At 34.6% G+C, this 72,089-nt stretch overlaps 2 long non-coding RNA genes across 2 annotated transcripts; both read left to right on the top strand.

Annotated features, from left to right (window-relative positions):
- The first annotated feature begins 4,470 nt into the window (after positions 1 to 4,470).
- LOC123640638 lies at positions 4,471 to 17,605 on the top strand. The gene is made up of 3 exons (XR_006736005.1): positions 4,471 to 4,535; positions 16,471 to 16,587; positions 17,377 to 17,605. It is a non-coding gene; the product is annotated as an uncharacterized LOC123640638 (long non-coding RNA).
- A 215-nt stretch (positions 17,606 to 17,820) lies between these two features.
- LOC123640639 lies at positions 17,821 to 59,184 on the top strand. Its single transcript, XR_006736006.1, has 3 exons — positions 17,821 to 17,883; positions 54,567 to 54,673; positions 59,101 to 59,184. It is a non-coding gene; the product is annotated as an uncharacterized LOC123640639 (long non-coding RNA).
- Positions 59,185 to 72,089: the final 12,905 nt, after the last annotated feature.

A 72,089-nucleotide genomic window follows, 5' to 3' on the forward strand; every position in this document is an offset into this window, starting at 1 on the left:
TAAAACACATGTGATCTAACATGTTATCTCAGCCTTGAAAAAGTTCCTGAGTGGATGGACAGTAGGAGTGTGAACTTTCTGTGCTTCCTCAAGAAGAGACAGTATCAGATGCCTCTCGCTAGCAAGAAGAAAGAAAATAATTTCTGCTATCAATCTGCTAGGTGAGAAACAGAAAAACCCAACAGGGCAGTTTCATGGTTGCTTTTGTTATCAGTCTCCCAATGCAGAGGGAAAAAAAAAAAACATTTCTACCCTTTGAAAACACCAAGCAACTTTTCTCCCTCTGTGTGTGATGGGCACTCTCTCTTTCTCTCTCTCTATCTCTTTCTTTCTTTCTTTCTCTGGAAAATAAATAAACTTTTTTACTTTTGTATACCCTCATCACTGTCTAAGGTACCCTGATGCAGTCATAGAAAATTACAATGCTCCATAAAGATCGTAAGAGTCACACATGGAGAAATTTTCATGAATTTCTGACTAAAAGAGCCAGGCAAGTCTTTTCATGCTGCAGAACTGTTACAATGGGAGCTTTTAGTTGTCCCAGACATTTCCCTTGTGACTGTTAGGCCAAAGACTATTCCCATAAAGCCTTGCTTTTAGCCAGCTGTCAATCCAGCCACCAATAGTTTTCAAAGAATTCTTACTAAGGAGTTAGGTAACAATGACCTAACTGCCTGAGATATTTATTTATTTATTTATTTATTTTTATTTTTATTTTTTTTATTTCAGCTCTTCATAGGGGTACAAAAGCTCAGGTTATATACATTGTCCGTGTCCCGCCCACCCCCCTGATCAGAGCCTCAAGTGTGTCCATTCTCCAGACAGTGTGCCTGGCACTCACCGTATAGTCATACACCCATCCCCTCCTCCCACCCCCCGTCTCAGTCTGATATCCAGTTGGTATCCTTCCCTGATGTGCATTTAGGTGATGATCAGGTAAACCAATTTTCTGGTGAGTACATGTGATGCTTATTTTTCCATTCTTTGGATACTTCACTTAATATAATGGATTCCAACTCTCTCCAGGAGAACCAAAGAAATGTCGTATCACCGTTATTTCTTATAGCTGAGTAATACTCCATGGTATACATATACCACAGTTTACTAATCCATTCGTGGATTGATGGGCACTTGGGTTGTTTCCACATCTTTGCGATTGTGAATTGTGCTGCTATAAATATTCAGGTACAGGTGTCTTTGTTATAGGATGACTTTTGTTCTTCTGGGTATATGCCCAATAATGGGATTGCTGGATTGAATGGTAGGTCTACTGGAATCTGTTTAAGGTCTCTCCATAATGCTTTCCACAGGGGTTGCACTAGTTTGCAGTCCCACCAGCAGTGTATGAGTGTTCCTGTCTCTCTGCAACCATGCCAACATGTGTTGTTTTTAAAAGTGGATATAAGAAGGACATGAATCCATTAAGATCCAAGGGAGTGAAGCCCCAATGGATCACCCAGCAAAAGCATGGGTTTGGTAGGTCATACCTACCCACCATTACTGAAGGTGGTTTTATAAATCTTTTTCCATCAGAATACTTATTTACTCTGAAGGAGGTAGAATACTGCTAATTATTTTTTTAAAATGTGCTTTGGTTCTAACTTGAGCAAATAACTACACACACACACACACACACACACACACACACACACAGATCAATATTCTGCTATGACCAAGTAACATTCTTAAAATTATTTTCTTTCCCCTTAAGTCAATTCAAGCTATTTTTATAATTACTACAGTCAATAAGTTTCAGAACAAAGTTTTTGTTTTCTAAAATGATTATCTATGCTATATCTCTCATGGAAAAACCAACTCTACCAATGTGCTGTTCTGTGGCTATTCACTTGAGTAGAGGATACTTTGTTCAGTTCTGTCAATCCTTGACCACTTCTAAATTATCATACAATTCACATTAATAATCTGAATAGTTTGACACATTTCCTCATAATCATTTAATTTGCACTAATATCACATGGCTTATGATTCAATAAATAAATGCAGATTTTTCAGGAATGTGTATATTCGGTAGCATTTTGCTTAAGTAAAATGTTTTAAAACTATTTATTCTAACACTTGGAGTTTGGCAAAACATAAAAGGTTTGCCCAAGCACTCTTCCTCACAATTTTTAAACTCAGTGAATTTCAAGGGAAATTTAATTCTTATGTTTCCAGTATATTTACACACAGCTTATTTAGATGGTATTTTGTAAGAGCTCTGTGAGGTCCAAGAAGTCAATAACCAGTTTATAAAATGTTTTGAATTTCCTTTACAATGAATCAGGTGAGTAAATTTTGTTTAAAATACTAAAAATAAATACCAATTCATAAATTTACTTCAAAATGTAATATTCTGTAACACTCATTGTATTCAAGTTATGTAAAAATACATATTATTGCCAATTGAAGTCAATAATCTAGCATTAGCTGCCACCTAAGCATTCCCTTTTAGGGATGTGCAAGAACACAGCCAAAGGAACCTATCAAGATCAATGCAAGGTGTGAAACATCTGGTTTAAGGCTTAATGACCAAGCTAGCTACAGAAAGGAAACTTCTTAAACTCTTCTGAAAGTAGCTAGCTCAACTAACCATATCTTAGCCCAACCATTTACTAACTGTGACTTTGGGTAAACCACTTAACTTCTCCTCATAACTCTTATTTTCTTTTAACCTAAAAAAGGTGATAATATAGAATAATTTTGTATAATTTAGGTGAGGAATAAATAAAATAACAAGGGTAAAGGTATAAGGCACTCAGAAGTGACTCTGCATACAGTAAGTGCTCAATAACAAAAATGGTAGTTATGTGCATTTTATTTAACTTTACTTGCAATACAACTTCAGCTAAACTGCTGTTAGTTAGATACCAATAGTTAAAGACTATTTTTATTTATTTTTTCAGTTATTCTGACTTACATGGAAAAACAAATAGGGCAATAGAAAAAAACTAGAATCAGGGCAAAAATGAAAGCTTTCTAGCTTTTGTTTATAGTGTTGGTTAATAATGAGAACACTAGACTAGGAAAAAGCAAATATTCCTATTCCCTGTGCTAGTAACTGTGATTGTAGGTTATTTATTTAACCTTGTTGGGGTGCAGCTTCAACTGCAAAATGATGTGGCTAGAATAAATGACCTCAGATTTCTAATCACTTTTGAATAGAATGGTTCTATTATTTTCCTCAGCATTGAAATCGGCTCAAAATATATCATGAAAATTAATTAATGAAAAATATTATTTTCTGAATATATTTAAGCAGGGACACCATAACTTGCTAAAGCTTTAGCAAAAACCTGCTGTTGGAAGACACAATAAATATACACCACATATGAGCCTGCTCATCTTTTCATCTTCAAACATTTACTTATTCCCTCATTCATTCAAAAGCATTATTGAATGCCAGGCACAATGCTAGCCACTGGAGAGGCAATAGTGAACTTGATTTTAATAACATTACTCTACTTCATTTTCTAAAATATATTGGGATGAGAAGTCAAAAATAAATGCATCTAAACTAATCCATATAGGCATTCATAATTTATAGTCATATTTTCAAAACTTAGAAATACAGAAAGATTAACAAACATAATTCCACATGTCTGACATGGAATAGATTGGATAATTTGTGTCACATTGATCCATTTGCTTTTGTTTTTTCCTAACTTTTAATTCAGGAAAACTTCAAATATAAGGAGTCAGTTTATTTTTGTTATTCATAAGAACATGAATTGAACAGATTCAATGAAATATTATTTCTTCTGTTATATTGATAGTTCATTATTTATTTTGTATTAATTTTTCAATTTATGTGTTTTTTTCTTTCAGAACCGTATTTCAGAAAATAATGTCTATCAGCTGATACATGAATATATATGATGAAAAGTAAAATATTTTAAATTATATCTATTTATTGAGATATTTTATCTCTCTGAGCCTCAGCTTTATTATTTATAAAAGAAAGGGATTGTTTTAGATCAGGGATGGGCACCTGTGGCCTTCTAGGTCCTTAGGTGCAGCCTTTTGACTGGATCCAAATTTTACAGAACAAATCCTTTTATTTTTATTAACACATTTTTGTTCATCATTTATATTTTAATTTTATTTTTAAATGAACATATTTAAAATACCAAAAAATGAAATAAGTTCCAATGAAATAATCCTCCCAGATTGACTGGCACAATTAGAACATTAGTAAGCCATAAGGGATAAATGATGCCTGCCATGCTTACAATTTAGTTCTAACTTCCCCTGCCTGACTGGTGCCACAACTGCAAGATGCTGGTTGGCTGGTTGGTGAGAGTTTTAAGGGGGTTGAGTATGCTAGTCTGTTATCAGCAAAACAATGGTGTTTCCATTTGACACTGTGTTTCTATTTGAAGTAGAATTTGAGAATAGTTGCACAGTTCAACACTATTTTTTAATTCTGTCTATGTAATAGCCCATGATGTCAAAGAAAACCAAAAGAACACGGAAGGAAGAAAACAGATTTTTTTAATGAAGTTTGGGCATTGAAATATTATCTATTTCTGCTAAAGGTAAGATGATTTGCTTGCTTTGTGATACTGCACTATCAACATTAAAGAAATTCAATGATTATCAGCATTGTAATACTCATAAGGATATTTTAAATTAGAGTGAGAGGCATGAAAGGTATATTGCAGAAATTAAAAGATTAAAAGCAAAAATAAAGACAATTCTTTCAAGCAGCAATAAGACCTGGAAATAATGTCACTGAAGCAACTTATAAAGTAGCATGTATACTCAGGAAAAAAGGGCAGCCATTCAGTGATGTAGAAAGTGTGAAAGAATGCATTGTTGAAGTTGTAGGATGCTTAGACCCCAATAACATCTCAAAACAACTGACTTTTTCATGGAGAACTATAACTGAATGGCAGTCCCCCAGCACTGGCTTTGGTTCTGTGACTTGCACAGACATGGGCCAAGGTCCTGTGATGCACCCAGGCACCTGCCAAGGTCTCATAACCTGCCCAGGTGCCAGTCAGGTCACTCCACCCTCCTCTGTGGAGAAGGACTTGCACAACACCCTGCCCAAGCTTCCAACAGTGACTTGGGGGCTAATTCTTCAATCCAAATGAATATTCCCCAGCACTGGCTTGGACTGTGACAAATACAGGTGATCAAGATGATGAAGGAGAACAGCAGTATTACAGGCTCTCAGTGCATCTGTCCTTCTCCCACCAGGACAATCCTCCAAAGGTGTTATCTAGGGACCTCTCCTCCTTCTCACAAAGTATGAGAGTTCCCACCAAAGGACAACAGGTGTACTGCAAATTTATTAGCCCTGAGCTGAGAGAAGAGGTTTCAGATGAGAAGAAACCAGCCAAAAAATTCAGGTAACATGAAAAAACAAGCTAGCTTGACACCCCAAAGGATCATAATAGATCCACAGCAATAGATCCCAACCAAAAGGAAATTGTTAAAATGTCAGAAATGGAATTCAGAAAATGGATAGCAAACAATATGAATTGAATTGAAGAGAAAGTTGAAAACCAACCCAAAGAAGCCAAAAAAAAAAAAAAAATCTCAGGACATGAATGGAAAAAATGAAAAATGCTCTAAGGAGATAGACAGCATAAGAAAGGTTATAGCAGAACTTAAAGTAATGAAGGAGTCATTTAGGGAGTTACCAAATATAGCAGAAAGCTTCAACAACAGGCTAGACCTATCAGAAGAAAGAATCTCAGAGCTTGAAAACAAGTCTTTCAAACTAACCCAATCAGTCAAAGATGCAGAAAAACAAAAAAAAATAAAGAAGAGTGAACAATCACTCAGAGAAATATGGGACTATGTAAAATGAGCCAATATATGAATTATAGTTATCCCAGAGGGAGAAGTAAATGCAAAAAGCATGGAAAACCTATTTGAGGAAATTTTTGAGGAGAACTTTCCTAGTATCACCAGAGATTCAGAAATACAAATACAAGATGCTCACTGAACACTAGAAAGTTTCACAGCAAATAGGATATCCCCAAGACACACAGTCATCAACCTAGCCAAAGTCAAAGTGAAGGAGAAAATTCTACAAGCTGTACAAGCTGCAAGATGAAAGCAAGAACTAACCTACAAAGGAAAATCCATCAAGCTAATAGCAGACTTCTCCGTGGAGATCTTGCAAGCCAGAAGGGATTGGGGCCCCATTTTCATTCTTCATAAACAGAACTTCCAGCCAAGAATTTTGTATCCTGCAAAGCTATGTTTAAAAAGAGATGGAGAAACAAAGACTTTTGCAGACAAGCAAACACTAAGGGAATTTGTCACCATGAGACCTGACCTACAGGAAATACACAAAAATGCATTATGCATACAACAGCACAATGGATACCTACCAGTGTAAAAGCACCCAAAGTTATAGCTCACAGCTATTGTAAAACAATGGAACAAGAGAGAAAACAAACAATAAGGTATCATCCAACATGATGAACAAAACAGCATCCCACATATCAATACTAACACTGAACGTGAATAGTCTGAATGGCCCACTCAAAAGGCATAAACTGGCTGAGTGAATGAAAAAACACAACTTGAGTATTTGCTGTCTTCATGAAACACATCTAAACCACAAGGACTCACACAGACTCAAGGTTAAGGGATGGAAAAAATATTCCACACAAATGGAAACCAAAAGTGAGCAGGTGTAGCCATTCTCATATCAGATAAAATAGACATTAAATCAATAATGGCAAAAAAAGACAAAGATGGTTATTATTTACCAAAAGAGATCAATTCAACCAGAAGACAAAACAATCCTAAATATATATGCATATAACACAGGAGCATTCAGTTTCATAAAGCAAATTCTTCTAGATCTAAACAAAGACATAAACAATAGCATCTTTCTTGCCAAAGTCTTCAACACTCCACTGACAGAACTGGACAGATCATTTAAGCAGAAATTCAGTAAAAAAAACTCTGTGCTTCAAGAGAACTCTAGAACAAATGAACCTACTGGAAATTTACAAAACATTTTATCCAAAAACTACTGAATATACATTTTTATCAACAACACATGGGACATTTTCCAAGACTGATCATATCTTTTGCCAAGTTTCAGCAAAACAAGTCTCAGCAATTTCAAAAAAACTGAAATCATACTATATATCTTCTTACACTGTAGTGGAATGAAACTAAAAATCAATTCCAAGAGAAACACTCAAACCTACACAAAATTATGGAAGGTAAACAACCTGCTGCTGAATGATCCTTGGGTCAATGATGATATTAAGATGGAAGTCAAAATATTCCTTAAACTGAATGACAAAGTGAATATAAGCTTTCAAAAATCTATGGAATTGAGCAAAAGCAGTCCTGAGGGGAAAATTCATACCTTAAATGCCTACATCAAAAAGACAGATCACAAATTAAAAATCTAAATGTCATATCACAAGGAACTAGAAAAACAGAACAAATTAAATGCAAAACCAGCAGAAGAAAAGAAATAACAAAGTTCAGAGCAGAACTAAATGAAATGGAAACAAAAATAGACAACTCAAAGTATCGATGAAACAAAGGTTGATTCTTTGAAGAGATAAACAAAATCAGTAGACCAATTAGCAATATTAACCAAAAGTATTAATAGAAGAGAAAGGACTCAAATAACCTCAATCAAAAATGAAAAAGGAGACATTACAACTGAAACTGCAGAAATACAAAATATCATCAATGAATATTATGAAAACCTCAACAAAACAAACTAAAAAACCTAGAGGAAATGGACAAATTCCTGGAAACACACAACCTCCCAAGCCTGAATCAAGAGGAAATAGAAGTCTTGAACAGACCAATAACAAACAGTGAGATTGAAGCAGTAACAAAAAATCTTCAAGCAAAAAAAAAAGCCCTGGACCAGGATTGACAGCCAAATTCTACCAGACGTATGAAGAACTGGTATCTATACTACAGAAACTATTCAATAACATCAGTAATGAGGGATTGCCCGCTAACTCAGTCTATGAAGCCAGCATTACCCTGATACTGAGAAGGACACAACAACAACAAAATACGGACCAATATCCTTTATAAACATAGATGCAAAAACCCTCAACAAATTACTAGCAAATCAGCCAGGCATGGTGGTGCATGCCTGTAGTCCCAGCTACTGGGGAGGCTGACACAGAAGGATTGCTTAAGCCCAGGAGTTTGAGGTTGCTGTGGGCTAGGCTGATGCCATGGCACTCTAGCCCAGGCAACAGAGTGAGACTCTGTCTCAAAAACAAACAAAAAAAAAAACTCAAATTACTAGCAAACTGAATTAAACAACACATCAAAAAGATAATCCCACCATGATCAAGTGGGTTTCATCCCAGGGATGCAAGGATGATTTATCATAGGCTAATAAATGTACTGCACCACATAAACAGAAACAAAAACAAGGGCCGTATGACCAATTCAACAGAAGCAGAAAAAGCATTCAGTAAAATCCAGCACCCTTTCATGATAAAAATCATCAACAAACTAGGCACAGAGGCAACATACTTCAAAATCATAAATTCCATCTATGACAAACCCACAGATAACATAGTGAATGGGGAAAGTTGAAAGCATTCCCCCTAAGAACTGGAAAAAGAAAAGGGTGCCCACTGTCACTTCTAGTCAACATAGTACTGAAAGTCCTGTCTAGAGCAATCAGGCAAGAGAAAGAAAAAAAGGGCATCCAAATCAGGAGAGAGGAATTAAAACGCTCCCCATTTGCTGACAGAATGATTTTGTATTTAGAAACCCTAAAGACTCCACCAAAAGACTCCTGGAATTGATAAATAAATTCAGCAGAGTCTCAGGTAACAAAATCATTGTACACAAATCAGTAGCATATCTATATACTAATAATAGTCAACCTGAGAGTCATATAAAGGAATCAATACCATTCATAATAGCTACAAAGAAAACAAAATACCTGGGAATATACTTAACCAATCAGGTGAAAGATATCTACAAGGATAATGACAAAACACTGATGGAAGAAATTGCAGATGACACGAACAAATGGGAAAACATCCCTTGATCATGGATTGGTAGAATCAACATCATACTAATGTCTACACTGCCCAAAGTGGTTTACAGATTGAATGTAATCCCCATCAAAATATGAACATCATATTTTACATATCTAGAAAATAAATTCCTAAGCTTTACTTGAAACAAAAAAAACAGCTTGAATAGCCAAAGCAATCGTAAGGAAAAAGAACAAATCTGTAGGCAAATATGTAGGCATCACATCATCTAACTTCAAATTATACTACAAGGTCAGAGTAAACAAAGCAGCATGGTACTGGTATAGAAGTAGAGACATAGACGAATGGAACAGAATAGGGAACCCAGATATAAAACTGTCTACCTATAAACAACTGATCTTTGACAAAGCAGACAACAATATACACTGGGGAAAGGAAGCTCTATTCAATAAATGGTGCTGGGAAAATTAGATAGCCACGTGTAGAAGAATGAAACCAGGACCCCTATTTCTTGCCATATATAAACATAATTCAAGATGGATTAAAGACTTAAATGTAAGGCATGCAACTATAAAAATTCTAGATGAAAACATAGGAAAAACTCTTCTATACATCAGCCTAGACAAAGAATTTATGACTAAGACCCCAAAAGCAAATATAGCAACAACAAAAATAAATAAATGGGACTTAATTAAATTAAAAAGCTTCTTCACAGCAAAGGAAATAATAGAGAGTAAATAAAAAACCCACAAAATGGGAGAAAATATTTGTAAACTATACATCTGACAAAGGTCAAATATCCAGAATCTACAAAGAACTCAAATAAATTAGCAAGAAAAAAAATAAACAAAACCATCAAAAAGTGGGCAAAAGACACGAATAGAAGTTTTTCAAAAAACGATAAACAAATGGCCAAAAAAATATGAAAAATGCTCAACATCACTAATTATCAAAGAAATTCAAATTAAAACTACAATGAGATATCACCTTACCCATATCAGAATGGCCATGATTAAAAAGTCAAAAAACAATAGATGCTGGTGTGGATGCAGAGAAAAAGGAACACTTATACACTCTAGGTGGAGCTGCAGGTTAGTACAAATTCTCTGGAAAGCAGTATGGAGATTCCTGAAAGAAATAAATGTAGACCTACCTACCATTTGATCCAGTAATTCCACTGCTGTGTATCTACCCAAAGGAAAATAAGTCATTTTATCAAAATGACACCTGCACTTGAATGTTTATCATAGCACAATTAAGAATTGCAAAGATGTGTAATCAACCTAAGCGTCTATCAATAATTCATGAATGGATAAAGAGAATGTGTGTGACATAAATACATGTATGTGTGTGTGTGTGTATATATCATGGAGTACTACTTAGCCATAAAAAGGAATGAAATAATGTTGTTGGTATCAACTTAGATGGAACTGGAGACCATTACCCTAAATGAAGTATCTCAGGAATGGAAAACCAAACACCATATGTTCTCACTAATAGGTGGGAGCTAACCAATGGGTACACATGAACACAAAGTGATATAAAAGACATGAGAAATGAAGGAAGGGGGAGGTTGGGATGGGGGTGTGGGATAAGAACTTACCTATTGTGTACAATGAACACTATTTTTGGTGGTGGGCACATCAAAAGCTCTTACTTAAGCACTATTCAAGGTACCCATGTAACGAAAACACTTGTTCCCCTTAATTAATATTTTGAAATTAAAAAATTTAAAAATAGTTACTAGAGTGGAATGGAATGTAGCAATATACTTCAATTTTTATTATAAATTTCTCTATTGATGCTATAAAATAGTTGTCTTTGAGAGATCCATTTATTTTAGTAAATGATTGAAACACTAATTTTAACTGAATTGTAAAAATGTTGTCAATATGTGTTAAGAAAAAAAATTAAAAGCTCATTGATTTCTTCACTGGGCAGTCAAAATGTAAAGCTCTGCTTCAGGCACTATATTTCTTTTAAGTCCCATATTACTGCAGAACATTTCACATGCTGTATTTAAAAGCATAAGCAGAACAAAAATAACTTCATTATGGGTTAATGTTTTGCTTTTATATTTAGGAATTTTAAATGTACCCACACTAAGGTTTCTTGCTTGATTTTTTTTCAATGCTAGCGGAGACTATTTGTCTTCCTACCTCTATTACATTTCCCATAGGAAAAAGATTAACACAATGTATCATGCCATCCTTTTGTAAGTTAGCCTTTCTACTTTTGATGCCTTTATTAAAAGCTCTCCAAAACAGTTTAAAATACATGGTTTGGAGAGATCCAGGTGAGAAATTCTAGGGTGTCAGTGGACAATTTCTGTTCAAAAATAGAAATCACTGTGACTCATTTCAGAAAGCAATTTCCCTTCTCTCACTAGTATCTGGTTATGAAAGAAACTCTGGATACTGTCATTTTAACCCATTTTCAGTGTTTAAAGATATATTTTTTATGAAATATAGAAGTTTTATTTGTTAATTTTTGAATAAAATTGTCTTTGTACAAACTCAATTCAATAACCATTTATTGAATAATACTGTATGTCATAGAAGGTACTGTACATACATAGCAAAAAGAAATATACAGTCTGATATTAAAGCACTCATATTTAAACATAAGAAACAGAAATGGAAGTAACAATTTCTTCTTTTTCACCCTCCCCATGACACCATTTCCTTCCCTAAACAATAAAATACAACACTACAGCCACTTTTTTGCTAACATTATATATTCTGATCTTCTTGCCTTTGTATCTCAGAAGATTTTATGCTTTTTAACTTTCATAATTGCATCTCCTTTTTGCTAAGTCTGGGCTTCTGAATGATGTTACATATATTCCTGGAGAATGGTGGTACCACACTTCCCAATTCTCTGATATTTACTAAACATGGAGGACCTCTCAAGTATTTGATTTCAACTATCGTTAGCCAGCTGGCATTCACCTTTTAAAAAATATATTTTTATAATGCATATATTTTATGTCTCTAGATAAAGCTTTTCTAATCTAAAAATGTTTTCTATGCTGCCTCACCTCTTAAAACTAATTACCTTCTGCATCACTAAAATAATCATGGCTGCCAAAATTGAATTCATTTAAATTGCTGTTCTCTACTATGGTACTTATAGCTAAACTTGTCCTCACTGAATTTTCTGCAACCTAGGAAGACTAAGTACATCTTCTGACTTTTAAGGATGATAATTTCTTATACTTTCTGTGACACACTCTCCTGATTCTTTTTAGTTCTCTCAACAACTGCCTCAGTTGTTTGAGAACAGAATCATGTTTGAACCATGATAAATATTCAAAAGTAAATGTTCAACTACCATTCTAGTTTCTACTTCTATGAGTTCAAGTTTTCTACATTGCACAAATGAGTGAGATCGTGTGGTATTTGTCTTTCTGTGGCTGGCTTATTTCACTTAACATAATGTCCTCCAGCTTCAACTATTTTGTTACAAATGACAAAATTTCTTTCCTTCTTTTTTAAGGCTGTGTTTACCAGAAGCTGAGGAGTAAGAAAATTGGGCAGATGCTGGTCAAAGTATACAAAATTTCAGTTAGACAGAATGAATAATTTCATGAGATCTATTGTACAGCATTGTGACTTTAGTTAATAACATGTTGTATAATTGAAAATTGCTAAAACATAGATTTTAAATGTTTTCACCACACACAAACATAATTATGTGAGATAGTGCTTATGATAACTGGCTTGATTTAGACATTTTCATAATGTATACATATATGAAACATCATATTGGAGGGAAGGGCTTCAAGATGGCTGATGAGAAGCATCTGGTACTTGCTTCCTCCACAAAGAAGAACCAAAATATCGAGTAGATAATCACACTTCAAATAGATCACCTAAGAGAGAATGCTGGAATTCAACAGAGAAGTGACAGGACACACGTAAAGTGAGGAAGGAGAGAGAAGTGAGGCAGTCAGCTTGGCCCAGATTGGCTGAGAGCCTGGAGAGGTACCCTGAGGAATTTGTCTTTGTGCAAAGGTGTAACCACCACCTGTGGGCAAAGCCCATGCTCCCCTGCTTCCTGTTTACAGTTGCTACCACGGAAAGAAACCCTCCCTTTCCTAGCAGCAGGGCTTCAGTAAAGTCACTGCTGCCCCCACCAAAACATTCCCACAGGTTGCAAGAGATCACCCCATGCCTGCCTCCCACAGCCAGCTCCCCCATGCACCACCAGAGGGCCTGAGAACAGACCTTCCCAGATCAGCTCATCCTCCCCAGTACTTGAGCACAAAGTGCAGAAGCCTGGGGATCTTCCTACTCTATACACTGCCATTGGGCCCCAGCACTCTTCCCAGTGGGCATGAGGATGAGCCCACCCAGCCTGCCACTACCACCACTGCCTGGCACCTACCCATATATGCCACATTCAGGCCTGGGGACTGGCTTGTCTAGCCATTGCCAACACTACCACAGACCACTTGGGAGCCAAAGGATTGTCCCAACACTGCTACTGCCATCAGCCACACCATGCCCACAGTCCAGGGGACCAAGGACCTGTCTACCTGCCCAGTCTACCACTGCCACTACAGTACCTCCACAAGTCACCTAGAGGCCAAAGAATCAGTATGCCTGGACCTGCTAACACTGGTGCCAATGTGTGCTATCCTGGGTCTCAAAGACAAGCATGTTTGGACTGCCACTACCATCAGTGGGGCACAAAGACTGACTTATCTGATGTCCTCATCCCCAGCAAAATTTCACCATAGCCTCCATTAACAACCACACCCTAAACCACAGAGGAAATCATGGACACTACTGATGCTGTTTCCCGCCAAAGAAATCATACAGAGACTATACTAGTGCACACACCCAGAATCAAAGCCAGATTGCTTACCCAGCCAAAACCATAGATGTATCTTCAGGGAAAAATCCTCCCCTGTGACTGCAAATTCAAAAAATTGGAAGATGTGACTATTATACCAGATGCAGAGATATCAACATAAAGACAAAAGAAACATGAAAAAGAAGAGAAATATCACTCTCCCCCAAAAATACAATTTTTCAGCAACAAATTCTAATGAAAAATAAATTTATGAAATCCCAGAAAAAGAATTCACGGTATTAATAATGATAGTAAAGAAGCTCAGTGAGACACAAAGAGAACTCAGATAAACCATACAAAGAAATCAGAGAAATCATTCAGAATATGAAAGAAAAATTTACCAAAGAGGTAGACATCACAAAAAAAAAAAATTCTGGAACTGAAGAAATCGTTAAATGAAATACAAAATATGTTTACTGGCCATTTTTCTATCTTCTTGGGAAAACCTCTGTCCATGTCTTTTGCCCTCTTATTAATGTTTTGTTTTTTTTTTTTCTTGATGATTTGTTTGAGTTCTTTGTAGATTCTGGACATTAGTCCTTTGTCAGATGTATAGTTTGTGAATATTTTCTCTCATTCTGTATGTTGTCTATGCAATCTGTTTCCCTTGCTGTGCAGAAACTGGAAAAAATGCTCAACATCACTAATCATCAGGGAAATACAAATTAAAACCAAAATGAGAGAACACCTTACCCCTTTCAGAATGGCTATTGTTAAAAAATTAAAATACAATAGATGGTGGTATGGATATAGTGAAAAAGGAATGCTTATACACTTAATGGGACTGGAAATTAGTACAACCTCTATGGAAAACAGTATGGATATTCCTCAAAGAATTAAAAGTAGACCTACCATTTGATCCACAATCCCACTACTGAGTATCTACCCAAAGGAATAAAAAGTCATTATGTCAAAAATACACCTCAATCCAAATGTTTATTGCATCACTATTCACAATTGCACAGATATGAAATTAACCTAAGTGCCCATCAATTCATGAGTGGATAATGAAAATGTGAGATATATATACATATGCACACACACACACACACACACACACATATACACACATATATACACACACTACTCAGCCATAAAAGAATGAAATAATGTTGTTTGCATCAACTTGGATGGAACTGGAGACCATTATCCTAAGTGAAGTACCTCAGGAATGGAAAACCAAATGCCACATGTTCTAACTAATCAGTGGGAACTTAACAATGGGTATACGTGGTCATAAAGTGGTATAAAGGACATTGGAAACTAAGAAGGGAGAAGAGTGGGAAGAAGGTAAGGGATAAAAACTCACCTATCAGGTACAATATACACTATTCTGGTGATGAGCACACTAAAAGCCTTGACTTCATTATTACACAATTCATCCATGTAACAAAAAACACTTCTAATCCTTAATATTTTGAAATGAAAATTATAAGAAAAATGTAGAAATAATATTGTTGAGAAAAAAACAAATACAAAATACATTTGAAAGTTTCAGTAATAGGCTAGATTAAGCAGAAGGACAATTTTAGAACTAGAAAATAGGTCTTTTGAAATAACCCAGTCAGAAAAAGATAAAGAAAAAAGAATCAAAAAGAATGAAAAAACCTCTGTGACATATGGAATACCATAAAGCAACCAAATATTTGAATTTTGGTTGTGCCAGAAGTGAAGGGAATATCAAAGGGACAGAAATCCTACTTAGCAGCTGGACACAATGGCTCACGCCTGTAATCCTAGCACTTTGGGAGGCCTAGGTGGGAGGACTGGTTGAGGCCAGCAGTTAAAGACCAACCTGAGCAAGAGCAAGGCCACATCTCTAAAAAAAATACCAAAATTATCCAGGCGTGATGGCATGTGCCTATTGTCCCAGCTACTTGGCAGGCTGAGGCAGGAGGATCGCTTGAGCCCAGGAGTTTAAGGTTGCTGTGAACTATGATGATGCTACTACACTACTCTAACCTGGATGACAGAGTAAGACCCTGTCTCAAAAAAAAAGAAAAGAAAAGAAAAGAGAGTAAGAAAGAAAGAAAAGAAATCCTATTTAACAAAATAATAGCTGAAAGTTTCCCAAGTCTTGCAAGAGACTTAGACATCCAGATACAGGAAGCTCAGAGATCTCCAAATAGATACAATTCCAAAGGATCTTCTGCACAGCACATTGTAGTCAAACTGTCAAAAGTCAAAGACAAAGAAATCATTCTAAAACAAGAGAAAAGTCTCTAGTGACTTACACAGGAACCACTATCAGACTAACAACAGATTTTTCACCAGAAAACCTTTCAGGCCAGGACACTTAATATTTACACATGCATGAAAAAGTGAAACATTAATTTCAAGATGGTGGTTAACATTGGGAAGGAAGAGATGACAAGGAAATGAATGATGAAGAGTTAAACATGGAGTTCAACTATCTCTGGAATGCTTGATTCATTGAAAAAAAGTGTCTGGGTGCAGATACTAAAAAATAGTTTTACTAAAACTGGCTGGCTTGTACATTGGTTTTTATGTTATATTTTACAAATTTATTTCTGTTATAAATATTATGTAATTTAAAAAATAAACAAATAATAATCAAAGTGTCCTTGAAGTAGATTTTCTTATTCTGCAAATCTTTACTCTCCCCTGCCCTACCTCATAGGAAGTAATCTTTCCTTACTCAATAGTGTGCCAGTCAGCCACAAGTTTTGCTTTGACCAATGGAATATGGGCAAATGTGACAAGCTGCCAGCTTTCAGTAAAAGCTGTAAAAGGAATGGTAAGTTTCTGCCTCCCTTTTATGTTTCTGTATACTCCCATGCAAACATCATATCCCAGATGTATGTATCATCATGCTGGTCCTAGAATGAGAGAACACATTTGAGCAGACCTACATTTGATACTGAACTTGGAACAAAGTCAGCATCTAACCCTCAGTTGCTGACATAGTATGTGACTAAGAAGTAAATCTACAGTTATGTAAACCACTGAAAGTCAGACGTTACTGTTTACAGAATCATTTTGCAACTTTAGCTCTCAAATAGAGTTCAATATTTTTATGTTAGAAAATATTAATGCAAAACATCATAAAACTTTATGTTAGCATATAAACTGCTTCATATATTCAAACTCAGAGACATATTCATAAATTATACCAAATGACCTCGATTTGAAGCTGGTTCATATTCACTATACCCATCCCAATACACAAAATGGAGACATGCACCATGCAAACTTCTACAATTTATAATCTGAAAAAATTAACACTCTATCTAACATGTATTATTACTTTTAAGAAAGAATAGAATGCTAAATGCTATTGCATTGTTTGAAACATAATACTAGCAAAAGAAGAAGAATGTGATTTGGAATTTAGTAGTATAAGATCTTTCTCCTTTTGAGAATAGAATTTTGAGGTTAATTTTCATCAGCCAAATACCACCCATATTCTATCATAGTTTATTTGTAAAGAAACTAGCCTCTGAAGTATAGAAATTCCTATAATAAGTGATTATGGGAAATTTCCAAGCAAAGGAGTCAACATATAATTTTTGTCTCTTATTCCTAGAACAAGAGGAGAGACTGCCTCAGAAATTCTGTGTTCACTCTAGTGGAGCTAAGAACAGTGAAGAGGAAGAAGATGTAAGTGTTCGGATCCTACCCACTCACTGAGTCACAGAATTATAGAGTTGGAGCCTTACCAACCCCCACTCTACTCTAGATATTAACAATGACAAAAATTTTCACCAAGTCTTTGGGAACCATCAGGTTCCTTATTCAGAAAAAGTGCCTCCTCTGAAAACAATTAAAATGCTAATTAAAATATTTTGAGAAATCATTTTAAGAGCATCAAAGAATTGATAAGTTAAAAGGAATCAACAAGTCAAAATATAAGTATGGAATTATCCAGAGAAGCAAAGCACAGAAACCACTTTTTCCCCGAAGACATTTGCCAGTTATGGTAATATTATACTGATTCTTATTGATCTTTTAAGATATAGAAACAGAACTCATAACACGAGGGCTGTCCATGGTGGAGAGTCTAAGTAGAAGATGGTCCATACCCCTCTACCAGGTAAGCTAGGATTCCAAAGGCTATACTCTTGATTTAAGGGTGAATGAAGAGTAATCCATCTACAGTTCCATATTCACAAGGGATTTTAAGAAAAATAATTTGACAATAAGCAGCATTGGTTGCGTGTAGAGTATTTGTGTGTGGATGTGGATGTGTAATAAATCAAAGTCTCAGTTGTAGCCACAACACTATCAGTACAAACATAAAAGTGTTGCCTGCATCCAGGGAAAGGCATGTATCTAATCAGCATCACCATTATGATGGTTGTCTGATTTTCGTATACAAAAACTAATTTGCATATGTATAAAGTACAGCCAAATGGCTGTGGTACCATAATCAGACATGCAAAAATCACATCAAGGATTGACACTTTAGAGTTGGTTGACTTACATACAGGTAAATCTCACAATTAGTTGGGTGAGATTAACAACAAATGTATATTTATCATATGTAGGACAACTTTATTATGGTTCATTAATTATATAAACCCCAAGCTTTCATATCTCAGTGTCACTTGTTCTCACTGGAAGGATTTCTCTTCTTTTTTAACAGTGGAGATCATATGTTCAGTCATAGCCCAAACCTCATTCTGAGAGACCCACACCACTGTGCTAATTTAGGTAGAGGGAGAGAGAGAGAGAGACAGAGCGAGAATGAGGAGAATGATAAAATGAGGAGAATGAGGATAAAATCCAAACTACAATGAGTTGAGTTGGAATTTTCAAATCCATATTATAAATTGATAGTATTAAAACATTTAAATAAATAAAAAACAAGATTGACACTATTTGCAGGGAATTATAAACTACAAAAATAATTATACAAATATGAAAAAATAGAATATTCAGAAATGAAAGTATAATATATTAAAAATTCAATAGATTAGATTAGACACAGATGAAGAAAAAAAGTAGTGAATTAGAAAATAAGTCAGAACAAATTATCCAACAGAGAGAGACCAATAAAAGATGTAATCAAATATAGCACATGTAATCAGAGCTCCAGTAGGAAAGGAGAGAGCAAATGGGGTAGATGCATATTTGAAGATATATAGAGCCTGAGAACATTCCAAAACTAATAAAAGATATCAAGTTTGAACAATCCAATGTTAAATATAAAACACTTCCACGACTAGAAATACTGCAGTAATACTGCAGAAAACCAATGACATATAGAGAAAAGAAACAAAAATTATTCAAAGGCATGTTAATTTGACAGGCAGCAATAATAGAAGCCAGAATGCAGTGATGTAACATCAATAGGCTCCTAGGCTCCAAAGAAATAAATGTCAACCTCAAAAGTTATAGGAAAAAAAATTTTTTTTTCAGGAATGAAGGCAAAATAAAGATGACTTTAGACAAAACTGAGTTTATCACAGGTGAAATTGGACTGAAGTCTAATAGGAGTACTCTAGGCAAAAAGAAAGAGGTCCCAAATAAAGGGGCTATAATGAATGAAAGAAAGAAAGCACAGAAAGTGGGAAATATGTGGGAAAATCTAAATGAATACTGACTGAGTAAAACACATAGTGTAATTCTTAATGGGATTATGTATGTAAAATTAAAATATTGAACAGGTATAAGCTGTTATGAGTAGATTAAATTAAAGCTTTCTGTTGGTTTTATGTTGTCTTGGGGAAAAAGCAATGATACTGATTAAATTTAAAGCTCAACAGTAAAAATGTATCTTATAATTTCTGTGACAATCCCTGCAGTGGTAAAAAAGTCTATAATTTGCAAATACTGTGGTAGCAAGAAAAATATGTCATGAGACAAAATTAATTACAATGAAGGAAGAAAAGGAGAAGAAAAAGGGTACATAGAATCAGCTGGAAAACAATATGCAAAAATGAATCCAATTATACTATAAATCACTCTAAATATAACTAGATTAAATTCTCTAGCTAAAGAATAATGATTTTCAGAATGAATATAAAAATCAATGTATATGCTATTTATACAATTAAAAAATAAAAACAGAAAGTAAAAGGATGGAAACAAATGAGCCAAGAAAATTGGGGTTGTTATGTAATTTACTTAGAAAGTCGTCTATAAAGAAAGGCTTTACCAAAGGAAAAGGAGTTTACTTTATAATAAGTAAAAATTCAATTTGTGAGGAAGATATGGCAATGTGAAATTTCTGTGCACCCCAGTAAGAGCTATGTGTATCAGCATTAGTGAATCTGATATATATTGTATAATGCTGAAGAAAATAAGTCATAGAAATAAGCTTACAATAGGATTCCACTTTTATAAATTTCCAGACCAGTCCAAACTAAATGACATTTTTAGGGATAAATATACATGTTTGATAAAAAGCGAAAGAAAATAAGAGAATGAGTAACACAGAATTCAGGGTGGCAATTATTCTGGGAGAGAGGGGAAGGAGAAACAATAAGAGGGACACCTCACGCGGTTCCAAGTACATGGAGACATTTTCATTGTCAAGCCAAGTGGTGGTAATAAGAGTACATTCTTCATTATTTTTCTTTAAAATATGTGTATATTTTTGTACATTCCTATGTATTATACATTTCACAATTAAAATAAAAAGTGAAACCTAAGATCTAGAAAGGATAAATGACATACTTAAGGTAACACAGCTAGTAATAATAGCTAAGATTTCTGGCTCCTAATATGTTATTCTTTCTATTACAATATGATTTATTTAACTTCCTTGATAACATCTCTTATTCTCCTTATTCCTCAGTGGCCCATTTGTACAAAGATATGAGATATGTTTATATATACCTCATAGATTTCTTGGGAAATATATGTAAGCAACATTGTACTTTGTTCTAGAAACTCATTTAGAAACTCAAGTATGCATTCCTGAATAACCACAGAGTTCCCTAGTGTCATATTTTAATTTGTAATTGTCTAGACAACTGTCATTTCGCCTGACCAAAATCTCTCTCTCCTTCTTGAATTAACAGAATTCTTCTTCACTATAGACATATTATTTCACAAGTTCCAGATTAAGTTAACTCTCTTTGCTCCTGCCAAAGGGATAAGCAGATAACCTAGAACCTAGGCCCGACCAGGGAGAATACCATGCCCCGGTGGCAACAGAGATTGGTTAGGTTGGGCATGTGGTCTGGGACCAGTCAATAAAAGCCCTCTCAATGTGTTATGTTCGAATAGTTAGAAAATATATTTTCCCTTTTTCTAGAATTATTGGCATTAAAGACTATGTAAGACCTTTTATCATCCCATGGCTAGAGCCAGCCTCAGAATGTGACCAACACGGAAAACAATGGAGTCGAGAAATGGAGAACAAAAGACATTGATTTCTGACAACATTATTTTGTATCCCTGGATTCAAATAATGTGAGCCAGATCTCTTCCCACATTTCTTTTTAAGGAAATCTAAGTTTGTTTCTGCTACCTCTGATCCCAAAGTATTGACTATCTCAATTGTCCTAAAACCTTAAATCAGGGATTGAAACTGAAAGTCCTAGAGGGCCAGGCAAGTACATGAGATAAGCAAGCCAGGTAAATAGCTGCCAAATCTATACGCTCTTATTCCCAACGCCGTCAAAGCTCTCTACTCTGTCCCAGACAAAATAATTTTAAAAATATTGTTTTTAAGGAATTTCCAAATTTTCTTTTGTCTTACACAAATGCCGTAAGTAATAGAACACTTGGCATTGACAGATCTGGAGGGTTCAACCGCCCACCAGGAGGGGTAGTTTCTATTAGGCTACAGATGACTTTTGTCACTGAAGCATGTGGGCTCAGTGTGGATATATTTTCTGATTTTTCCAGAAAAGATGTAATTTTTTTGAGAAATTCCCCATTTTTAAAATATGGCAATTAATTCAAGTTTGTTTTAAACACTTTGTGTGCCAAACAAAACACATCTGTAGATCTGCAGAAAAAATTCCTCTTGGGGTCAGTAATTTGGAACATTTCCCTCACAGCATTAATAATTGCCTCACTCAGAATGACCTTTTAGATAGTTCTTGGTAGCTCTCCCTCTCTCTCCCTCTGTCTCTCTTTCCCCCCATACACTCACTCACTTACTCACATCAAAGCATTGCTTCTGCCTTCCTTGTATTGTTTGACCACATCCACTAAGTATTTAGAAAAACTTTGTTAGTGAGGTTAAATAGGGAAAATTGTAACTTTTGTAAGTGAAGCTTTTTTAAGCTGTAGGGAAAAGAGCTATTCGTGACTTATATTAATAATAGTTAATGGCTCTTAATTGTTAAGATAAAGAAAGATGAGAAGTAAATGAACAGTACTACTCAGGAAATATTTTTTAAACACTAGAAACACTAGAGATACATTGTTAAATACAGAGAAAGTACATTATTAGATGTGATCTAGGTAAAAAGTTGTATTATGTGAATAGGCATATTTTGGAATAGACTACACACATGCCTGCTCACACACACACACACACACACACATTGCAGCTTTTGAAATTAAAAATGTATCAATTACAACTAAGCAGGTTTGATTTAGTCCACAAAAGGAATTGCCTTTTTTAGGAAGAAAGATGAAGTTTCCAAAGTATGGATATTTTTATATTTTATAGAGCATTTTGCTTACTGACACAACATAGAAAGGGAAACTTGGGTAGAGTTTGGAAATAATTTGCTCAGAGAAGAATGTCTGAGCCTATTTTGTTGAAGAACATTAGTAGTGGATAAAAGGGGATGCACAGGCCTATTACTCAAAGTATATTTTGGCCACACAGCACATGCCTCCCTCAATTTCCTATTGAGGTTTCCCTCAATAGCACATATGTGAAGATTGTAATTAAAATAAATGTATGTAAATACATTTAATATTGTCCCATTAAGGATAAAGACAAAGGGACTTATTGTGATAACATTTATAAATTGGCTTAGATTTCTATCCTCTGTAACAACCTGCCAGCAGAAAAATTTGAGTCCCAAATGAGGGTTATGATGAGGAATGACCAAATAAACCAAGAAACTTCTTATCTACCTTAGTCATGATACTAAGATGGTACCTCTGTAATCATGGTACATAACTAACTTCATATGTTAGCTATTGCTGCATTACAAACCACCCCAAAACTTGGTGACTTAAGATAATATTTGTGCCTTACTGCTTACAAGTCGACTCTGTGGCTGGCAGTTCTGGTCTTGTCTGGGCTTCCTCATGCATTTGCAGTCAGTTGTGGGACAGACAACTGTGCTAATTTTGTCTGAATCATCCACATATTTGGGGTCAGTCTGCTATTGGTTATGAGAAATCAGCTCCCTTCCATGTGCTCTCTCATACTCCAGTAGTGCTAGCCCAGGCTTGTTCTCACAACAAAGGCAGAGGAGCAAAAAAGAGAACAAAAGTGCACAAGGACACTTGAGCCATAGTCTTTGAACTGGTACGGTCACTTTTGCCACATTCTACTGGCCAAAACAAATCATAGTCCAGATTCAAGGAGTAGGGAAATAAACTCTAGCTCATAATGGGAGTAACCACAAAGTCACATTGCAAAATGTGTGAATGCAGGTAGGGCTGGAAAATTTTTGCCATTATTGTGATCACTCTGCCAAACAACACCCAGCTGTGATAATGAACAGGGAAGTTCTTTGAATTTTGTTTAAAAGAAGAAATATAATTTATGGTAACTTGCATAATCTATCACATACACACACACACATGCACACATTTATTTCTCCTAAAATTGGTGCCATTTACTACAACTCCAAAAAATCAAATTAGAAAAGCTTTTGCTAAAGACCATTTTTAATGTAATGTCAGAAAGAAATAAAGATCAATGGTGGATTGGTTATGAATAAGTACTTCTTATGTGCTAAGGCTGCAAAGATGAAACATTGCCTATCGCAGACAGCATTTCATAGCAAAGAGAATGCCATGAGATGGCCTATTCAGAAATCTCAGAACTCCTCAAAGCCAGGCCTACATCATAACCAGACTGGCTTCTAACACCAGAAAGTGATGTGTCATTTTTAGGGTACATTATCTTATAGCATATATTTTTATTAGATAGCAGAGCCTGGTGGACATACAGAGAAATACCAAGTATCGGAGATACAGATTCCATATTCAGTTGTGCTTGATTCAACTATTTCATTCAATCTGGAGAGACTTTTATATCATTAATTTGTATTTCATTGACAGTACTATGTGTGAATAATTGAGTCAAATATCATTCTAACATTTTGGAGTATAGTTTATTTATGAAGAATATTTGCAGAAGTTACAGGCATTTATATTTTTTTAAGTGTTCTGAGATTTTCTTAACACTTATGTAAGGGAATGTCACCATCAGGTATTCATTATCTATATTCTCAAACCTTGGTATAATTTTTATTTCCCTCAACCCACCCTCCTAATTCCCACCTAATGTCTCTCATAAAACCAAACACTATGTTCTATGTACTTTAATATTAAATAAGTTAGTATTCTTTAATTTTTCTCCAGTTCATCTCTTCATTTCCAATAACAATATCTCAAGAAGAGTCATATGTTTTCTTGCCCAAAATACTGCCTAAAATTTTGTTTATACTTAATTTCTTTTAATTTATCCATATTATTTTATCCACATGAATTTTCTAAAACACAAATGTTTCATGAACAAGTTATTTCACTGTTTCCAATCCTTGCAATACTCCCTGAAAGCGCTGGGGAAAGTAACAACATCATTATTAAGACATCAAAGACTCACATACCATATCCCTAGCCTACTGTTTTCATCTGGATCCAAATCCTTGGAGATCTATGAAATTTGTAACCAGCATTTCCTATGCTGTGAATAGACTGTGCTTTTTCTGATTAACTCTAATTTATTCTCCCCACTTAATCTTTAGAGTCACTTCCTCCAAGAACGTTTCCCTCACTCACCCAGTCTACATTAGGATTCTTCTGCTTTATGTCTCCCACAGCACTTAGTACCCTAAAGGGCTGCCTCACCCATCAATAGACTATATACATTGTTTGAATAAAGGTTTCTTATTGTGTTTAAGAGGGATATATGTGTGCATGTGTGTGGCTTTAATAAATATATGCACAAGTGTTGTCATTTCACCAACAGAAGCTAGACAAAGAATCCAAGAGTTCCCCTTCCTCATAGTTTACTCTCAGAAATAAAATATCTCAAATACACAAAATATCTCAATTAAATTTATTCTAAGAGTACCTGGCTTCAAAAATTTAGAAATGAAACATTGGATGGTTGTAAGGCAAGACAATATAATCCTGAGTTTTAAAAAGTAATAGAGAAAGAGTTGAAGGAAACCCAATTCAACTAGTATAATCCTATATACTGCAATGTCTTTAGTAATGTATTCATGTCTATTATGAATGTGTTCTTAGTTGTGTTTTATGAAGGACCATTTAGAGAGTTGCTCAATATGTCTGCCTTTACTAGAACACTATCTTTATACTGTTTAAGTAATGAGTATTATTTTTAGAGCCTCCCTTGAAGTTGATATTTCTTTGTTAACCTCACTATAAACAAAACTGAAACCAAATTGTCCAAAGTAAGCGTATGCTGTCTATTTAACAGATTGCAAAATGTCTTCAAAATGGACTTTATTAATAGAAAAGAGATGATTAGCCATTTGAAAGTAATGAAAATAAAATGAAACTATGAAAAAAGTCAAATAACCTTTTTTATTATACATTCAATATCATAAAAACTTATTTCTGTTTACTACCTAAGTTAGTTAGAATGTTATGAATTCCATCATAGCTTTAATCTGTATACCACTACAATGATTTCCAGAGTAATTCAATCATAGACTGAGGATGAATGATAGCCACTCAATTCTTAATCACTTTCGAAAGCTATAAACACAGATGGCATTGAAATATAAAATACTAGTGCATATAAAATAATAGTAGTTCTTTCTATCATTAAAGTAACCACCATTCCCAGACTAAGGAAATATTTCAATAATAGAATTTAATCTATTATTATTCAAAACAATAAACAATAACTCTGACCTTAAATTTTTATTTTATTTTTTTCCCAGAGCATATTTTGTAACTCTTGGAGTCTTAAATCTAGCTTCTATAACAGAGTTTCATATACTGGGTGGCTTATAAGCAACAGAAATTTGTTTCTTGAAGTTCTGAAGACTGGAAGTCCAAGATCAGGGTGCCAGGATGATCAGATTTTGCTAAGAGCCCCCTTTCAGGTTGCAGACTGCAGACTTTTCACACAGTGGAAAGAGAACAAGATAGCTCTCTGAGGTCCCTTTTATAAGGGCACTAATCTCATTCATAAGTGTTTCACCCTCATGAACTAATTACTTAAAGAGCTCTCCTCCTAATACCATCATCTGGGGGGATGAGAATTTTAACATGTAAATGGTAGGGGAATACATTCGATCCATTGTCCTTTTTTGTTTGTTTGCTCGTTTTGGAAAATTTTATTTATCTGTTTACACACATGTAAACAAATTATTCATTGCTTTTCCTTCTTATTATCTCTCAACTATACCCCTAACTCCTCCCACCCACCATAGAACATTTCGTTGTTGTCTTCTAACATCCCCAATTTTTTTAAAAGATAATGGGCAAATGCCACATAGGAGAATTGGTACATTCTCCAAATATAAGTAATTGTCAAAAGACAGAATGACCCGCATTCACCCAAGAACTGCACACAATGAGGGAGCATTTTTGTTAGAGATTTTGCAGGAGAGACTGTATAGTAGATACAGAACATACAAAAAGCAAGATAATATTCTTGAGTAGTGCCAGGTATTATAAAATATGTATAGACAAAAGAGTTGCAGAGGTGAAATGTAAGCACTTCTACATGATTTTTGAGCAGAGTTAGTAAATGTTGGAATTATTTTCTGTGATGTGCATGTGTGAAAGCAATCCCACTCAACCTCAGCATACCATTGTTTTTTGGCTACAGCTTCAAGTGAGTAAATTTGCTAGTAGCAGAAAATTCTACCTAAAATAGACTTAAATAATAAGAAAATGTATAAAGTCAAATATAAAAGAAATCACAGCTGATGAAGCTCTAGGAAGGCTCTGGTATGCTGTTTCCACTTCTCCATGCTCTTCTTGGTTCTGTACTTCACTTTGAAGTGTCATTTTATTAGGGTCATAGTGAGATGGTCATGGACCCTCCCACGTATCTGTTTATCAGTGACTGTATAGAGAAGATGTACATATATTTTTCAACTTTCTTTTTCAGAAACATATAAATCTTTCTCAAAAGCCCCTAACAGATTTCTCCTTAGTTTTTATTGGTTAGGGTTATATCGTGTGCCCAACCTGGTTGAGTCATGTGCCAATCATTGGCAATGAAATAGTCACACAAGGATAGGCTTAGAATAATCATTGGAGGTGAAATGGGTATTAGGAAATTAAGCACAGAACACACTACAATGACACATATATAGTAATTTTTGGAGCTAATTTAGGAGAATAAACTTCAAAACAAAAGGAGTTTGGTTTTACTGCTTACCATTGAATTTGTATCATGGAGACCTATGCTTTTATTTTCTTTCTCTAATGAATGAGAAAATAGATATTGTGAAAGAATTGTATTTTTCTTCAACTGCAAGTACCCAATCCAATACCACATGGTAGGGGAAAAAATACACATAGTTTTCCCATTCAGTACATTTTTTATCCTTTTAGATATTTCCCAGAAATAATAATCATTTAGAGTATATAGACACCTCTCTTTGTAAAGATCTGGGGTGAGGAAATGAAGAAGGAGTGCATTTAAAATTATAAGCACATTCATTTTATATTCTGGTTAACTAGGTTAAGTAGGGGTGACCTCAAAATCATGAAGATGATAGAGTGGAAAACAAGATGACCAAGTACAGACTAGAATGTCTTCTTCAATGATCTCAGTACCCTATTCAAAATTTCTTCAAATGCCAGACAATATTGGATGGTTGTTTTTTTTTTTTTTTTTTAATGTCAAATGCCTTTTGGGTAAGCCCAAGCCTGGTTCATACCTTCAACTACATATTGAGTTCTTGTTTTTATCCCACTTGTACTAGGAGAGGTACCTATCTTTAAACCCTACCTCGTTTTCTGTGATTTGCCACCCCTACTCCTGGAACTAGAATGTTTCCTCAGTCACTGAAGTATTTCCTGATATAATGCTGGCAGGTCACACCATGGCCATCCCATAGCCACTCATGCCTCTTCTGCACGTGCTTCTTTCATGCTTCCAGCACACTGACTGTCTAACACACTATGATCATCTCAACAAGATCTGGGATCTTTTTTTCATATCTACCACAATCCTTGTTAAATTGTCTGTTTCATAGAAGATGGTCAGTAAATAGCTATAAATTGTACATAGGAAGAGGTAATTACTGAAAAATTTCCCCAATATTATACCTATTAGTGTAGTGTCCTGGCTTTGGACTCAAACAGAGCAGGAGTCATGTCCTAAGTCCCCATTTATAATCTAGGTGACTGTAAATAAGCTAATCTCTGCAAGCACCTGTTCCACATTCACAAAATTGAAACAATAGTATCTAACAATGGGCACGTAACAATAGGATTGTTAGAAGACCAAATTAGGTAATACATGAAATAAATTTGGAATATTCTTGACATATAGGACACTCAATGTAACATCATATTTACTCAAATTATCATCTGTTGTGACATGGGTTAAAGTGTAGGAAAAAGAAAGACAGTTGGGAGACCAAATCCCTAATAGTATCAACAGTAGTGATTATAAAGTTTATGGAGTCAGCTAGCTGCTTCCTATGGCTCTAGAGAGTTTACATATGGAAATCATGAAAACAAAAGCATATTTGAAGAACAGAGAAATAGCAGAACAAGTACGACTGAGATGAAGTTTAGTTTGGATTGCAGGAGTGACAGATTTGTAACACTGATTAAGTGTGTAACCACACCAGGTAGTGGAAAAGCGTGTACCCTCAGATATGAGATAGGGATGTTTGGGTATACATGGAAGAGCCTGAGAACTTTGAATTTCCAATTTTTCTGGAGTTCTTGCTGGACACGGCAGCATTTCCTATTTTCCAGGGAACCAGATCTCTTTTCCATAAAAACATTCCTATAGTTTACTCTGAGTTTACGTCATAAACTGATGCTAATTCTCCTCAGGATTATCTCTTTCCACTGATTATTGCCTCCTGGCCTATATATAGACTTAGAGTTCTATTTAATTCAAACATGAGCCTCTGGAAAGAGACACATTTACCAAAAATGTTCTGTATCAGAAGGATTCTGAGAAGTATTCATGGAGTGCATTCTAAAGGTGTTGGTCAGTACAGGAAAAGAGACACATGACTTTGATCAGGTGGAATTCATTAACAGGTGTGCACCCACCAAGGCTTTGGCTTTTAATGTCTTGGCTTCAACACCTGTGACTGGTGTTATTATCAATAGTCAGATGACCAATCGAAACCTGGACTCGACAATTGCTTACAATCAATGAAGTTGAAATGCAGCCACTTCAAAAGCAAAGGATTAAGAAATGAGTTCGTAGGCTACTGAAAAGATTATGTTGGAACGGATCTGTTAGAAGCAACTTGCTCCTCCAATCCTACTAGGGTCCAGAAAATACTTCTTTCCTAAAAGCATTAAGAAATATCTTGGGGAGAGGGGAAAGCACCAGAATATTTTAAGAGCTCTGTGCTGGTTCTATTGTGCAAGCTGTGATGACAGTGGGTAATCCTTAAATGGGTCCTGTTCCCTTATCTCACAAGAGGAAAACAGAGATTCCCAGAAGGATAGAGATCAGATGGCATCATGTTATCATTTAACTCTCAGAGACAATGTGGGTGCTCATGCAACATAAGCCTCAGAGACAAAAATGTAATCCAAATTTTGCTGTGCATTAAAATCACCTGCCTCCTTTTCCCTCTGCTAACCTCACTCGCTCTGTATTCTCTCTTCCGTGAATCCTGCAGATGACAAAAGGATCAAAAATTCAGTAAATTCTTCTGGGCCCTAGATTTTTTAAGGTAAATTTCCAAAAAAAAAAAAGGTGAATGGATAAGGAAGGTTTTCTCCTGGCTAATATCTATTTTCAAATTTATTCATTATTCTATTTTTAAAAACAATTCCCTTCTACTAATTTATGTAGCTGCTCCCCTTTCTCTCAGTCATTTAGTCACTCTTCCAGACTGAGTGAAGACATCTATAGACTTTCATTATTCTCCTTAATCTGCTATCCAACTCCAATCTCCCCCATATGTTGCCTGAAACTGCCTTCTTAAAAATTACCCAAGATCTCTGTCAATTCCAACAGTCTTTCCAGTTCTCATTATTTTATACTTTTCCACAATTTGATACTGTTGCTTAAATCCAACTGCTATTGCTTTTCTTTCTTCTCTCCTTGGTCATATTTCCTCCTCTTGCCTTCCTAACTGTGGACATCACCTCCAATATAGTTCCTATTTAATCTTATTCTTTTATTTGTAAGAAAGCTTATTCTTACTCAAAGCTCTGACATTGCAGGTGACTCTTGCAAAGTTAAATTCACTATTACCTGTTCAGAACTGTTCAGAACTCAGAATCTTTTATTATAATCCGAATAGCCACTATAATTTTGAGTTGGAGATGTCACAGCTTCAACTTTCCTGTTCAAAATTAAGGAAATGTTTGTTTTCTTCCTGAGCAGAGTGACTCAGTTATGTGACTTTGTTATTCAAAATGTCTCTCTTAATCTCTCACTTTCTTTCCATTCCTTGTGTCACTATTTCTTTCATCTTTCATAGAGATCAATACAATACTTTCTTTACTAGTCTTGTCTTCAGTCTATCTTCACTCCATTCCCACAACAGATGGCTGCTTGATTAATCTTTCAACAACATTGATTTTATTAAAGTATGCCTCTGTGCACAAATATGCCCTCAGGATAAAATTTGAACTCAGTGACTGCGGCTTTCAAAGTCCCTCCTTATTGAACTCTTGCCACCTATCCTCCCTCCTCCTGCCACCCTTATCTAGTCACTGTTACATAAAAACATTCTATAGTCATTTTATATTCATTTTTGTTTTAGTATCTTTGCTCAGTTCTAGGAACTATTTTTGATAACTGCTCCATGTACTACTATATTACTGCCTATCATCCAATAATTTTAGTTTTTCAAGATTAAGAAATAGATGATGAGTCATAAAATTGACATCTATGCAGATTAAATGCATTATTTAATAACATAGGAAAATGCTCATAGCATTGGTAATTTTTTAAACTGTAAAATGTATATTATATATATTCATATATACTATGTGTGGTAAATATGTTGATATATATTTATATACTTAAATATTTATAGAGCTTTCCTTTTGATATTGAGATTATGAGTGACTAATTTCATTTCTTATGTATTTCAGTAACTTCAGAATTTTCTGCAAAAAAAACTAGTTATTCATAGAATAACAAAATAAATATATGTAGGATTAATGAAAACATTAAAAATGCACTTGTATTTTTAGATATATTTACATATTTCTATCATATAAAATTTTTTGAAAGTTTTTACAATTTCATCTTATTATTTATTACATTTATGTTATGTTATCTTTCTACAAGTATTATTGAATGGGTCCTAACTCCGTGGTTTCCATCCAGAGGTTTGGTTCTAGTGTTATAATGAAAATATGGCTTTGAGGTAGGTATTATGTGGAATATTATGAAAGGTTTTATGCCCTTTGCTTTAAACGCCACACTCTAGTTTATTAACATTCTTTATGAAGCACTGCTTACATTTTTCTGCAAATGATTTCTGGGTCTCTTATTACTCACTCTTGAATTGATCATCAAATGTCTACTTACAAAAAGAAGGAATCAGAAACTGATTTTTCTCCTTTAGTGATTACTTGATAACTTGGAATGAAAAAGCCTGTTGTTACACCTTCATTGAATCTTTAAAAATCTACATTCTGTTTAATACAAAGAGCAACTGGAAAAGAAGTAGGCCTAAAGGACTGTACAATTTAGTCATACGAACAAGTTTTCATTATCCACACTGACCTACTGTATGTGATTTAGCTCAAAAGAGGCAGCAAGCAGGAAGGAGACAAGAAACAGCCTGGGAATCTAATGAACTAGAACATAATTGCTGAATATATATAATATATCCAGCTTGGGATATTCCCCTACTTATGCTAATGGAAGCATTTCTCATGCTATTTAGTTTCTTTGAAAATATCATTGAACCGATTTACAATCCTACAATAATATATAACACTGCCAGTCTCATTTTGAGTAATGTTATTTTCCAAAGTACATTTTTGATGACTGCAAAATCTATATTCCTATCCCCTCTTTCTCTTTCATCCTGAAAGCCATATTTCAAAATATCTGGATCTCCAAAAGCCACCTCAGACTTAGTATAAACTAAACTGAACTCTTTACCTTCCCTAGAAAGTTTATGACTTTTCCTGTTTCCTATAACCATGAATAATGTCAGAACTGTCTAGATCCCCAAATGTGGAAGCTTCAAACTCATCCTCAAATATGATCTCTCTCATTTCTCCCCAAGGCAATTAATCAAGCTGTATTAATTTTATGTCATCCATGTCTTTCAAGTCTGTTTGTCTCTCTAACCAATGTCATTGTTTTATATCTGTCTTCCATAAGCTCTCAACTAGTATTTGGCAACAGCATCCTAAGTGGTTTGTTTAACTCCTAAGTAACTTTTATCCAGTCACTAAAATTACATTCATTAAAAAAAAAAGAGAAAAAATTTAAAAGTCAATGTCTTACTTAATATCTTTTATCATCTTCCAATGATTTAATGTCAAATTCCTTAACATAATATACAGGCTCTCTCCAACCTAATTCTTCAAACCAGATTTCTCATCTTCCTATTTTACTCTTACCATGGAAGTCAAAGCTCTCTCAAAAACCCTACCTAAAGCCCTTACCAAAAGCCAGCACCAACTGTGAGATGCAAAAATGAGTCATCTTCACTAACCCAGCCCTAGTCAAGCCTCTAGATGAGAGCAGTCCAGCCAGCACTGCATGGAGCAGACAAAGCTAGTCCAGCTAAGGCCAGTCAACCCCAGAAAATTCTGACAGACAGTAAATGGAAATTGTTACTTAAGTGACTGAGATCTTGGTGATTTGGACATACCAATAGATAACTGAAATAATAATTAAGAATCCAAAAAGGCTTCATTAACTATGCATTGGTGTATAATATCTGTTAAATTCAAGCAGACTTCTAACTTATCAGTATTCCTCACTCGACCCCAAATTCCATCTTTAAAAATCTGCTTATTTTACTTATTAATTATAGTGAAAGGAGTATTTTCTATACTCTTTGCCTAGGAACTTTGAAGCCTAGAACTTAAATTTGTACCATGCAATAGAACTAGGAATTTTTTTTTTTTCTTTTTTGCTATGGGGAAAAAAATTTCCATTTCCAAGTATTCTCTTCTCAAATATTTCTCTATTCATTTTTAATTCAGTTCAAAAAAGACAAGAAAAAAAGAAACAGTATGTGATATTATAAAATATATATTTGGTTTTCCTCCCCATTACCTGTCATACAACTCCTAAAATTCTTGGAATTTGCAAAGTGATGTTTCTTCTATGCTATTGAGATGACTGGTGGCTGGCAGACTCTGGGTAACTTCTGGATGGAGGCCATCACAAGAAGACCAAGACATGATTAGAAGGTTGGGCCTTTTCAGCTCTACCCTCTAACCTCCATGGAGAGGTACTAAAGGTTAAGTTGATCACCAATGGCCAGTGATTTAATCAATCATGCCTCCATAATAGCCCCAAATGACAGAATCCAGATGAGCTTGTGGATAGCTAAACATGTGGGGGTTTCCAGGAAGGGGAACGAGAACACATTCACTTGCCAGGAGGGTGAAGCACCTCAACTGCATGGGACAGAAGGGCCTGTACTTAGGACCCTTCTAGACCTCACTCTATGTATCTCTTCATCATCTGTATGTTTAATGTGTCTCTTCATTTGGCTTTTTGTTTTTATCCTTTAAAATATCCTTTGTCATGAACTGATAAACATGTTTCCCTGAGTTCTGTGTACCATTCTAGCAAATTAATGGAACCCAAGGAGGGAGGCAGGGGAACTCCAATTTATAGCCTGTTGTCCAGACACACAGACAAAAAAACCTGGGGCTTGCAAATCAATCAGCATCAGAGTGGGGCTCTGTCTTGTGGAACTGAGTCCTCAATCTGTGTGACCTGTCACTATCTCAGGATAGATAGTCAAAATTGAATTGCAGGACATCCTGCTGCTGTCCCTTACAGAATTGATTACTTGCTTGCTGGTGGGGAGAAATCCCCACACATCTGGTGTCAGCAGTATGTTGTGAGAGTATAGTATAGTGGGAGAAAGCGAGTTTGCTTTTTCTAGTCACAGCAATATAAGCAAACAAATAAGAACAGCAAATATTAATCCTAAGTCTAAGGAATACCCATGCTAGGTTGGCATTCAAATAAGTGAGCAAACAATTACAGTGCTAATCCTGTGGTAGAGCTACACATTGGTTGCTATAGGAATAAAGTAGGCAAGTCCTTAACTCCTCAAGGGAGGGGCAGTAATGAGAACAATTTCCTTTGAGGAGAAAACTGTTCTATTCTGAAGGATAACGAAGAGGTATCCAGGAGTGAAAAAGAGAACAGATGTATCTCCTGACAGAGTAATTAGTATATAAAATGTAAGGATCCAATCTATGAAATATTTTAGTATAACTTGAATATTTGCCTGGTGGATGTGTGGACATGACAAGGGTCAGAAATGTACACAGTGATCAGGTTCAAAAGATATGTATGTCCTCTCAAGAGGTTTCAACTGAATCCTGTAGGTGATAAAGAACAGTAAAAATTTTATGTAAATTACTGGTGTTATCAGATTTGCATTTTACAAAGATCTCACAGGAAACAAAGTGGGAAATTGGTAAGAAGGCAGTAGAGATGGGGGTTGGTAAAACAGCTAGGTAAATAATAGAATAAGACAAGTTAAATATACATATTAATATATACATGAACAGTGACATAGGGTATGAAGATAAAGGAACGTAAGTATGTTGGTTTTTTGGAGGTAGAATTTAAAGGGCTTTTGACTGGACATGTGAGTGTGAGAAGTTAACAATGACTCCTAAGTTCTTGTCAAGCAAGATGGAGGCAATTCTTACACCATTTTCCAAGAAGATGAATTTAAAAGAAGTAAACACAGCATAGATGAAAAATTATGACTTTGAAATGCTTGTGGGATATCTAGGTATAGATACTAAATAGAATAAATAATATTGTTTACTAACTAGCAAATTTTGTTGTACATTAAAGACCATAGTATCTAAAACTAGCAGCTGTAAATTGTTATACATATGGTATCAAAAACTAAGCTCTAAACAGAACTGGTTAAACTAGTATTCCATAGATTAAGAAATTGTTGTTTTATGTGTATTTTAAATCCTTTGCTTAATATGTTATATTTGCATAAGAGGAGTGGACCTAAAGGAATTCATTACATTTAAGAAAAAATTCAAAGTATGCTAAAATGAGCAACAAGAAACATGACATTACCAGATTCCAGAGTTCGTATGTTTAAAATGTTGTTATTGCTACAATTTTAGTGAACCTATGGGGAAAAACCCACATAGACTAAAACAAATTTGAAATAATATAAAGTACCTAAAATATACTGAGTTAAACTACTTCTACCTAATATAATAGACTTTACTAGAATAACAAGGGAAAGGGATATTTAACGCAAAGTATTCCATTTGAAAAAAAATTCATTTGAGAATTACACTTAAATTGATTTTAGGTAAGTGCACTTTTATTGCATCTTTTCTTTTTAATTGAAAATGATTTACATGTACTTAAAGCTAGAGATAGTGAATAGTAAACATACTTTTAACTCCATCTATTGCCAAAACCCCAATAAATAACAGTACACCATTTTTTTAACTTATTAATCTGTGAGGAGTAATGGAATGTAAGATATAATAACAAAACCAAAGGGCCGGGCGCGGTGGCTCACGCCTGTAATCCTAGCACTCCAGGAGGCCGAGGCGGGTGGATCGCTCGAGGTCAGGAGTTCAAGACCAGCCTGAGCGAGACCCCGTCTCTACTAAAAACAGAAATAAATTATCTGGCCAACTAAAAATATATATAGAAAAAAATTAGCCGGGCATGGTGGTGCATGTCTGTAGTCCCAGCTACTTGGGAGGCTGAGGCAGTAGGATCACTTGAGCCCAGGAGTTTGAGGTTGCTGTGAGCTAGGCTGACGCCATGGCACTCACTCTAGCCTGGGCAACAAAGTGAGACTCTGTCTCAAAAAAAAAAAAAAAAAAAAAACAAACAAGCACACAAACAAGCAAGAAACTGGATCAACATGGTAAAGGAAACTCAGAAAAAGTTAAATTATACTGTAAAACATACTCACTAGATTGACTAAAATGAAAAACATTTAACAATACCAAGTTTTGGCCAGAATGTGGAAAAACTAGAATTCATACACTGCTGCTGAAAGTGTATATTGATAAATCCGCTTTGGAAAACTGACACCTCCACTAATTCTGAACTTATTCTATGACCCAGCAATCTTATTCCAACTTGTGTACTCAACACGAACAAGCACATGTGTGCACATAAGATATGTACAAGAACGTTCATGATATTATCACTCATAACTGCTTCCAACTTGAAACAACCAAACTTTCCATCAATAGTAAAATCAATAAATGAATTGTGGTACACTGTATATGATGGATTATTATATATAATGAAAATGAACTTGGCAAAGTGAATTAATCTCTTAAATAAAACATTGGGAAAAAGAAGTCAGTCACTCAAAAAACACTATCTAATAACATTTATATGAAGTTCAAAAACAGACAAAATTATTCTATGATTTTAGAAGCTGTACTAGCGATAAGTTTTAAGGAGGAACTAGAGTACAGTGATCAGGAGAGCATAAGAGAGAAATTCTGAGTTGCTGGTTATATTCTCTGTCTTCACTTGGATGAAAACAAAGACGTATTAACTTCACAATAATGTATTAATTATACAATCACAATGTTTGCAGAGTTCTTGAAGGATTTTTCTGAAAAATTCTGAAACATTTTGCTTATTGAAAAACATAATTAAATAGAAATGTACAATTTTTTTAAGGTGCTTATGGGTCCATCATATAAAATACTGTGAATTAGGCCAAGTAAGATAAATCAAGGACATTCAGTGGATTTAGCAATAAGGCAACAAGAATACTAACTGTTCTTGTTATAGACAATTTCCATAGCATGGTGGGAAAAAACCTACAGATCTGTATTTAAGAGAGACTATGAAGTTAGAAAGTGGTAACAGTAATCACAGTCAGTTCTTTCAACAAGTTTTACTGCCAAGGGGACAATTTAAACAACAGTTAGATGTAGGGGCTGGGCCTAGAAGAAAGGATGGATGGATGGATGGAAAGAACGTGAGCAGGGTGAATGAAGGAGTAGGCCAAAACGCCTGCCTGAAGCTGCTTGTTTGCTGTGTGCAAAGGTCAGCTGTTTTCAGCTGATCTGTATGGAAGTTGTTAAAGAAATTAGCAAATGTCCCTGACCCTTTGCACGTGTCCTTGGAAATAAATACGAGGAGGAACTTAGCTGGAGGCCATTTTCTCCTTCAGCCTTTGGCGTCTCCTCTTCTCTCTAAACAGTATGTGTTTTGAGTAATTATTCCTTTGCTAGGGAGCTCAGGAGTGAAAAGCAGCCACAATAGTTAGAGGTCAAGGGAGGATTAAAATATAAAAAGTTCTAGAACATGTTTGTAAATAGATATAATACACGTTAGGGAAAGAGGCATCCATAAAGCAAGGAGAAAGATCACAGTTGTAGGGACAAGAGAATGTAAGAGAGGAAGGGAACCAGAGACCAGGTGGATGTACCTCCGTGGTCACAGGGTGATGGGAGAGGAGTGTGAGCGCAGGTGCTGGTCTGATGGGAGACTCGGTGCGATGCCGATCAGGGAGTTTATGTCTGCTTGCTTTACCATCTGAGTTAAGAGGAGTGAGGATAAAAGAAATATGAGGAGAGAAGGGGGTTTGAAATGATCATTTTGAAAAGAGGAAAGTAGGAGTGTAGCAGTAAAGCTCAGAACATGGTTTCTTTCTCTACCATCACTGCGTAGATTCAAACAATGCTAAGTAATTTCTGGAGATTTAGAAGAATAAAAGACATTGTTCTTGGTGATGAAAAAATATCAATTTATTTAGAAGTAGTTAATTCCTAAAATTAGAATCTGGTTAGGAAAGGAAACTAAAAAGGCCCTTCAAGCTATTTCTTAAATTAGACTGAACAAATACATGAAAGAGCAATCAGATTGTATTGTCATCTAAGTAAATACGTGTAAAATCATTTATATGAGGTAAAAAACAAAGACATCTGTTGCTAAAGTGAAATGGAATTGGTGTCACTGTAGTTACACATGGAAAGTATTATTGATTATCTAAATTCAAATAGTAGGCTAGCGTTGGAGATTTTTAAAGTTATGATAGAAAGAAAGAAATAAGCTGGGTGAAGTGGCTCATGCCTGTAATCCTAGCACTTTGGGAGGCCGAGACGGGAGGATTGCTTGAGGCCAGGAGTTCAAGACCAGCCTGAGCAAGAGCAAGAGCAAGAGCAAGACCCCATCTCTACAAAAAATACAGAAAGTAACCAGGCATGATGACATGTGCCTGTAGTCCCAGCTATTCGGGAGGGAGGCTGAGGCAGGAAGATAGCTTGAGCACAGGAGTTTGAGGTTGCAGTGAGCTATGATGACCCCAGTGCACTCTAGCCCAGGGAACAGAGGGAGCAAGGGGGTATGGAAGGAAAGGAAAAAAACAAAATAATGAAAATTATGTCCTTAGGAATTTTGCTATCAAGTAAGGGAGATATACCTGGAAAGAAAGAAGAGCAATCAGTGCATAGAATATGATGTACAGTGCAGAGTGGTAACAGTTGTAACGAAGTGATTAACTCTTATTTGGTGGAGCTGCACATTTCGGAGGCCTGATACACAGAAGGCAAGAGCCTTCTGGTAAATCTTTTGAATACTGTGTGAAAGTGCATTTTATTCTGAAGGTATGCTGAAACTACTGAAGGGTATCAAGTAAGGGAGTGAGTGAGTGAGAGTTATATTTTTAAATGATTGCTTGAATAGTGGCATAGTGTTTGAATCAGAATAGAGGAAGACCAAAATTGAGATAGGCTGTTAGGTAGTAACATAAAGCAAAACAAAAGGGCAGAAAGAAAGAAAGAAAATTCAGACAAGAAAAGTGTTTTGTGAATGAATTAAGGTGAATTGAAGAAGAAATAGTGCAGCATACTAATATAAATTATAGGCTCTCCAGACAGTCTCCTTGCCTCTCCATCCCATCTTGTCTACTCCTGTGTTACCTCCAGTAAATTTCATATTTTTTGTAAAGTGAGGATGATAATAGAATATAACTCCTATGATTGTTATTAGTATTAAAGTAATTAATACTGATGCTTTGCTTTGAACAGTACCTGGCACATGGTATGTGATCAGTAAATATTAGAAAACAAAATTAAAAAGCAGAACATGTCAGTTTGGGGGGATATAAAGAAAGACACAGAAGAATGAGTTGAGGATGGTTTCAAGTTTCTTATTCAGTTAATTGAAATGATAGTAATGCCAATATAGATAGGGAACAAAAGGGAAGGCAGATTTGAGAGATGATAATAAGTTCAACATTTAACATGTTCATTGTGAATTACCTGAGGAAAATCTTAGTAATCATGCTTATTAGGCAGTTAGATTTTTTAATCAAAAGTTCAGTGGAGAGGTAAATATTTGTGAATCATTTCTGTGTAGGAGTAGATGAAATCATTCATTGCAGATGTTATTATCTAGAGAAACTTTGTAGATTTACAAAAGATAAAGGTTCACATAATATACATGGAATCAAGCAAAAAAGAGAAAGTTGAAAAGACAGTCAAATTCGAAGAAATATGAAATAAACATGTAACAATACTAAGGGAATAAAGATTTTCAGAAAGAATAGTATTCAATATTATCACATTCAAGCATAGGAAATAGAGCAAGAATATAAAATCTCCTGAGTCCTCAGTAGCAGAGTTTTTAACATCTATATTTCTACCGTAGTCGGTTCAAGGGAATATAAGCTTTTGTTATCCTGCTTTTCAAAATTCTTCCAACCTCTGCCCATTGCCCAATTCCAAAGTCACCTCCACATTTTTAGGTTGTTCATTAGAACAATACCTCTAGAAACCAAGATTTGTATTAGTTTCTTTTGCTGCAGTAACAATTCTTCACAAACATAGTGGCTTACAAGAAGACACATTTATTTTCTTATAGTTCTGGAGGTCAGAAGTCTGACATGAGTTTCACTGAGCTAAAATCAAAGTGTTGGCGGGACTATATTTCATCCTGGAGGCTCTTCTAGCCTTTTTCTAGCTTCTAGAGACTGCCTGCATTCCTTGGTTTTCGCCCCCTTCCGTCTTCAAAGCCAGCAGTAGCCAGTCAAGTTTTCTCATGATGGCAGCTCTTTGTTTCTACTGCTTCTGCCTCTCTCTTCCCCTTTTAGGACCCTTGTTATTACACTGGGCCAACCCAGATAATTTAAATTAATCTCTTTATTTTTAGGTCGGCTGTTTAGCAAACTTAATTTTTCTTTGCCATGAAACATTTTCACAGGTTCTGGGAGTTAGGAAGTGAGCATTTTCGGGAGGCCATTATTCCACCTACCACAACATCATTCATGACATAATTGAATGCAGTCCTAGGAATATGATAATGACATAAACCAGATTACATTGTGTTCAGGAATGGATGGATGGTTAGGAAGAGAAGACAGACTCACTTATAAGAAATATGATGAATACGAAATAAATAAAAATTTAGAAATGGGGAACATGTAAAACAGTAGTTTCCTTTTTCTTTTTTGTTATTAAGATTAGCAGTACCTCAGCATGGCCATCAGGTGGTAGGTAGCTGGTTTGTGGAAGTCTGATAAATATGAATGGTATCTAAACTTTTAACTGAGAGGCTGGTTTTTTTTTTTTTTTTGAAAATCATAGAATCAATATATGTATCAAATAGTGTATCATCCAGCTTCCTTGCCATTGTCTTATTCACGTTTTTTCACTTCTTATGAATTAGAAGTGAAAGTGGTAAAGATATCCTATTATGGTACATGTTAAATGTGAGAAAAATAATATCATAGCAATTCAGAAAACAGGCTTGCAATAAATTTCTTTCCGACTAATATCACAACACATTCACCGAAAGAATGATATTAAAAAGACTGATATTATCAAGCATTAGTATATACGCAGACACACTGGAACGCTCATACACTGCTGATGGAAAAGTAAATTGATAAAACTATATTTGAAAAGAGGTTGGAACTCTTTCAAACAATTTATAAAATTAATTTTCTGAACAAATTTAGAATTCTACTCCTAGATATATACCTGAGAGAAATAAATTTTATATATAAATAAATAAATATATATATATATATATATATATATATATATATATATATATATATAATCTCAACCAAAACCAAGAATGATGGTTGTGTCAATTTTATTTGTAATTGCCCAGTGTGGGAAGCAATCAAGATGTACATCAAAAGAATATAGATAAATTGTTTTACATTCATAAATTTATACAACAAAATACTACACAGAATTAATCACTGTCATGCACAACGTGAAGGAATTGAACAAATATAATATTGAATGAATGTAGCCAGATTCAAAATAATGTCTATTGTACCCTTCCATTTATACAAAGCTCTAAAACAAATCAATCAACAATTTTAGAAGTCCAGATAGTGGTAAACTTTGGGAAGGAGAATAGTAGTGACTGGCACGGAGTACAAGGGGCAAGGAGGGTGTATGCGGGAGCTCAAGTTCTATTTCTAAACATGGGTGTTAATTACACTAGTATTTTCACTTTGCCAAATTTTGTCAAGCTATATACTTCAGATTTGTGCACTTTTCAGTTTGGTACATGAATAAATCAGAAAACTGACATGAAACAGTGTAATAAGTAGTCTCAGAGCAATGAGGAAGGAAGGAAGTAAAGGATGGCTGTGCCTGCTTGATGGGAAAATGCCCAGGGTATCTGGTATGGGAGATGAGTGCAGATGGCCAGTCTAAAAAGACAAAAAGCAAACAGACAAGCAAAAAAGCATAATTGCCAACTTCAAGACTAAAGAATTAACAATATTCAAAGAAATTTTCAAAATATGTCTGTAGCTGATTGCTCATATACTTTATTGAAATGGGAGAATAGAAATGAGAAAACCAATGTGCTTGTAAAATAAGTGTTATTTTAGCCGACAAACTCACAAAATTTCAAAATGATCGTTAGAATTCCAAAGAAGTTTGGATGCAACTAAATATAAGTTGTCATGTGCACAGATGTTACTGCAGTTTTACCCTATATTAACTATAATTTCAGCTTGTGATACTTCTCCTCTTCAAGCAAAGGCTATGATCCCAAATGAAATGCCAGATGGCAAAAAGGTTGTATCATATACTCTGGAAACCAAATCCGAAAACTTTGAGGATTTTGTTCAATGGGCCATTGTTACATTTGGCCTAGATTATTTAAATATTAAGCATGATGTAAAACCCAGATGAGAATTATTTTGAAAATCATGTTACTTTATATATAATTTCTAAATGTACAATAATTTTTCTAATTCCCCAGGTTGTTTTGCTTTTAATTTACTGTGATTGCTACATAACCACTCATTTCATCTTTTTTCCCTAGACTTAAATACCGAAATGGTCATTGAGTTAAGCACTGGATCATTCCACAGTGTCACCTTTTGACTTCAATTGGCCCTAGAAAGTATTTAGCTTTAAGTATATTTTGTTAAGAAATTTGGCAGTTGAAGAATATCGAAATTTTACTGGAATCTCTACGGATTTTTTAGCTCTGCCAAATAAAAAATGATGAATTAATTTAGAAATTTAAATGTCTCCAATTTAAAATAATAAATCCCTTCTACTTCCTAGCAGGGGGGGAACTGACCATTTATAAAGACTCTTGATAACTGAGAACATATCCACTTGGAGTCTGTTCCATGCAAACACGGAATGCTTATTTTTATTGAAGGTGTATTGCAAAACACCATTCCAAACAGCATTTTCTCTTTTGAAGTAAAAATAAACTCAATCTCGAATGTTTTAAAATAACTTCTTTTGTAAAAGCAAACATGGAAAGAGACAAAACTGGTACTGACCAAAGAATAGCTCATTTTTGAAAACCTATGATTTCTGTATAAGGAAGTATTGTATTTTATAAAAAAATCATTAGAAAATTTGGATCTGGATCCTTAGTTCATCGTTAACTAACTCTGATCTTGAATAGGACAGCAAAAGTTTTTGGTCTTCTGTTTCCTCCTCTGGTAGGCAACTACATTTAATGTAAATAATCCCCGTGATCCTACTTATCTCCAAAAGTCAACGAATTTCCTTGAAAATTCAAGAAAAATATGCTTTTATGTATTCTTTTCAAACTTATTTATGGGACTTGTCTATTGCAAGGAACCAGATCACCGATTTTCAAGTGTTTTAGCAGCAGATACCATCCCTCAAATTAAATCTTATTAAAAAGCAAAAAAAAAAAAAAGTAAAAGTTGTGTTGCTCCTATGAAAGGGGCTGGGGAGCTTTAGGTCCATTATAGCTTCTTGTTTATTTTTCTCTTGACTCCTAAGTAGGACTTTGCAGAATCTCTAAGGCTCCTTAGAATATAGTTTAAAAATTGCTACAGTAGACAAATCAAGAATAATGTTTTGGGCTGGGCGCGGTGGCTCACGCCTGTAATCCTAGCACTCTGGGAGGCCGAGGCGGGTGGATTGCTCGAGGTCAGGAGTTCGAGACCAGCAAGAGCGAGACCCCGTCTCTACTAAAATTAGAAATAAATTATCTGGCCAACTAAAAATATATATAGAAAAAATTAGCCGGGCATGGTGGTGCATGCCTGTAGTCCCAGCTACTCGGGAGGCTGAGGCAGTAGGATCACTTAAGCCCAGGAGTTTGAGGTTGCTGTGAGCTAGGCTGATGCCACGGCACTCACTCTAGCCGGGCAACAAAGTGACTCTCTGTCTCAAAAAAAAAAAAAAAAAAGAATAAATGTTTTGGACTCTAGGATTATGTTATGGGAACTGAGAATATGATACACTATTACCTATTTTACACTTTACAATTTTTAGAGAATGATTATATGTGCCTTTCTTGTCTTTTGCTTATCACTAACTACAATAATTAGCCTCACATATCAAGTACAATAAACGCCCCTAATAACTTCATAAATGTGCTGCCTGAATTAGATCACACTTTAATTAACTCCACTATGACAAATCTTATTTCCAGATGACTTCTTCAAATATTTTCACTTTTTCAAATATGAAAATCATAAACTACTAGAACTATGATATATTTTATCAATGCTGATAATATAAAATTTATCTAATTATTATAATTAATACCATTACATATAAGGAAGCAAATACTGTGTTAGTAATTTGGCATTCAAAGCACCATTTCTGCCTTACTAGGATGATCTTTTACAACAAACTTTCATGATTAACCATCATCGATTAATGCCTATACAACGCGATACATATGGAAAAATGATAAAGAAGACAGTAAAAGTGGGCATTAAGCAATACAAAAGATTTTATAATATGTGACCTTGCTTTGTTATATGATCCACATGTAATTCTGAAGGTACAAATCAGCTATATAGATAGATAGATAGAGATAGAAAAAAAAAGAAAAAATATACTAAACATTTTCTAAAGTAATATGGTAGGAAATTTAAAATGGCATACATTATCTAAGTCCAATAAATTAGACATCCCTTATTATTTCATGTAAAATGTTTAAAAAGACAGCTTAGGTATGTTCAATATATTGTGTTAATTTGCTAAGGTTGTCTTCACACAGCACAACTAGGTAAATATAAAATAGAAATATATTGTCTCACAGGTCTGGAGGCTAGATGTCCAAGATCAAAGTTGCAGTGGGGTTGGTTCCTTCTGAGGGCTATGTGTGAAACACCTGTTCCGTGTCTCTCTTTGAACTTCTGGTTTGCTGTCAATATTTGGCATTCCTTGTCCTCTGCTTCCTCATCCTGATCTTTGCCTCCACCCTCACATGACATTCTCCCTGTATGTGTATCTGTGTCCAAATTCCCCCTTTTCATAAGGACACCAATGATATTGGATTAGGGACCCACCCCACTTCAGTATGACCTCACCTTAAATAACTATATCTGCAAAGACCCTCTTTCTAAATAAGGGCCATATTATGGGGTACCGAGGGTTAAGATTTAACATATAAATTTTGGAAGGACACATCAACCCACCACCCAAGTTGAGTTTCAGCCAGATTTAGCAATGATAAAATTATGAGAGAAGGAAGCACAGGAAATTAACAAATACTAGATGAAAACAAAATAATGTTTTTGAAGGCATTTATCTTCCTGGTTGTAGTTTTCCTGCATGTAATTGCAAATCATAAGGAAAAGATAATATACCTGAAGAAAACAATGTAGTGGGCTAGTGATCAGAAAATACAAGAGTAAAAGTAGGATTCAGGAGTATCTAGTCCATACTAGAACAATGTTCAGCTCAGTGTGAGAACAAGTATTGCCATCATCTATTATGGCCAGTAAAAGGAAACTGGACAATATTCTATTGCAACCATATCATTTAGTAAGACTATATCAGAAGATTTTGAGCAGTGAAGTCACTACTTCTTGGCATGGGACCACAGTGGAACTCCACAGAAGACACAGAACCTGAGACTTATCATTAGGGAGCAAATTGTCAAGGAAAAATTTAAACTTGAGTGCAGATGTCTAACCAACCCACAAAGGAAACCAGAGGGAACTTAACTCATTATAGGGTATTCAGTGAACAAAGATTTGCAATGACTAAGAGAAGGCAATTTGAATGAAATAGAGAATCTTTCATGCCAAGGGTAGGAAAAAATTGTAGTTTAGTATCTGGACTCTGAGAAAATATAAAGAAAATGTGAGTGTATGAAAGAAACCTAGGAAAGTGAAAGTGTAGACAAATAGTCTGTAATCAGAACTGAGACTTAATAGTTAGAAAAAATTATGAACTCATTTGTGTCATTTATAGTGAGCTCACAGAGAGATCTATAAAATTTAATAGTTGAAATTGAATATCAAGTTCAGCTTATGTTGGTTATACTAATATATCTTTTATATTTGAGTCATTTACCATTAATATGTTAATTAATATACAGTTTTTCAATAGTGAGGGTTGATTATGGGTCAGTTATTTGACTCATGTGTCAAAGATAAGTAAGACAGAGATCCTGTCCTCAAAATGCTCACAGTCTTGTAGAAGAGAGAGAGCTTGAAAAATGAGGGGCTAAATGCTGAGACTCAATAAAAAAGGATTTCAGGAAACCAAGGAAATAGTAGCTTAAAGAGAAAATCTCATTTACTTAACCACTTAAGAAACATGTACATTTTTCAAACCAAAGAAAGTAGAAAACACTTTTTCAGGTGCTGAATCCCAAACATCATACAGATGCTCTACCTGTGCCTGCAGATGAGATTAATAGCAAACTAAGATCCCTGGGCCAGTACGTCCTGTTGCTAAATCTGACAATTTTTGGATCCCTTAAATATGCTTAACCTGTGTCCACAAAACCATCTAGCCCCAATTAGAAATAATAATTTACAAATCATTTAAAACTTAAAATGGGATCCATCTTTTCCAGATGATGACCAATTTCATTTTTGTCACTTACATAGTGACCACCAATTTCTTTGGGCAAATCCATAGAGTAAATATTTGTATTAATCTAGTAATTCTCTAGATAGACAAAAAGCTATTCTCCTGCAGACTAAAAGAAGGAACATGTAGCTCTGTTAATTAGGTAAACTGAATATGCCATAACGAATTCCTTCAAATCCTATGCTTTCTTTTCTAATAAAATCTTGAGTGGCTCTGTCCTTCCTATTATCAGCAGATGCAAGTTTCTGGGAAGGTTGTTAAGGAAATGCAGTTGTGAGAGTTTCTACAGCCTAAGCTTGTCAGACTGACACTTCATCCTAAACACATTCTTTTTCTGCATTCATCTATAAAATGGGAATAATAATAATAACAGCAGTATAATGCAATATAAAGTGTTGTATGAAAATTGAATTAAATAACATATGTAAAGCTCTTAGAACAATGCCTGGCACAAAGGAGACCTATAGAAGTATTAAATTTTGTTATTATTCTTAGAATTGCTTGGTAGAGTAAATGGCACACTGTAATAAAGGGCGAAGATCAAAGCCTGATTTCCCATGATTATTAATATCAAAAGGATCATACTAAAAGTGGTAACCAATACATGGTCACTGAAATTTTACTTTTGATTCAGCTAACTAATTCATGCTTCCACATTAATTTCATCTTGGTCACCTGGTCATAGTCTGTGTACATAAACATGGATATTTATATATTGTTTAAATATCAGTAACAAGCATATTATGATATCAGAGAGAGATTCTTAATACAAACTAAATGAAGTTAAAAATATGTTTATATTTAATAAAATCAATGTCTTTAGTTAAAAAGCAAATACATGGCCATAATTTTAACGTAAATGTACTAAATGTAGGGCGTTGACTTCCCTTCAGGAATGAGTGCATCAGTTTCCTCATCCGTGAAACAGAAATAGCACTTGCTTTATAGAAGCACCCTAAGGTGAAAATGAATACAAATTTGAGTTATATAACAAATATATATTCATAATCAAGGAGGTGAGCTGATTTAGTAGATTGTTAACAGTATGGGTTCATTGTCAAAGAATTGCTTAAAATTTGTCTCTGCCTTTTGTTAGACTTAACATTGGCAAGTTATTTAATGTCTCTGAAACCAAGCTTCTTGCAACAATAATCACCACCATCATGGATCTTATAAAAGCACTTTAATGAACTATGGCTTTTTTTCCAATTATGAATGAAATAGCAAAAGCTACATAATTTAGGCAAAGTACATAGAAGTTTTAATAGGATTCAGAATTTTAAAATGCCTCTAAGCATTAGAATTATGAAATACACAATGAACTCGTACATATACATACATGTTTCAAAATACACTATTTTCTGTTTGTCCTTTAGTTATAAAATTTTTTAATATTTTTGGCTACTAAGTTTGAAAAGGAGGAAAAGAGGTGAGTATTAGAACAAAATATAGTTGTCTACATTAGAAGTTAATGTTAGCTTATTATGAAAACCTGAGTTATCACTGCAGGTCTTCAGGATCTTTGCCTTACATTGCTTATAAAACAAAAATGACAGGATTAATTTCTTCTTCTCCCAGATTCAAAAGGTAATAAAATTATTTTTATACTACTTTGAATCCTAACAAAATTCAAAGTGAAAGATACAAAAGTATGTAATTTTATATCCAAGATACACAAGTATGACTGTTTATCATAACTGCAATAACTTTTTATCAGGTAATTGAGAAGGAATAAAATTTTATTACGTAAGTATTATTGCCATATAGTTACATTTCACAACCTATCTTTTGAAATTCCATACATCTCCTCTGGATTTTGAAATTTTCTTAAAATTTATAGTGCATCAATAACATGAATCAATTCAGGGCTGTTGGGTACTGGTTTTGTTTTGCTTTTCCTTTCCTGTGAACTGATGGAATAACATGGTAGATCACTTGCTTGGGCATATATGACTACTTTAACCTAATAAGCACCATCTGGAGGAATAGAAACCAGAACATTTGCATACATCTGGGCATAAATAACATGTTGCTATAAAAATGATTAATAATTGTATTTAGGAGGGCACAATTAACTATATTTACTTGGTGCCAGTAGGAGAGGTGAAAATGAATATTTATCATTCCTACCTTCCCTTAATTTAAAAAGGTTGTTAACTAATGTTGTAACCTATGTGAGCAGTATTTCTGAAAAGTTTAATGTAAAAAAATGGATGTTTTCCTTCTTTCATTCTCTGTGGTAGAGGGTACAAAAACACATTAGATGATTTATTTTTAAAAACTGCTTTAAATCCAGTTTTTATGTATATATTTTGGATGAAAAGGAAATAAACACTTTTTTATGGTGAAAGGAGTCAGCATGTTTTCTACTAAGATCTATGCAGCCCTGAGACTGTATTCAATCTCAAGGAGACTTTCGGAAATAAAACTGTGTATTATTTTTCTGTAATCCTATCCAAGTCTAAAAAAAGTATGGACACTTTGCTTTAAATAATTCATCCAACAAGAAAACTTTTGATTCCATGCATCCGACAAAGTAGAGAAATGATAAGATGATTCATTTTAAAGTACTACAAATAGCACTCTATAGAGCTTTTTGAAAAAATTCCCATTCACCAACCCTTTTTCTAAAGAAAACAATTAGAATCAAAACAATAACTTTTTTCCCATTACTAACTATGAAGTCTCAAAAGCATATTTTTCTTTTTTCCTCTCTCTCCCTCCTACCCCTTCTAACACACTCACACACACACAAAACCCAAAATCACAAGTTATATAATTTTAATGTAAATGAAATACTAGATCAGGAAATGCTTTGAACAAATTTATTTGTCTAATACCACATTTTTTGTCTATTCATATTTCTTTTAGTATGATTAGAAGGAATAGCATTTAGGGAAGGTATATTATATGTCAGTATTGTGTTTTACATGAACTACCAGTATTTCTCAAAATTTAGTATATACACAAAATACATGGGGATTGCATATAAATGCAGACTCAGAATAAAAAAAGAAGCAAGCAGTGCAAAAGAGTTTTCTTTTTTTTTTTTAATAAAAGAAGTATGAATGATTTCCTTCACAGTTACTTGGTTGAGCATTCAAGAATAGAAAGGAATCCTTGGGAGTGTGAATAATGCTCATACAGAAAGGACTATTGTTCTTCTCCTTTCAGTGTAACCATAATTGGGGTCAAAACACAAAACCACTTTTTTTTTAAACAAGAAGAAAAAAAAAAAACAAATGCTGAGATTACATATCCTCACAACTGCTTCAGCTCAGGATTTAAAGATGATATTTAAATTTTACCTCCTCTGTCCTGTGATTTTTGTAGGCACAAAAATGAATAATAGTGGCAAAGATGAAAGAAAGAAGGAGAACGTTAAAGGAAATTCACACATATTGTGAGCACAAATGAGAAGACCTAGATATAGTTTTATAATGTCTAAGTTTCCTATTCTAGATATTCAATTTTGATATTGTTAGCTTTAAATAATTTTATTATCCTAAAAATCCTCTAGAAGCACACATTGAGAAAGTTTTATTTAAATTGTATTAAATTTTCAATTTATTTGAATATATAAAAACAAATATGAAACAGTATTATTAATAAATATGTTTCTCTCAGTGATGAGTATATGTATTTTTTATGATGAACAATTACTGAACATCACTACCCAATGATCCCTTGGAATTGGTGAAATATATGGAAACTAGAAGGACAAATTAGCGAGCCCATCATTATTGAAAGATTTAAAGATAACTAGATTGTTAAAATTGCAGATCTGGGAAAATGGCCAATGTTAATGGCAGAAAGAATTTACTGTGGTCAATGTGAAAGTCTAAAGGGAGGTCACCCATTCAGAACTTGGCCCTATAAACTACACTGTATATTGTAATATTACCACTATACAAAAGAAGTTTATATAATGGAGACATTAGCATCTAAATTTAGAATTCTAAAAAACTTAATGTAATTTATTGGAAATATGATTATGAATTTTTTGAAAAACATTTTTCTTCACATTACAATGAACACTTAGAACACAAACCTTATCAAATAATGCTTGCATATGTTGTTTTTTCCCTTAAGTGAGCATGGAGCTTTTGGCATTATGTTTATCAAAGAATATTTGAAATTCTTTCAAATATTGGAAAATACTGATGACATTTCAGTTTCCTAGAGTTCTGACAATCAAATAGTACATTATATGGATCATATATTTAGTTTTGTTTGACATATTGCTAGAAATATATTTTCAGAAGAATTCTGTAGCCTATAAATATTTATGACCAATAAAGAAATTCTTGTTAGGTTAAAGCAAGCAATGCTAAATAGCCTCTATATTTTTTATAATGTACTGAATGCATACAACAATTTTGAGAAGCAGATGCTTCCTATCTATTTGAAAATTACTTCCTGAAATATTCCACATTCCTTTAGGATCATACAGGAAAAGGAACTTTAAGTCTCAAATAGATACCACAATTTTTCTTCTGTGGCTTTATTCACTCTTTCAAATACTTACTTTGTTTTAAAACCAAACCTAACAGAAGTTAGCTCAATGAAAACGCAATAAAAAAAAATAACTGCAAATGGAACTGTAAAATGAAGGAAGGCAACTCTATGTAAGTAATGATTTATATCTCTAGAAATTTTCAAGCAAAGTTTGCCTGTCAGTGATGCTACAGAAGAGATTTCTGAAAAGTGGGAGAAGGAAAGAAATGAAATCCAAGTAGAGTGACAGATGATTATCATTTAATTTGGGAAAAGTGAAAAAGAGCAAATGGTACACAATTAATAGTTATTATGGGCAATGATTATAAACCCAGACTCCCACAGGCAAAAAAAAAAAAAAAAAAAAAACCATATGGTTACCCAAATTCTGAAGTCCCTTTCAATCCTATTACTTAGAGATCAAGACTTGATGATATATAACAACATTATTCCAGAAAGTTTTAATTAGGTTTTATGGAGACTAGAAGGAATTCTTTCTCTAATGGATAGACAAGTCATGGTTCTGGCTGCAAAGTCTACAGACCAACCCTGGACCTCTGTCTTTGATGTCATTACATAAGACTGAAAACCTGATAAATTGATACTGGAAAATAAAACAATTAAATTATAAGTATAACAATGTTAAAAAACAATTAAAATGGGACTTAGCTCCAAAATGCCATATTCCAAGATTCCAAAGCATATCCATAATTAAGTTATCAGATTAGTATAGTTGTAGATGATCCTTCTAAAAATTTTGGGAAAAATCAAATCTGTGTAACTAAGAAACAAGTATAATTTGTATATAGTAGACAGTAGAAGAACTAAGGAAATAGGGAAAATAATGCCAATAATCAGAAGGTCTTAATTGCTTAAGATACATTATTACCCTGTGCTGTCAGCTGGAAAGAGTGCTACAGGCCACCCAATTTCTTCTTGATTCATTGGCCTCAGGAAGTAATTCTGCAGTTGTTCTCATCATTTGATAAGAAGGTATACGCTTGTAAAGCAGAGATTCCATTAGTCTAGTCTCAGAGCTATACTGTGTTTAAGGAAACACGCAACAGGGATGCATACTTTTATTGAAGCCTCTCCAAAATAGCTAAGGGCAGAGAAAAGGCTGAGATGAAATGAGATCAAAAAAGTGACATGTGAAAAAAAGAATCTCTTTTGTACAGATACCCCTTTCATTTCAATGATAAAAGGATAGGATTGGAAATCAAGGCTTTTGTTTTCTAGTGTTTTGGGTTCTGAGTAGAAGGCAAGAAAAATGTTTAACCTTTTTATTGTCAGATGCTCTAAACTTAAAGCATTTCAAGATCTTCCACCATTTTTTGAGAAATGTTTGTTTCTTTGAAAAAATGTGGCAATAAATGTGAAATAGTACCAATAAAAACAAGTTATAAAATAGTTAAAACACTAGTTTCTTTTCAAATAATGATAGAATCTTAAATATCTAAAAATTTCTCACACACATTTGCAAGAAACTATAGTGGTTTTATGAATTACTGAGAATGTTCCACTGTAAGTTCCATAGTCATATGCATTATAATAGGCTCAGCCTCAATAGGTTAACTACTCTTGAAAGGCTGGTATAAACCAACTAATTCAGTTTTTTCTTATTCCTGTCTACTTTTATAAGCAAAGGGGAAGTATATAACACAGATTTCTTATTCCAGAAATTCTAGATTCTAGTTGTTTTTCATAACCTCCCAATTTTAATTTTACATCTTGGACATTTCTCCTGGCTACCTACTTTCTTTGAATCTTTATCTGTAGCTGAGAACATTGTGTTTTTGCTTACAAGGCCAACTGCAAACTTTCACTGTGCTTTTCTCTGGGCAATGGTTACAGTATTCACTAATGACACTTCTTTACCTCCATAGTAACCAATACGTCTGCCATGACAGTACTCTCTTCTCAGTGCTTCTCAGTTACTAACCTCATGCCAGTAACTTGGGCTTTCTTCCTTGAAGAAGATAAAGCTGCTTATTAATCAACGTTTTTGTCTTGGCTGAGAGTAATATTAAATAAAGAACATTTTCAGATGCATATCTCAATCTCTTCAACTCAGCAATGTGTTTACTGCCCTCATGAAAATTACAATCCAGTGGGGTAAAGGATAATAAATAATTATATAAGGAATTATGTAAAGATTATGGAATTAAGTGTTTTATTTAGAATAAGTATATAAATAAAAAGTAAATAATGTTTGTTTGAAGCAAAACATAAATTTCCTGAAGAAGTGATGTATAGAGTGCAAACTGGAGGATAAGTGGATCCTGGTCAAACAGAGAGGAATACAGAGAAGTTGAGCAAAGATTCCCAGTTAGGAGCTAAACAGTGAGTTTGATAAATATATGAAAGTTCAGTGTGGCAATTTGTAAGTTTATGCTGTTACTCAAAAACCACCATTACCCAATTACATTTTACAAATGCTGACATATATTTAAAGAAAAAACTGTATATTTTAGTACATTTAACTACACATTCTTTTCTACCTTTTGAACAAGGGTGCTACATATTTTACTCTTCACTTGGCAAATTAGGTAGCCTGCCCTGACACCTAAAAATGTGTAGAAAATGAACTGGACAAATTCTAACTGTAGAGACAGGAAGAATATCCCAAAATCCCCAATGCTTCATCTTTCCAAAAGAAGGCTGGAACCTTCAATTTCCCCTGCCTTTGGATCCTACTTCCCAGAGCATATGCATATTAACAACACCTTTTAGGGCCTTGTTAGAACCTTTCTAGTTCTAGTTCCCTAGATTACCTACACACTAACAATTTTCAGTCAGTGTGGTCATTTATTTGCATAATGATTCTCAAAATAATATTTCAAATAATTCTCAAAAAATTCAAAATAATAATTTTCAAAATGTCTTTTATAAAAGAAGCTGTATATTATCCAAATTGAATGCAACAGAATTGAATTTTAAAATTAAGAAAAAAATCATATTTAAAAGATTAGGGAGGGGGAGTTTTTGATATGGTAATATATGCCACATGTGTAGAATCTATTTATAAATTTTATTTGTGTATTAAGAGGCCAGAGAGGTAAGATTAAAAACTAAAAGATGATATTGCTTAGAGTGATGAGTCTGTATTTGCAGAAACCTCATGTTTTAAGATGAATAGTAGAAAACCAGTCCTATTTGACAAACATTTTTCCATATATCACTTCTTTCTATGAGATGAGAAAAGAAAAATGAATTTGTAGGTTTCAGAAGCCAGATATTTTGACATCTCTTATAAATTGATGTTTGGCATCTTTTATAAATTGCGTGAGAGTCTACATTCTAAATGTAGACTACATACTAAATGAGAGTTTACATTCTAAAATCAAATTAAGATAGTTTTAATTAATCATGCATTTGCTTTACTCCAAATCTTCTCTAAGCCTATAAATATTAGAAGTTACATAACAGAATGCATTACTGTTCCGACAAGCTGTTTTCTAAATAAAAATTGCTTTCTAGATTGTGTCAATGATGGACTACAAGGCAAGCTACAGCATACGTAGGATGTGTTATAACCTGATGTTCATGAAAATTGTTGATTTTCTATTCCAATTCCCAAAGCCAAGGTATGGCCTCCCTCTACTTTTTTTCTTTTCAGAACAATGGAACAAAGTATAATGCTTATTTTGTGATTGAAATTCAAGGAAAGAAATATTACATTATGGATAAGATAGTATGCAGAAGCAAGGGAAAAAATCATGAGTAAAAAGAATATTAGAAGAAAAGCTAATTAAATAAGAAAAAAAGAACATGTCACACCCTTTCTAAGTTTTTTCTTATTCAACAATTATTCACGGTCTACCTTGCTACTTTTGTGTTTGGCACTTATGAAACAAGCACATATAACATATTGATCATATCCTGAAGGCTTCTTGTCTAATCAGAAGATTGTGGGAGAAGTTTTGGTAGCACAGATCTCTCAGAAGGCTGTCAATCCATCCCACAACCATTTTTCCATGTGAGGCAAAAACTTGGTATGGTTTTTTGAAGAGGATTACAATTTAGGAGTAAAAATAATTAAATAAATTACATTTATTTAAAATTGAATTAGTCTGAATCATCAGGATATAATTTTAAAAGCAATGACTTTTGTTTAAAGAGTCTTTTGATAAATCATGGAAATACCAGTACAAAAGACTCCCTTTTAATCCACTTTCCTGACTCACTAGATTAAAAATCCCTCTGTATTCTCTCTGTATGACAAACTGACTGTGCCTTCGTGCCCTGAGCAGATCCATAAAGGCTGTTGCCCAATGTGCCCCGGCAATTCTGCTGCCTCTAGTTGAGTTTAATACTATCAAGAGACTGTTGTGTGTGTCCCCCAAATTGTGCCATATTAAATAAACCTGTTGTTTTAATTATGTAAGGTATTAAATGATACTTAAACTGAAAAGGAACATATGTGTTCTTTGGTAACTAAGTTGAATGTTTTGGAAAGGCTTAATAAAAATGAGCTACCATAAAAATTGCTATCAAATTAGGTGTGAATGAGATAACGGTGTAAGTTTGAAAAAAATAATACATTTACATGATTTTGCATGAAAGTTGTTTCACATTGTATCTTAAGTTATCAGTCTACTTGTGAGGAAATCAAAGTAGAGTACGTTATGGGTATGGTTTACATACCAAAGATGATATAGCATTTCTTATCAATGGATTTTTTTTTTTTTTTTTGAAACAGGGTGTTGTTATTGCCCAGGCTAGAGTGCAGTAATGCAATCATAGTAATGCAATCTCATCCTTGAATTCCCGGGCTCCAGGGATGCTCCTGACTCAACCTCCTAAATAGCTTAGGACTATGGGTAGGCTCTACCACACTCAGCTAAGATTTTTTAAAATTTTGTAGAGATGAGTTTTACTATGTTGCCAAGGCTAGTCTCAAACTCCTGGCCTCAAGCAATCCTCTCACCTCAGCCTCCTAAAGCAATGGATGTACCCATATTTTTTACAAAAAGTCTTGGGCCCTCACAAAATGATTGATAAAATCTGCATTTTTATATTTCAAGTTAAAATAAAATATTTGAATAATCATTAATCTTTTACTCCATTTTAATCTGCTTTTTATAATTATAGATAATTTACTCATTCTAAGAGAATCAAAGAAAAGAATATTTTAGTAGAAATTATTATTTATACAGAGAAATTAAATATTAAAAGAATACATACTGAACTTTTAAAGATTTGGGGGTCTAAAATAGATATTTAATCAAAACCTTTACGACAGTTTTAACTGCATCTTAACATTAAATGCTTGTTATGGTTTGCACACATTGAGATGGATGTGGATCTGAAAACATGAAAGAAACTTAAAACATTTTTCAAAACATGCTTCCAGCTTGTTATGTGAGACAATATAAGAACTGACAGACATGTCAGTTACCTCTAATTGATAAAATCACCTAGGGCTATTGGAAGTCTTCTCACCAATAGAGATAATATAGTACATACAACACAAGAGAATTATTAGCATTGGAAATTTACGGTTTTATATTAAAAAGTGAGTAACCCAAGTATAAGCTGGGGTCATCTTTTCTTTTAAAATTTATATGATCATTGGTTATAAAGATTTAAACCACCTGTCACAGAGTGGGATATGCTGTGTCTTTCCCCAAACCAGTCAATTCTGACTTTGCTTGTATGTATCTGAATCAATTTAACACCAGATTCCTACTCTGAAGACTTTTTCATCTCTGCAGCATCTGCTCACCTACAGCTGTTCATTTCTCTCTACTCCATTTAAACCTAGATATGGAATGAAACAACAGTTCTCACACTTTAGTTTGCATCAGAATCACCTGGAGGGCTCCTTAAAACACGGACTGCCAATGCCTAACTCCTCTTGGCCCCTGATAATCTGCATTCCTTACAAGTTCCCAGGTGGCACTGATGTTGCTATTCCAGGCACACCTGGTAAGGATCAATGAACTACAAACCCTTTTCCATGATTTCTCCCAAATCATTAATTGTTAGTTTGTCATACTCTATTAAAAATTGACACAAAAAAGGAGTTGACATTACATCAGCATGAATAAATTAACAATGAAAGTTAAATTCCTGGATTCTAACAGATCCTTTGGCCACATTATAATGACTTTCTCATTAGCCAGCATTCTTCATGGGCTCCAGCTTCTGTAGCTTTGTGATCTTCTTGTCTCCTCCCTTCTTTTGCTGTTTGACCCAGCACCAAAATTCTTCTTAGCTATTAATGTTAACATTTTAAAATTGCTAAGCAATCTCTTTATAAACCATCATTGCAGGTGATAAAAGAAAAATAGCTCAAAGCAGTCTGAGCTATGTGAGGTATGCAAAATTTATCAGGCCTTAGAGACATGAGTGTGGGACTTCAATTGAGCCGTAAGATAAATACGTGATGGAGCTCTATGCAGAGCATGGCGACTGTAGTTAATAATGTATTATATACTTGAAATTTGCTAAGAGAGTGGATCTTAAGGATTCTCATCACACAAAAAAAGCGTTAACCATGTGAGGTGATAGATATGTTAATTAGCTTGATCGTGGTAATCATTTCACATGTAAATGTATATCAAAACATCAAGTTGTACATCTTAAACATACACAATCTTTATTTGGCAATTATAATTCAATGAAGGTGGGGGAGGGGAAGAAAAGCAATTTATGTATTTACTGGTTTCTCTCAGAGAATGCCAAATGTGTATCCTAGCCATATCACATAATTTCCTAAATTGAGTTTTTTCTCTTTCACCCCCTCTAGTTGTCCCAGAATCCTCTTCTTTTTCCAGATGCACAAATTCACAAAAGTTAATTGCCCAAGACCATTCAGCTGGTTTGCAGCTTGTCTGTGAGATATGCAAAAAGAAAACAGCTCAAGCAATGCCCAAGCTGCTTTTGCTATTCTAATAAACTGCTTCTTTGCAACACTAATTACAGGGATAATATCATTTTTTGGACTAGACTTGAACCTTATTTATTTTTATTTCTTTATAAGTGCAATGTTTTAGATTTGAATTCAAAAGCCCTTAATATTAATCCATGCTGTTCCTCTCACTAGGTGTGCAATTTTAGGTAACTCATAACTTCTCTAATTTCTTCTTCTTATATGAGTGCAGAGCTAATGTAATAGGACCATTGAGTTAATAAATAGAAGAATGTAGGATAAAATACTAAGCAAATGTAAATTATTGCCGGGTGCGGTGGCTCCGCCTGTAATCCTAGCACTATGATAGACCAAGGCAGGATTACTCGAGGTCAGGCGTCCAAGACCAGCCCGAGTAAGTGCAAGGCACCATCTCTACAAAAAATAGAAAAATTAGCTGGGCGTAGCGCCACACACCTGTAGTCCCCAGCTACTCGGGAGGCTAAGGCAGCTAGATTGCTTGAACCCAGGAGTTTGAGCTTGTAGTGAGCTATGATGATGCCACTGCACTCTAGCCCAGGTGACAGAGGGAGACCCTGTCTCAAAAAAAAAAGTTATTATTAATATTTCTGAAAATTACATAGCCATCCAAGAGCAATCACATGGGAATATAGGTATGTGAATTATCAGTGTATTTCCTAAAGTATGATAGAGCTTAATGGAATTTTAAGAGCACTGCTTATACATAAAACATAAAAAAGGAAATTTTGACAAAGTACATGAATAACAATAATATTTAAGTAGTGTTACCTATTCCAAACTGAAAAAGTAAAATATTTCACAATCTTCAATGTTTAATGATTTAAAAATTGTAATTATCATAAATTTGTTTAAAACAGTCTCTGCCTGGGCATCCATTTTAAGGCCTAATATAAGCTGGTTGAAATCCAGTTGTACCTGGTCACTTTTGGCCTATTTAAAACTTCCCTCCTTGTGCATGATTATTTGTGAAATAGCCTGTTTGTTCCTCATCCCCCTGACCCAACACCCAGCACACCCACAGCTGCTGACCACAATAAAACTATTTAATGATCAACACCAGAGTCAAATAAGTAAATTTCCCCCTTTCACACGTTTTCCTTAAACCATCCAATCCAGAACCCCACGGGAAAGCCTGAGGGCGAACGCCCACGGGCCTTAATATAAGCATCTTCCACAAGCGGTTTCTGCTCTTGCCTTCACTCTCCGTCTGCTGGTCCAGCTCGCTGTCGCCTCCGGGTTTCCCATCTGCCTCCCATGGACGCTCCCAATCCCTCAGTCGGTAAGTAATAAATGTTTTCTGTTTCACTCATTTTTGTTTCGCTTTATCATTGTGTCTCACCTGACCAACACGACTGAACCTAACTCTCTCCCAGGCACGGCTCTCCTACAGGGTGGCTTATCTTGGTTTATTGCCACTGTCAATAGAGCTCAAGATCAACTTAGAAAGAAACTGTGACAATAGAAATCACAACAGTTGTGCTTGTAAAATCGAATAAGATAAACCGAACGTTAAAAGTTAAAATAACTCGGGTCACGATTGCATTTTGAAAAAGTACTTTGAGAGCACTGCTTTTGAATCGATACAATTCCCTTAAGTTTCTCCTATTAATGATTGGGCCAATTCTACTTTTCCTACCAATTTTTTTTTTTAATATAAAGCCGTGTTCTCAAACATTATCACATACCAGAACCACCTGGAGGCATTGCTGAACCATGGCTCTCTAGACCCTAAACCCAGCATTTCTGATTCAGTATGTCTGTGCTGAATTTTTGAAAAGTGCCCAGGTGATGCTGACGTTGCTGATTTGGGGAATACATTTTTAAGCACCACTGATATAAAGGATAATGTATTTACAATGATGGAATGAAAAACAAAGAATGTCTATTTAATGCTATGAAAAATCGTATACCCTGTGCTCGGCTTATATGCACTGTGCTCTCAGAGTATATAGTATATATTGCTTAATACTTTCAACAATATAACAAATAAGTACAGGTTGAGCATACCTGATGTGAAAATTGAAAATCTGATATGCTTCAAAATCTGAAACTTCTTGAGTGTTAGCTGTGCCACAAGAGTGAAAGTTCTACACTTGACTTCATGTGATGTGTCACAGTCACAACTTTGTTTCATGGGCGAAATTAAAAATATCATGTAAAATTATTTCTGGCTGTGAATATAAGGTATATGTGAAACATATGAATTTCATGTTTGAATTTTGTATTTGAATAGGCCAGTGGTGATAGTGTATGGCTGGATTTTAAACAACCTATGTCAAGCTTAAAAATGGATACTGACACAGTGACTATTTTAAACAGTGAGTTAGGTTTCATTCCCAACATATCTCATCATGTATATGCAAATATTCCAAAACCCCCCAAAATCTGAAATTCGTCTGAAACACTTCTGGTCTCAAGCATTTTGCTTAAGGAAATATTCAGCCTGTGTTACTCTCAAGAATTACAGTTTGCTGTAATTATGTATTTCTTGTGAAATAGAAACCAAGAGTTATAAACTGCTGAGATGATTTCTGAAGAGAAAAATAAATGCTGTCTTTGTTTTATACTCCTCTTTCCAAAATACTTTGTTTTCTGTATTTACAATTCTATACATATCTTAGAACTCAATATCATTATTCTAAGTGTATATGTTTATATAAGTAGGGATGTAGACTCGGGTACTATAAAAAAAAAAAAGGCCTAAAAATACAGTGACGTAAACAAACTAGAAGTCTGTTCCTCTCTTACTTTTGAATGCTAAATGTAGGCAGGCAGGCGCTCTGACTCAGCCTGTCTGATTCTGGGCTAGCCAGCTCTGTGCAAAAAGTGACTTTTGTCTCTGTACCTAAGCTGGCTTCAGCAGTTAATGATTCCTGTGCCTGCAGCAAAGGCTATCATGGATAGTCACTACACATAACTTGTCTTGAAAATGGCCAAGAAATTGTTCATATGACTTTTGTTTATTTCCCACTGGCAGGAGCTTGGTTTGTATAGACACACCTGACCACAAGGGAGGCTGGGAAATGTGTCCCCCTAAAACCCAGAGTGTCTGGGGAGCGTGTGAGCAGGGAGGGATTGTGTAGTGCCTACTTCTAAAAGGAAAATGTTGAAAATGGATGCTGGGGGACAGTTTCATGGTATCTACTACAGGTGGGAGTATACCAGGTGAAATAAAGCAGTTCCAACTTCAGCGAAAATAAAAAGCCTGAGTAGACTTAACGAATCCTCGTTTAAAGCATTTGTGAGGGAGGCTACTTGCCTTAAGAGGATTGCAGTATTTTAAATTCAACATTCCAGAGATGAATTAATGTCTCAATTTATTTTTAAAGAAAACAGTTTAAGAAAAGACAAAGCGAACTTCTTTTCATGGGTTGGAAGGTTTTACATTTTTCTATGTGGGTATATGTTTAGGGGGCAAAAGGAGAGAATAGCGGTATTATTGTGTAGTTTCCATTTTATTTATGACATAATATGATTCATATATCTAATAATGAGAAAGTTTTATTTATTGTATTTCATCATCCATAATTGGAAAATGACACTGTAGCAGAATTTTAAAGACTCTTTCTCCCTCCCTCCAGCCCCTCATTTACTGCGTGTTTAAATATGTGCTGGGAGATTTAGGTGAAAGCAAGCATTGTTGCAGGTCTAGTTCCTTCACATAAAACAGTCTAATCACCTTAGTTTTGCTTAAATGAATGGCTTATCCAAAAGCTATTTTTATTACTTCTCTATACTTCTATGTGTTTCTTCAGTATTTTTACTCTTAGCTTTCAATTTTGTTCCTCTAAAAAGATTGAAAGTTTTAAAGTACAATAAAAAAACTGTTGCAATATGTTTTACTATAGCAAAGTAAGGTGGTATTTACAGGCAGGCTGAACTCTTTTTCCACTGGGGAAAACAAGGAATTGTATTAAAAGACCAAGTGGCTAAAAATAGAGTCTGTTCTAAAGGGTGTTTGGTTATAAGGTTGGATCATGAATATTAGAGTGTGATTTCTTCTGAGAAAGTCACAGGACATTTAACATACCAAAATAATAACACTAGTCTCAATTAAATATTTATGACCTTTGTACAACTCACATATCAGCTCCTTTCAGGTGTATGAACTTCCTATTGTGGAACTCGACGCTTTATATTGTGCTTTAAAACACTAATAAACTCAAGAAGTAGTGACAGTTTTCTATACTTAACGTACAGTATTCCATTGGCAAGATCTCATTCCATATATGTGAAAATATGAGATGACGGTTGGAACACCAAGGCAAATAGATTCACATACTACTCTGAGTTGTGTGAAAGATTGGGAGCTGTGTTGTGATATATATTTTATCACATAAATAGCTAGAAAGCTGACTGTAGCAAGTGTGATGGCATTGCCTTGCTTTTCAAAACTCAAGAAGAATCTCAAATGGTCAACTCAAATATGTCACCACTGGAAAACTTTAGACTGTCAAAAATTTTTCTTAAATCTGGATGTAGAAATAGGATGGAGAACAGGATGGTCAGCCCCCAGAGCAAGGAGAGAAAAATGTTGATTTTTGGTAATGTATAAAATGTCATTGCTGATATGGTAAAATACTATAGCATAATGAGTCATGCAGCATTGATTAAGCATAAGCATATAGCATTTCTACAAAAATGATCACTTCTCATTAAGTTGCAAGCCATTTATCTAATGGTCCAAGACTGTATTTATCTAATCAACAAACCACAGGTGCACAGCGGAGTGGGGTGTGGAAGTAAAGCCAAGTTCTTCAAAGGTAAGAATGAATTATTATGACCAATCACACATCTGATTATATATAGAAATCAACTCTTCTAAAACCAAAATTTTACCTTTAAAATATCAGATTTTATAATTGTCTGCAAAAATGTTAGTTTGTCAATTAAAAAGGTATTTTAATCTATAACATTAGGACATTGTCCCAGCTATGAATATTAAATATTATTTTGAACCTTTAAACAACTATTGAACTACTGTTTTTAATGTGAAATTGTTGGAGGTAACGATTGTCTATATTAAAGGTCTAAACAGGAAAAACAGTAAAATGCAATTCTGAGACAATCAAAGAAAATATTTAGTGGTATTGTATTAAAAAGTCATGACATCAATATTTCTGTATAATGGATGATCTATTTTTATATATTACTTATACATAACCTAGAATTTATTCCTAAATTAGTAAGACACTGGGAAATATTCTCTTCCATTGGGGTAACACATGAAGGTGTGGAAGAAAGGGAAGAGGAAAAGGAGAAGGTGGCATCAAGTTACAGAGAATAGAGAACACAGATTAGAGAAATATTAGAAGCTCCAGAGTCACAGAAATAGAAAGGGAGAAAAAGACATGGAGAAGCAAGAAGCCAGTAAATGCCTAGAACTGATCCGGGAGAGCGAAGCCTATTTTACAATATGTGTATCAAGAACTTTGAAACAAATTTGAATTATTGCCTTGGGAAAGGCCAGTCTCTTCATAGGAAGAACTATGGTATCATATTTAGGCATCTATTAAAACATAGCAAACTACCACCTGACCCAAGAAATATAAGCAATGTTAAAAACCATTAATATTTAGTGAGTATATTCTACATTATAGTCTCTGTGATATATACTTTAGGAATATTACTCTTATTTCTCATAAAGCCATAGGGATTAGGAAACCAAGTAGAAATATTGTACAATAGTTTTTTCTGAAAAAGCAGAGCCTAACTAGACCTCTCTGAGTGACAACTAAGCTGAAAGCTACACACTGGTCAGAAGTTATGGAATAAAAATGATTGAGCAGTCTACGCAGAGGAATGAACATAGTCCATGCAAAGGCCCAGTGGTCATAGGGTGCATGCTGCCTTCAAGGATCTCAAAGCAATGTGCCTGAAGCTAAGGAGGGGGCAACAAAATGTGGGTATCCATGTGAGATGTCAGAGATCTCGGAAACCATGTTACAATTTCTGGGTTTTATCACATAATTACAATTGGAAGTTGCTGAAATATTTAAGAGGGTGGCCAAATCAGATCAGCATTTTAATAAAAATTCTTTTAGTTATAGGTTAGAGAAGAAGCTAGAGAAGTACAAGTATATAAGAAAAGAATATTTTAGGAGGTTAGTCTGGAGTCCAGTTGAGAGTAAGTAGAATAAGTGGAGGGTGGGGGTAGAGTGGCATAGACACAGGCAAATTAGTGAGATAAGAAGTGAAACCAAAAGCACTTGATAATGGATTAGACATAGAAAATGAGGATGCAGGTGAATTCAAGACTCAGTTCTGGGTTTCTGGCTTGTGCATCTGGTTGTACGATAATGGCTTTTATTGAACTAGAGACTAATAAAATTGCATACCATTTGAAAGTAGGGATCATGAGCTCAATTTTAGGCAGGGTGATTTTAATGACTTTTTGAAACATCTAAGTAGAAGTGTCAAAGAGGTAGTTTATTATTCAGTCTGGATAGCAAAGGAAACATCTGGACTAGAGATTTATCAGCATACAGGTGGTAATTGATTCCTTGGGGGAATCAGTGATATTAACTAAGGGAAGAATAATCTGTGGAGAACAGAACATCATTATAGGCTATAGAAACTCTAACATCCTCTGTTCAAAGCCTTATCATGTTGTAGTAATACGACGTGAGAAACATTCGGTTTTGTTCTAGTTCATTGTTTGTGCCCCTCTTCATGCCATCATAAAAATAAACCACAAAAATAAATCATTAAGGAGACTTTTTTACAGGTTTATAAATTTGCTTAACATCCCACTGGCTATTTTTCAATTCCTACCTCATTAAAATACAATCATTTCTCTTTTAACTAATTCATGTGAGACTATCCCAAATTTAGATCTTTACCCTCTAACTGTTGACTTTTGTTTACATTGCAAAACTGAGCTTTACTCCCTTTTTTCTGTTAATAAACATCCTGGCCCATGAAATCATTAACATTAATGTCTGGCATTTGCATTTGCTATTCATAAAATAGCCCTTATCTAGACACCAAGAGTTTTCCACCAAGTAAAAATACACTTGGTAAAAACTATTCATCTGTGATGAACTTTGATGTTAAGTAATATATTAGAGCGGCAGTCCACACCTTTTTTGGCACCAGGGACTGGTTTCATGGAAGTTAATTTTTCCACACACCAGGGTTGGGGAGAATGCTTTCAGGATGATTCAAGCGCATTTCATTCACTGTGCAAACCTCTCTGCTAATTATAATCTGTATTTGCAGCTGTTCCTCAGTGCTAGCATCACCACCTCAGATCCTCAGGCATTAGGTTAGGAGTGCAGCCTAGATTCCTCACAAGCATGGTTTATGGTAGGGTTTGTGCTCCTGTGGGAATCTAATGCTGACGCTGATCTGACAGGAGGCAGAGCTCAGACGGTGATGTGAGCAATGGGGAACAGCTGTAAACACAGATGAAGCTTCGCTTGTTTGCCTGCCATTTATCTCCTGCTGTGCAGCCTGGTTCCTGACAGGCCACAGACCAGTACTGGTCCACGGCCCAAGGGTTGGGAACCACAGTATTAGAAGATACTAATTTCAAACAGGAAACATGTCATGGGGAATATAAGAGAAAGAATGGCTGTAACAAGACTGTGGAAGAATGAGGATAATAGACAAGATTATATAACCAAGAAAAGTGAACGAGAGAACCTCAATGATCTGTGATGGAACAAAGACTGAAGTTAATATTCAAGGGATTAGATGAAGTCAGTTCACCATCTCTGTGTACTATCTTTGCAATCTATAAATATGTCTGTCTGTTTCAGGATTGTTTTCCAAATTTCATCGAGTTTTCTATTCATATTTTCTTGTGATTCCCTGAAATACTTTAAAAGGATTCTTAATTCTGTCCAGAATTTCATAGGTCAAGTCTTTTGGGTCCATGCTGGAGCTTTGTTGGTTTCTTTTGTTGGTGTCATATTTCCCTGAGTTTTCACAATCATTGCATCTTTATGTTGATGCCTATATATTTGAAGAGGCAGCTACTTCTTCAATTTTCCAGGTGCTTTTTGGTGTTAGACCTTTACTACTTAGTATAAGAACTTAAATACTGGCTTATTTCTTCTGGTTCTGGGGAGGACTTAGCATGAGCACCAAAACTAAAACAATGCTCTTGAGCTAATTCATTGGCCCTACCATTTTTTTTCCCAGTCTTGGGAAGATTTATAGTGAACACTGAAACTTAAGCACTGCTCTGCCATTGTTTCTTAGTCTGAGGAAGACTTAAGTGGGCACTGAAAGTTAATTCTGACCTTCTAGTTGTTTCTGGGCTGGGGAGGATCCACAGGAGCACTTCGGCTGTATGGATAATCCAGACAGATATTTGGGCCTTCTCATGGACTCTGCCACCTACAGTGTTATGGTGTGCTGGCCAATCTCTTCAAAACAGTGTCCCCAATAATTGGAGTGCAGAGTAACCACCAACATCCTTGTTCCAGTCACTGCAATCAGCACCTTGCTTTTTGTTCCCAGTTCATCTCGGGTGGTTCATCCCCTGGCAGTCCAAATGCTTTCCTTGGTATTCTACCCAGAGTGGGCTTCCTGCAGAGATTCCAAGACCAGTGGGAAGATGGAATATCCACTTCCAATTTTCTCCTCTCATTTTGGAAAACTGTAAGTCTAGGGAACTTCACCACTCTGTGAGTGGTGTTTTGTCAGCTCAGGGGAGTGGGGAGCACAGACTGAAATGAGTATTTCTCTTAGCAGTCATGGATTCCCTTGATTCTAAGAGCCCTAAGTTTTATCCATTTCTGAGTTCTGGTGAACTCAGGGTGGTATTCTTGCCTTTGAGTAGTTTCTAGTTTAATTTTTGTGAGGGGAGTGATTCTGAGGTATCTACTATTCTGCCATCTTTCTAACATCATTCTTCCAACATTAAGTTCTGTGATTAATATGAGGATGATGACACTGAAGGAGAGAGGATATTAATTGAAATTTATCGTGGGTATGTTCTAGTAGGGAAAAATAATATTCTCTAATTTCAGATAGATTAAAACACAGAGATACTTACTTTTGATAGTTACCAATTAGGGAAGCAGAAATCTTAAGGTGCTGCCACTGCCACCGCCACTTCCACATTTCTCACTACTAAAAATCTGCATTGTCTAGTAGAGTAGTACACAACATAATCTTTGTTCATAAAGAATCTTGATTTTGTTAAAATTTATTCTGAGATCTTAGTGAAATGTATATTCTGATTCAGCAAGTGTCGGGAGGAGGCGAAATACATGTATCTCTGACAAGTTCCAAGTGATGTTAATGCTGCATGTCAATGGACCACATTTTGAGTACAGAAGTAAAAATGCAAACCCAAATTTTCATGATAACACCAAAGTGGCATAATGATCCATGGTTTTATTGTGAACTCTGGGTGGAAAGAGGTAAACGTGGATGGAATTTTGACCAGTATCACTCTTTCCTGTGGGTCAGAGTGTAGCAAAAAGTATTCAGGAACAAGTGGACCAAGCAGAGTATTGCTGCCACTTACTCTCCCTGCTTCTTAGCAGAACAATAAGGACATTTTGAAGTCTACAAGACGTGACTTTCTTCATTACTTAATTTGATGTGATAGTTCTATCAAATTTAGGAGACAAATTAGGAATTCAGCTTATGGGCTAATAGAACTTAGATTAACATTTGATTGCTTAATGCGTGTCAGATATTAAGTTTAATGTGTGTCATTGGTTCTCTCATATAACCTGGACAACCCCATGGGTAACCAATTATTATGTTCATTGTAGTGTTGAGAAAACTGAGGCACAGAGGTTACGTCACTTGTTCCATGTCACACAGGATATTTGAAATGAAGTCTGTTAAATCATAAATATAATAATTACTTTCTATGGCATGCTTGGATTAAGTAGAACTGAAATGGTTGTATTCATTGTACCATGTACCCACTGTACCTGAATTCATTTGCTTTTGGGGAGATTAAGGCACTGATCTCAAAATTCCATGTCAAGTTAATTCTTGCTGAGATAATATTTCTTTCCTAGAAGAAAGCAAAACCTTAAAAGGATAGGATAGGACCCAGGGAAGAAAAAGCATATTGAATCTTATAGAAGTTATTTTGTGTATTTAAGCAGACAAGTTTTTATTTTTTGCACATTCATTACCTAAGTAATTTTCTATTTAATAAATCTAAATTTCTTTAAAGTACTCATTCTAAAAATATTTCATTAACAAAATAACTTGTCAAGATACTTATCTAAAGTATTTACTACCTAAGTGTAGATATTTTCACAAATGTGTTTTCCTTTTAAATCTTTGCAAAGCTCTAAAATAAGGAAAAGATTGATTATGGTCAATTTGTTAAAAGATTATGAATTCTGTATTACTATTATAAAAATTTGAAGGAATATTTGCTAATTTTCAAGCAAATATTCCATTTCCTATATGCATCCAATTCCTAAACGGATACTGAAAATAGCTAAAATTATTACGTTTAGGAACAAAGATACTATTAACTTCATTGTCTGTTTCTTAATACCTTCCACAATACGCTAAAGTACTTGCATACATGCTGAACAGAAGAGTATAGTAGTTCTTGGTTTACATCTCAGGCAGGTTAATAGGTCTTCAGACTTCATTTAGCACCACATTTTCAGACCATCATAAGTTTAAACTTACTTCATGCTGACAGTTTAATGTTCGAATAAGCAAGGAGTTAACTTACTTTTAACTTTTAAACCTTGAGACCTCTCTCTTAGAGCTATAAAATTGACATTTCAGCATGGATTTTTTTTTTCATGATGAATCTTTCAAACTTGCACATGTTACAATTTCTAAAACAGCTGTCCATGTTTATGTTCAAGGCCTTTCAAAACAATTTTTTCTTTAGTATGCCATTTATGCAGAAAGGAAAATAAGCAAATTGATTGCTTTTTTGTTTCTTCCTTCCTTTCCTCCTTCCTTTCTTCCTTTCTTTCCTCCTCTTTGCCTTCCTTCCCTCCCTTTCTTCTCTTGTTCATGATTTTCATTTTCCTTTTCCTTCCTTATCTTCTTTCTAAAGTATTTCAAAGTAACTAGCAATTATTTAAGCAGAGTGAGGAATGCCTACAGTTTGGATCTGCACTCTGCTGTTAATTCTTGTCAGGGTTTCACATGCATATATCAGAAGTGAAATGTTCTATATATCATGCTTAACCAACTAGAGGTCAAAGCACTAAATCATTGCATTCATGAAAGTAAAATGTGCTTTCCAACTGCCATCACTTTGGGAGACTCTCACCTCCAATTACCAAAGTGACCTTCAAATCTGAATTGACCACTTTACAGTAAAATTTATTACAATTGTGACATTATAATACAAAATAAAAAATGACATGGGTGAAGTATGAAAATACAGTAATAGGTTTATATAGACTCAAATAATTTTATACTCAGTTTTCTGCTTGGGTGAATTTTTCCCCCATTCTTTATATTGCCTTGGCCAATATACAATTTATATACTGTTTATAAGATTATACTAGCATTAAAATGTGTAAGCTTTTTAAAGCTCTTAATATAAAGTCATGTATGTATAAGGACTTTTGAAGAAAAATGTTCTGTATGATACATTAACCTGTTTTATTAATATGGGGAGAGGGGATCACTTAAAGTCCAGGTTAGATAATGAAATATTATCAGTGTTCTATAACGCTAATTTGGAATTCCGCTATAATGCAATCTGGGCTGTCAGAGGTAAAAACTAATTACTAGCTGCATATTATCCACTAGAAAGATGAAAATTGATAGGATATCTACTATAGGACAGCACATTTAGGTTCTTCCCAAGTGCTTTACTGTTTATTCTTCAGAATAACCTAGGTTTTATTAAAGAGAAACACACTCTGGAGAAATTGGGTAACTGTGGTCAAAATCACATAACTAGGAAGGGACTGAAGTTGAAAGTAAAACTGAACTGTCTTAAATGTTACTACTGTTGTGTGCTTATGACAGTCAGGGGCCTAAAATCATCCAACTCTGGTCTACTGCATTTATTTGCGAAGAGGAAATGAGGCCCACAGATGTAACAAGACTTGGCAAAGGTCAAAAAGAATCATCTCCTTTCATGATCTGTTCATTACTTTCTTCTCATATCACATTTACTATGAGCTATTCATTTACCTAATGAAAACAACAGGTCACACAAAGGCCAGGGCAGTTCTGGAGATCGTACACCCAACAAAGGCCCCTTACACAGAAACACTCAACATTGTGCTGAGAAGCATCTTGTAAAATCTAGATTATTTTTCTGAGTGATTTTACTGTGTAAATAACATTTATGCTGTTAAGTCTATGAGTAAATGGAAAATGGGAAAAAGTGAACAGATCTAAAGTATTACAGAAAAAAACAATTTCTATTTGTTCTTGTATGCATTTTTGGGAATTGGCTTTTGGCAGAATTATTGTCGTTCTAGTTTGAAAAAATCAATATAGAAGTATGTGTTCATTGATATAAAAAAGTAGAAATACACAGAGCAAATTTTGAAGCCCCTCTTTACCTTTCAACTCTGTTTATAATCTCTTGGTTAACTAATGTTTACAGTTTTGTGTCCTTACAGAATGTTTGCTGTGTGTTTAGGTGAAGATAGAAGAAAATTACATTGATTAAAAATTAGTACGCTCATTCAAGGAAAGGTTTGAAAAATGCAGACAGCCTTAGAAGGGCCAAACGAAACACAAAATAAAATGATAGACTTAAATCCAAATTTACTTAGCTTAAATGTAAACAGCCTAAATGCTTTTTAATAAAGATAAGGGTTGTCAAACTCTGTTAAAAACTATAATCAACTATACGCAGTTTAAATGAGTCATATCTAAAACAAAAGGACACAGAAAGCTTGAGTATTAAAATATGGGAAATACCTACAACATTAAAAGATGGAAGAAATGTCACTTAGTAGGTATTATAAAGACAGTTTAGATTTTAAAGCAAAAAATTATTAGAGATAAAAAGGGACATATTTTAGTGATGAAATGTTCAGTTCTCCAGAAAGGTATAACACTTAAATTTGTATGCACTTAGCAACATAGCCTCTTAAATTTTTTTTTAAATGAACACCTCAGAGGAATATGAGATTGATAAATCCCTAACCAAGTGGCAATCTCACACTCAGTAATAGACAAAAGGGGAGAGAGGGAGAGAACTTCAGGAAAAACATAGAAAATTTAATTAGCTTGGTTAAAACAAGACCAACTGAACATATTTAGAATTCTGCCCTAACTTCAGAAAAGTGTTTTTTTTCCAAGCACACACAAAACACATTTGAAAAAGTTGAACATATACTACACAGTTGTCAAACTAAGTTTGGCCCGAGACTGTCTCTGTACTTCGGATTCCTGTATAACTAACTGCAACCTTACTGGATCTCGCAAGCAGCTGAGCTTCAGCCAGATGAAGGCAGCCAACTGATCAAACCATCTCCAAACGAAGCAACAGATTGGGGGAAAGTAAAGATTAATATTAAATATTGAAAGGTTGGGAAGGAATATAATTATTCATGAATAGAAACATAGACATCTACTTTCTTAAACAGTTTGAACTCTTGGATTAAATTTGCAAGTATCCCTGTTCTATGACCTGCCATTTTCTTAGTTGTATAACTGAGAAATGCAAGCAAGCATATGCCAGAGGACACGCACATGAACTTTCAAATGAAGGAAAATACAAAATAATATAGTGTTCTATTTAATGTTAAAAACAGCCAAATCTGAAATAATATATTTTAAGAATGTATACATGAGTGGTGTGGAATACATTGTATTAAATGCCTCCACTCATGCTAAAATGCAAGCAGATTAGCTATTTGCCTTGAAAATTACCCTCCATGCTTCTCTTCCATTATTTATGTCCTTGAATAGTCCTCTTCCACACTGAATAGGCCTGAACTGTGTGACTAAGAAAATGTAAAAATGTAAAAGTGATGGTGTGCCTCTTTAGAGTCTAGATCATAAAAGTGTTGGACAGGAAACTAGCTACTATGTTGTGAAGACAAACTGCCCTGTGGGGAGCCCATTTGGGAAGGAAGTAAGATCATCTACCGAGAGCTAGCACCATTTTGCTAATCATGGGAATGGACATTTTTGAAGACGATCCCCCAGTATTAGTCAAGCCTTTATTATAC

Source organism: Lemur catta, chromosome 6 (assembly GCF_020740605.2).
Source record: "Lemur catta isolate mLemCat1 chromosome 6, mLemCat1.pri, whole genome shotgun sequence".
NCBI lineage: Eukaryota > Metazoa > Chordata > Mammalia > Primates > Lemuridae > Lemur > Lemur catta.